Source organism: Gossypium hirsutum, chromosome A02 (assembly GCF_007990345.1).
Source record: "Gossypium hirsutum isolate 1008001.06 chromosome A02, Gossypium_hirsutum_v2.1, whole genome shotgun sequence".
Classification (NCBI taxonomy): domain Eukaryota; kingdom Viridiplantae; phylum Streptophyta; class Magnoliopsida; order Malvales; family Malvaceae; genus Gossypium; species Gossypium hirsutum.
In genome coordinates this window covers 97674608-97745974 of record NC_053425.1, presented here as the reverse complement: position 1 = coordinate 97745974, position 71367 = coordinate 97674608, and the positions used below count along the sequence as shown (strand labels likewise).

The 71367-nt window shown below is 32.8% G+C and overlaps 8 protein-coding genes across 11 annotated transcripts; 7 read left to right on the top strand and 1 right to left on the bottom strand.

The window, feature by feature from the left end:
* The first annotated feature begins 18530 nt into the window (after positions 1–18530).
* On the top strand, positions 18531–21730 carry LOC107951734 (histone H3.3). The gene is made up of 5 exons (XM_016886874.2): positions 18531–20321; positions 20728–20801; positions 20900–20976; positions 21072–21162; positions 21254–21730. Exons 2-5 carry the CDS (start codon positions 20730–20732, stop codon positions 21422–21424), a joined length of 411 nt encoding a protein of 136 aa, XP_016742363.1. The 5' UTR covers positions 18531–20321; positions 20728–20729; the 3' UTR covers positions 21425–21730.
* Positions 21731–24010: 2280 nt separating this feature from the next.
* On the top strand, positions 24011–25536 carry LOC107951735 (histone H3.3). 4 transcript variants are annotated; one of them, XM_016886875.2, is made up of 5 exons: positions 24011–24190; positions 24587–24660; positions 24759–24835; positions 24932–25022; positions 25114–25536. In XM_016886875.2, exons 2-5 carry the CDS (start codon positions 24589–24591, stop codon positions 25282–25284), a joined length of 411 nt encoding a protein of 136 aa, XP_016742364.2. In that variant the 5' UTR covers positions 24011–24190; positions 24587–24588; the 3' UTR covers positions 25285–25536. The 4 variants fall into 4 exon arrangements, with proteins under 4 accessions (XP_016742364.2, XP_040937939.1, XP_040937944.1 ...); XM_041082005.1 differs by having other exon boundaries at positions 24149–24477; XM_041082010.1 differs by having other exon boundaries at positions 24184–24253.
* A 3147-nt stretch (positions 25537–28683) lies between these two features.
* LOC107951733 (pentatricopeptide repeat-containing protein At4g02750) lies at positions 28684–32199 on the top strand. The gene is made up of 2 exons (XM_016886873.2): positions 28684–29892; positions 30256–32199. Exons 1-2 carry the CDS (start codon positions 29085–29087, stop codon positions 31215–31217), a joined length of 1770 nt encoding a protein of 589 aa, XP_016742362.1. The 5' UTR covers positions 28684–29084; the 3' UTR covers positions 31218–32199.
* Positions 32200–33550: 1351 nt separating this feature from the next.
* LOC107952600 (putative WEB family protein At1g65010, chloroplastic) lies at positions 33551–35502 on the top strand. The gene is made up of 2 exons (XM_041084290.1): positions 33551–33682; positions 33773–35502. The coding sequence occupies exons 1-2, from the start codon at positions 33670–33672 to the stop codon at positions 35500–35502; spliced, it is 1743 nt and encodes a 580-aa protein (XP_040940224.1). The 5' UTR covers positions 33551–33669.
* A 1885-nt stretch (positions 35503–37387) lies between these two features.
* On the top strand, positions 37388–39633 carry LOC107951732 (40S ribosomal protein S6). The gene is made up of 6 exons (XM_016886872.2): positions 37388–37550; positions 37650–37714; positions 38401–38458; positions 38567–38675; positions 38769–39041; positions 39162–39633. The coding sequence occupies exons 1-6, from the start codon at positions 37545–37547 to the stop codon at positions 39398–39400; spliced, it is 750 nt and encodes a 249-aa protein (XP_016742361.1). The 5' UTR covers positions 37388–37544; the 3' UTR covers positions 39401–39633.
* A 1015-nt stretch (positions 39634–40648) lies between these two features.
* Positions 40649–46447, top strand: LOC107951730 (RNA cytosine-C(5)-methyltransferase NSUN2). The gene is made up of 15 exons (XM_016886869.2): positions 40649–41144; positions 41225–41313; positions 41420–41486; positions 41590–41705; positions 42157–42223; positions 42319–42367; positions 42499–42584; positions 42776–43041; positions 43136–43191; positions 43300–43385; positions 44171–44263; positions 44470–44782; positions 44881–45497; positions 45643–45877; positions 45975–46447. The coding sequence occupies exons 1-15, from the start codon at positions 40986–40988 to the stop codon at positions 46238–46240; spliced, it is 2565 nt and encodes an 854-aa protein (XP_016742358.1). The 5' UTR covers positions 40649–40985; the 3' UTR covers positions 46241–46447.
* A 111-nt stretch (positions 46448–46558) lies between these two features.
* Positions 46559–48473, bottom strand: LOC107951731 (ras-related protein Rab11A). Its single transcript, XM_016886871.2, has 2 exons — positions 48019–48473; positions 46559–47160 (listed from the first exon to the last, which is right to left on the bottom strand). The coding sequence occupies exons 1-2, from the start codon at positions 48237–48239 to the stop codon at positions 46710–46712; spliced, it is 672 nt and encodes a 223-aa protein (XP_016742360.1). The 5' UTR covers positions 48240–48473; the 3' UTR covers positions 46559–46709.
* A 17263-nt stretch (positions 48474–65736) lies between these two features.
* LOC107951729 (polyadenylate-binding protein 2) lies at positions 65737–70241 on the top strand. The gene is made up of 6 exons (XM_016886868.2): positions 65737–66037; positions 66125–66227; positions 66623–66693; positions 69425–69616; positions 69771–69898; positions 69985–70241. Exons 1-6 carry the CDS (start codon positions 65915–65917, stop codon positions 70031–70033), a joined length of 666 nt encoding a protein of 221 aa, XP_016742357.1. The 5' UTR covers positions 65737–65914; the 3' UTR covers positions 70034–70241.
* Positions 70242–71367: the final 1126 nt, after the last annotated feature.

Below are 71367 nucleotides of genomic sequence, written 5' to 3'. Positions count from 1 at the left end.
ACTTTAAAGAAAGAATATTTTAAGAAAGATATAAGCCTCGAAGAGAAATTGAGAAATGTCCCACCGGGAATGCTGAGGTACCAATGGGAGGATGTGATAGATTCTGGAATTCAAAGAAATGAGAGGTATTACGTACTTCCAAACTCTTATAATTCTTTCAGTTTATAGTATTTACTATATACATAATAATAATTTCATAATGTAGGATCGTGAGCGAGTTGGAACAAGCAGCAGGCAAAAACAAAAATTCACGCCCACAGCAAGGTCGAAAAGTTTTGCTTGTGTAGCTGAGGCCGAGGTATTTTGAATCTTATTAATTGTGTCAAATATTAATTACTTTCTATTAAATAATATTTTTACTACTATATTATAGGAACTCTCGTCTGGTTAAAAAGTTGGACGCCTTCAACTTTTTGACATTACACATAGGAAGAAAGATAGATCTCCAATACTTCTGAAGCTGGAGAAATTATGGTATATTTACTAAATAAAATTTGGTTTATTTTAAATGTTTATAATGTTTAATTATAATGGTTTAATTTTCCGTTAGTAGTTTTAAATAATGTTAAGTTATGTTGCATTTGCTTTTGTTATATATTTCGTTTCTAACTATTTGATTGATTTATTAGGAGGAGCTAAAGGATAAAAAGGCGGAGTATGAAGCGGTTGCTTCGAGTGATAGTTCTGTTAATCTTGAGGATATTGATAACAGAATTATTACTGAAGTTTTGGGTCCTGAAATGTATGGTTGGGTTCGATTTCAAGGATCTGGTGTTAACCCAACCCAATATTTTAGATCCAGCTCGCAGCAATACATGCCTTCGGAGAGTTAAGCTCAAGCTGAAGTTCAGAGGTTAAGAGACCAAATGGCTCAGTTGCAAGCGAGCACAGTTGAGCAAATTGCTCAACTTAAAGCTGAGGCAGCATCGAGAGAAGTAGAGGTTCAAAGAAAATGTGAAGAACTCCAACTACAACTTAAAGAGGAGGCAACAACAAGGGAAGTAGAACAAAACAGAAAATACAACGAACTCCAGCGACAGCCTCAGAATATGATGAAGATGTTTCAGCAGTCGCAGAATCCACCATCTTAGTCGTTTATTTTCTTATTGTAAGGATGTTTTAATAATATAACTTTTAACATTACTGTAAGAATATTTTGTTATTTCATTTATTAATTTAGATAATATATCTTTCGTTGGATTTTTGAAGTATCATTTTAATTTGTTGTTATTGGTTGAATTGATGTTACATGAAGGGTTGTATATGAATGAAAATAATATACTAGAAATCTGCTAAAATTAGTGGCGTTATTACTAAAAACGCTGCAAAAGAACATGACCTTTAGCGGCGTTTTTATAAAAGAGCAGCTAAAGGTCATAAAAGCATCGCTAAAGGTCATGTTCTTTAACGGTATTTTTTAGAAAAGCGCCGCTAAAGGTCACGTTCTTTAGCGGCGTTTGTATGAAAGGTGCCGCTAAACGTCACGTTCTTTAGCAGCATTTGTGTGAAAGGCACTGCTAAAGGTCATGTTCTTTAGCGGCGTTTGTGTGAAAAGCACCGCTAAAGGTCACGTCCTTTAACGGCGTTTGTGTGAAAAGAACCGCTAAAGGTCGCATTTTTTAGCGGCGCTTTCTCAAAAACGCCGCAAAATGTTAGCGGCTCTATCTTTAGTGACTTTTTTGTGGTGCTTTTACAGTTTTAGCGGCGCTTCCAAAAAAACGCCACTAAAAACTTGTTTTGCAATAGTGTTTTAAGGACAATGATCTACACACCTCATGCACTATTATTCGAAATTTTATGTTCTTCGGTTCTATTTTACACAATATTGAGGATACTTATGGATCCCATTGTCTTGTTGTTCCTCTTGCTACATCTAATGTTGCTATCAATCTCATTGCTAATGCTACTGCCAACTTTGCTATCAATGTTGTTGCCAATATTGTGGCAATGCCAATGTTACCTGATATTCTTCTCGATCCTAGATATGCATAGAGTTGCCTTTGTGCTCACAAAATGCAAACCAACTAATTCCTCAATTAAGCGATTTAACCTATGGGTTAATGCTAGTATAGTATGCAGGCACACTATTGTTTCCACACTTTTAAATGATATTATTGGCGTCTACTCTTTGTACATAGAAATAAACGAAATTTAGGACTATGCGATTACTAAACATATTATTGAATTTGTTGGTAAGTAGAAAATTGTAATAGGGAAGTACTATAGGGTGGAGGTAATTGATGACAAAAACATTAAGTGCAAATCCATGAGTACCTCAAATTGCTAAAATACCTCAAATCTTAGAATATATCTCTGTAAGTAAAGTTTGTTGCTGGACTTCTTTTCGCAAAGCTGCCTCTAACCTAGAGTGATAATAAGCAACAACTTAAATGTATGTTGTCAATGTCTATTTCAATTTCTTAATAGAACTTTGTATTGGAAGTTTGGCTATGGGTGAATGGGAGAATAGAGACAATGCTTATGATGAATATGAGACTTATCTTAGGGTGTGTTGGAAAAAAAATTATCATTAAAAAATTTAACATTTAATTTTTTTATGTGCGTCTGATAACTATAATAAATTCACTTAATTCAATATTTTAAAAAAATATTGAATAAAATAAATAAGTAGATAGTTATTTATCACATAATATTAAAAATATTAAGTTAATTTTATTTTTTAAAAATATTCAAAATAAATTCTCTTGCTTTTGTTACAAAAAGGAAATAATCAAATTATTTTATTTTCCAAAATTATCTAAAATAATATAAAATGTCATATTAATAATATTAAAATCATGAAATAAGCAATTTTGAAAATTTAAAATGTATTAATATCAAGCAACATAATTATATTCGGTACTTAATTTGTATTAATATAACAAATAGTTTTATAATGAAAATCCAACACTTACTTTTTTTCACTTAATTTTTAAATTATCAAAAAATATCATAATTCGCTTTTTGACATTGTTGACTATTTTTGACAATTAATAGCCTTTTATTTTACAAAGTTTCATTGTAGTGCAATGTTGAATGCTAGCTATAGCTAAGTTATTGGATTGGAAAAAAAGGTGTTGTTTCAGAAAGAGGTTGCTGTTTGGCATAAGCTTAACCATCCTAATATTACAAAGGTTTCAAAATTTCTTCTACTTTGTATGTTCACTCGTTGACATCATATTACAAAGGTTTTAGTATATTCATTTTGTTTTCAATTCTAACACACACACATATTTATATTCTTATAAATCACATTTGTATGTTCTCCATGCCCTCCACTTATTATATGAATGATTCAATATCAATTGTAGTTCTTGATTAACATTTAAAAAGAGAAGTTCTAGCTTGTATTCTGAATGGAGTAAGTACTAGAAGAATATTGACAGATTTTATGCTCTTGTTTATTGTGAGTTATGCTCTTGTTTATCGTGAGTTTAACACATTAAAGAAAACACTATTTGCATAAATAAATTTATGTATAAAAAACACAAATGTGAAAAAGTTAACAACCTTTCCTCTCCTATCTCCTAGATTGCTTGTTTTCACATAGGGTTATATTGCCCATATTGATTTCTCTCATTTTTTTGTAGAGTTTGGGAAACCCTTTTCGTGGTTGTAAAAGGGACTCCGAAGCATTTCGTAAATAACAACATAAATGAAAAATAACTGAGAAACACTACTATATATGTCTTAATAGAGTGAGTACCGTTATATTAATTTTGTAAAAATTGACTGATATGCATTAAATGGCACACAACTCAAGATTGTGTAAACAGAGTCTCAACAAACAGGAAAATGAAAAGACAAAACACAGCAGGCCAACAGCCAAGCCATAAACCGCACATAGAAAACCAACAAAACCATAAATGCAAAATAAAAAACCACCCTATGCCAAATACCAAGAATGATTCAAAAACAAAATATTAGCCAACACCTATCTTCTCTTTGTGTAGAAAATGTAACTGAGGTGAACAAAACTGAAGAAAATTCAAAAGCTTTGAACCCATCAATGGAGATTCTTAGAACCTTCTCCATATTCAAAGTGATTCTAAAAAGAAGCTTGGTGATTATGGATCCAAGCCATTCGATCCTTATCTACCATTGTCCTTACCGATTCTGGAACTCTATCTACCCAGACGCCAGAGATTTGTCATCTCCTTCCTTCCAAAACCAAAGTGTAAGCCACTCTATTAACCGTTCAAGGAACAAAAAGGTATGATACTTCTTTGAAAATATTTTCAAGGGTACGAATATGGTGCGTAATCGGTCTGAGAATTATTTATCTTCCCCTTTTGTCTTGATTTTTTTATTACCGTCAGGGAATCCCCTTCCAAGAGAAGATGCCGAAAACACATATTTATATTCTTATAAATCACATTTGTATGTGCATCTCCTGCCCACCACTTATTATATGAATGATTCAATATCAATTGTAGTTCTTGATTAACATAAGTTGTCTTTAAAAGGAGAAGTTCTAGCTTGTATCCTGAATGGAGTAAGTGCTAGAAGAATATTGACAGATTTTATGCTCTTGTTTACCGTGAGTTTAACACATTAAAGAAAACACTATTTGCATAAAGAAATTTATGCATAAAAAATACGAATGTGAAAAAGTTAAGAACCTTTCATCTCCTATCTCCTAGTTTGCTTGTTTTCACATAGGGTTATATTGCCCATATTGACTTCCCCTATTTTTCTATAGAGTTTGAAAACCCTTTTCGTGGTTGTAAAAGGGACTCCGAAGCTTTTCGTAGATAACAACACAAATGAAAAATTAATTGAGAAACACTACTATATATGTCTTAATAGAGTGAGTACTGTTATATTAATTACATTGGTTTTATTAAACATTAACTTAAACAGGTGAAAATATTTTCAACCAAAAAAGTGGGGCAATTATGCCAAATGGAGCCATAAAGTTTTCAATGAGGTTGATGTAATAAAGTTTCTTTAAATCTGATTCTTTTGTTCATGTAAGAAAGAAAAAATTTGCAGTCTAGGAACACATTTTCCTTTAATCAATTTGTTAGACTTAGAGAAATAATATACAATTGATATTTCCTTCTTTATCTATAGTTTTCCTGAAAGTAATGTATGTAACATTTTGATGCTATATATTTTTTGCAGTTATTGTTTATTGTCTTCCATGTTTCTAAAACAATTTATTCTTTTGTAACTCTATTTTTAATAACATAATTTCAAAAATAGTCCCTAACATTTAACTGATTAGTCAGCTTAGTACATTTAAAATGAGTTGCTTTGATAACATAATATAATATCACATATTTAGATTTGACGATCGAGTCTGGTGTGAGGTTTCACATACCATATATCCAAGGAAGATTAGAGATTTAAATTCGTATTTATTCTTAGGTAAATTTTGGAACTTATTTTGAAGGTGATTATGGGTGTTGGATATTTGTTGTTGTTATGTGGCTTTTACATTTGGCAAACCACTAGTATTAGTGGTATTTTTTTTATAAAATTTATTTCTTTCTGAGAAATTATTTTTTTGATAAACATTATAAATTTTATTTGTTTTATAGGAAAACTCTATGCTACATACTTTTTCAACACAAATGACTTAACTATTACACCCTCTATAAATTGGAAGGAGAAAGAAGCTAGAACATTGGTGACATAAGAGATGGTTTTGTTTTTTAGGTGAAAAATGGTTTTGTTTTTTAGGTGAAAAATTACAAACGAATATTGATTGTTTATTATAAGATTGTTCCATCCAAAAACAATAAATAGCTACGAAAAATAGAGAAAGAGATCATATAATAGGTGATGACACAACCTGAATGTACAACTCCGTGCAGAGAAAATAGAATTACACAATACAATGGTGGTTTGTAGGGAGGCCCTCCTTCAAATTCTAAGGAAGGTTTAAAGGATCTTTCTATAAGGAATTTAAACTGCAGGCATTAATTGTTGGATATGGTTCTAAAGATTCATGAAGTAAAAGATAGTGAGTCAATTGATAATCATATACTAAATGCAATACAAAAAATCCTAACGCATTTGTGAGATTAATTTACATGATTCATATCCATTGATTTATCGAATTCTTTGAAGATGTTTATGAGATTAATTTGCATCTTATGTATTATTTGATCAAACACCTAATATAGCAATAGTTGTTGAGTGGTTAGCACGCTTTCATCTTGTAAACACTTACGAGGGAGAATTAAGACAACTTTTGCGTGTATTTTGTTAAATTTATAAAATAAATCTAAAATATAACTTAATAAATCAGGATCTGTCATGTCAAATCATCAAGAATAAATCAAGAACAAAACCCTGAATCCATGAATTTCTTAAAGTTTTACCGGATCTTGGGGATTTGATCTTCCAAATTAGTACACGAGAAGTTCAAAGAATATCTGCTCTCTCTTTCCTAATGATGGGATATTAGAAAAGATATCTTGTGTGTAATTTGGGGACCATAACCTTAATATTTATAACCTTGGCATATTAGTTCTAATAAAATTCTAATTAGCCCATAATTAATTAGAATTTGATTAGAACTTAATTACTAAAGTATCTACACATATTTGACCCATACTTTATTTAATAATTAAAGCCCAATAAAATTTTAACCAAATTAGATCACTTTTAATTTGGGCTAACCTATCATAAGAGTAAATAATAACATGTAATTACCCTTATTATATATGTGATGTCCATATTTTCCAACAATCTCTCACTTGGACCACATATATATAATAATTACTCTATAATTACATGTCATTATATAACCTTATGAGCTCAAAATTTTACTATCATATCCAAAAGGTATTCCGAACAATCTCGTCCATTAATTATGTTAACATAAAACCAATACGACTTTCGTTACATATATCGTAACTAAATCCATCCATGATCACATATATTAACACAACCAATTGACAAAGATCAAGTATAGATGTGTAGCATGGAAATTACATGCAATATGATCTAAACATGTATATTTCCAACAGGTCCTCCTTAGTGAGATCAAACCTTACCAAAATCAGAGTGTGAATAAACCAAATAAACTTTATTTTTACAGAAAATAAACTTAATATCTTTAAACTGAAAATGTGTCTATAACATAAAAGCATTTAAAAAATACAAACTCCCACTAAAACCAAATATCCTTTAAATGACATTACACCCATATGAGCAGTATGCTCTTATAAAACCTTTGGTGTAGTTTCTTAGTAAGCGGATCCGCAATCATGGAGTTTGTCCTAATATGCTTTATAGGCACCTAACCACTTTGAACTTTTACTTTAACAACAAGGAACTTAAAGTCTATGTGTTTTGACTTTGATGTACTCCTGTTGCTATTGGAATAAAAGACTGCAATTTGTTTTCACAATTTGCACCTTAGTGAGAAAATCTTGTATCCATATTCCATCAAAATCGGAGTCTGTATACCTGATGATCTCTAACTGATTAGACCTTCGATATGTGAGCATGTAATCTTTTGTTCCCTGAAAATACCTTATAACCCTCTTGGATGTTATTCAATGGTCCAAACTAGGGTTGCTTAAAATATCTGCCTAACATCCCAATAGTGCACACAATATTCCAATGTATACAAACCTGAACATACATTAGACTTTCTACTACTAAAATGTAAAAAATCTAATGCATTTTTTTGTAATCTCAAAATCATTCTTAGGGCATTGATTAAGGCTATACTTATTATTAACAAGCAGTATGTCATTAACATATAAAACCAAATATAGAACCTTACTCCTACTAAACTTATGGTATATACGATTATCAATAAAATTCATCTCTAAACCGAATAAGATAATCATTTGGTAAAATTTGTAATATTATTGACGAGAAGTTTGCTTAAGCTCATAGATGAAGTTCTTTGCAAATCATTAACTTTGCATCATTAGACACAAAGCTTTCTAATTGCACCATATAAATGTATGATCAATGTTACCATTGAGAAACCATTAACTTAATATTCATATGATGTAGCTTAATGTCAAAATATTCCACTAAAGCCATTATAACCATTTCTCTAGTGGACCTTTTTAATGACATTCATTCTTAAGGTTGTTGAGTTTGTTCTTCTGGAACAATACCTCATATTGAATAATGAGTTGTTCAACATTGTCTTATTGAGATTCTAGATTCACTTCTTAATCAATAATAGGTATGAGAACCTAAACATCATGAAAAATGATAGTAAGAACTGAGTTAGAATCCAGTTCCTCCTCAAAAGCAATGTCTCTAACCTTATTTCTCCCCCCAAACTCAACATCCTCAAAAAATATTGCAATTCTCATCTCAAAAATATTCGTAATTGTGGGATCATAAAACTCATAGCCCTTAGATCGCTCAGAATTTCCTTGACCCTTATACTTTATAGACATCAAAGAAGTCAAAAGTGATGTCATTTCAACATTATCGTTTTTAGCAAAACGTTTCTCGATTTCGTCAAGGAAACTTTGGCCTGAGTAATCTTTTTAGATTCTTTGCCCCTAAAGGCTTATGAAATGTTGTGCTTCATGATCATTAGACTCTTGCAATTTGAACGATCCCACCTCTCAAAATCCATTTTAACATAGGGGGTGCTTTCTGCAGTAAGAGGTTCGAGTAGTTCTTCCTTTAGTGTAAGGTCTATGTTCATACAGCCAAGCACTATAAGTAAGTGCCTTTTCCATTCATTGAAATTAGTCCCATTAAGCATGGGTATAGAATTTATATTAGCAGATATTGTGGCAGTAGAATATGAATTAGCTAAATATAGAACAAAATAAAAATAAAAATAAGCTCACATCAATATTCATAAGTAAACAATAAATTCAGGATAATGGCTAATCCCATCTCAAGATACCAAACACAACATTAATATCAAGTCTTTGGACAGTAATATTAACAGTAAGCGGTACTCTTGTTGTAGCAATCAAACATTGACAATAAATTATGTCAAATAATGAATTAATCTTTGGACTAACATATTACTCACATAAAGTACCTTATAATTATCACACACTTATCGCCACAGATGTCGTTGAAATTTTGCCAAATATTAAATTCCCTTTGGGTCAATTAATAAACGCATGAATTACAAAAACATATAATCATCTTGATATTTTAAATAAATTAATCTACACAAAAGAGGCCACTTTGGCAGCATTTTGTTTCAAGTAATTTATTTAAAAATATTAGACATCCTTAATTAAAACCTAAAGCCAAAATCTGAATTTATTTGTTTCAAAATATTTTTTTTTTAAGTTCATCTTTCAATCAAATTAAAAGATACTAGTATATGTATATGTATATATAGCTATCCCAAAAGAACATATAGTGAAGTGGGTAAATATAATAATAGTTAAATAAATCATAAACTATAAACAATTTTACATAAGACTTCAAATTTAAACCAAAATAATTTGAATAAAGGTAAAACTCATCTTAAGATATCGGACACTCCATTAATATTTCATCTTTGGACAAAATATTAACTTGTAAGTGATATCTCGGTGTAGTAATCAAACATTAACAATAAGAACATGCCGAACAATAAATCTTCCTTTGGGCAAATTTATTACTCACATGTGAAACCGAATAATCGTCACATGTTTATCACCATAGTTGCACATGTAATATTATTAACCTTCATTTGGGCCGATCAATATCAACATAACTTAAGTTACATGCACAAAAACTTTTATATTTTAAAACAAAATAATTTATACAAAAAAATCACTTTGGTGACTTATTGCTTCAATTAAGTTATTTTAAAATATATATAAACATACTAATATTTAAATTTAAAATTTTCCCAATAGTCAAATGTCAAAACTATTTTTAAAATAGTCCATATTATAGTCCGTATTAAAATAAATTTATGGTCAATTACGGTATTACCTTCTGTTAATTAAGTAATTGTTTACAATATACTTAAATACTTCAAAATTTTTAACATATATGTATAAAGCAAGATGCAACATAAAAGGCTATATTAAATATTAGGCCATAATTAAATTTAAGGAACATATTTATAAAAATTTTAAAATTTATTTATTTTGCTAATGTCATGTTAGTATTTGTTGACTAATTTAGTAACCATTAATGATCACGTCATCAATTCTATTAGAAATTAATTGTCAACATCAATTAAATGATTAATTTAGTCAATTTATAAGTTTAATGGTTTAATTGAGTACAAAAGGTTTGAGGGATTAAATTAATATGTTGAAGTAGTTCAAAGGCTTATGATACCATTTAACCTTTAATTTATCCAGAAATAAGTCATGTTGAAACAAACAAAAATAATCCACATATGTTGTGTTGAATGGTAAGAAGTTCAATAACCTTTAACAAGGTCTTAGATTTGAATATTGTAGTTCGAAAAAATGAATTCGGAAATATTTCGTCCTTGTTTTGATATTCGATCCAACTTAATTTTAAATTTAATTAATGCATGTTATTGTTGTCAATACCAAAAAGTTTAAAAAGATATATTTTCTAATCAATAATAAAATTTTTTTGATTTCTCTCCGTTTTGATATTAAACAAATTGGCCCCTCTAAAAAATTAAAATAATTTGATCACTCTCAAATTTGAAAGCTAGAAATTAAGGACAATTAATCACAACTTTAATATTTTTGGTCAAATGCACTTAATTTTTATTGGTATAATAACAAATTTATCACTCAAAGTTTATTATGCATTCTACCAATTTGGTGTTTATTTGACAAATTTAGCTTGTGACATTTACACACTTTATCAATTTAGTCCTGATTTAACAAATTTAGTTTACAACATTTACACAAAACATAGAAACATTGAGGGCTAAAAATTGTAATTATATAAAGAAAAATTATGTACAGAAAATATTAATGTCATGATTAATTGTTGTTAGATACTCACTTTCGAAATTGACAGGATTAAATTAATGTAATTTTTTTTTTTGGTGATAAACATAAAACTTAAAAACTTACAAATAAACTATTGAGGGAATGTAGCAATCATATGCTTGTCCCTATCAATAAGACTACCCTTTTGGAGAGACATCAAACACTTGTATGTTAGCTTTTCCAATTAAAGCTTGCTTAGCTAGATAATATGCCACTTGATTATGTTCCCTCGGAATGTATCGGGTAAAGACCACTGATTTTCCTGAGTTAAAATATAGTGAATGCGCCAAATTAGAGTAGAATTAGAATTTGTAGAAGAACTTCAAATAATGGCTTTGATTACTTCCAAACTATCTAAAAAGATGATAATTTGGTCATGTCCTCTTCGTTGAACAAGTTTGAGGCCATCGAGAATGCCCCAAAGTTCCGCATAAAAAAATGAACATTTATCGAAGAATCTATGAAAACCAGCAATCCAGTTTCCTACTTTATCACGAAGCACCCCCTGCTGCAGCGAGTCCAGAATCTAGATAAACTGCTCCGTTAGTGTTGAGAAAAACTCGTTCCTCAGTGGAATGTGCCTCAGCGAGATGATTGATACAGATAGAATTATCAACTTGAGTTAAGGAGAAATATTGAAGTGCCCAACCAAGAGACCCTTGGACCATTTCTTTTGAGCTCCATGGTTTGCCATGAAAATTGTATAAATTACGATTTTTCCAGATACGCCAACTTAGTAGTCCAAAAAGACAAGCCAAATTAGCTCCCCTCGTGAATCATGATGTTCACCTGCAAATTTAAAAGAATCCAATCCTGAGAAAGAATAGAGAAAAATTAGAGAGGTACGTACCTGGATTAACCTGGGCCCAAACATTCTTAGCAGTAGGACAGTCACGAAGAATATGTAGAACATCTTCCGAAATGTGTCCACAAATATGACAAGAGGCATCATCTGAAAGTCCCTTCCTAACTCTTTCCACATTACTTAGAAGTCTTCTTTGTAAGACCGTCCAAAAAAGACATGAATCTGTTGAGGGCCAGGATACTTCTAAACAATCTTCTATTTATCATCTCTCGAATTGCAAACTCCCTCATTAAGGACCTTATAAGCAGATTTAACAGGAAAAGCACCAGACGAAGTGTGATTCTAAGCAATTCTATCAGGACCTTCAGAAAAGTGAGGTGGATGGATGCTTTTGATAACTTGAATCACATCTTCTGATAACCAAACCTGAAAAAGATCAAGGTTCCAAGAACCATCCTCTAAAATCATCTCTTGCAGAAGACAGTCGGCATTCAGGTTACTATTAAGGGGGATGTATTGGCATAGAGGTCCGATATCGAGAATCTAAGAGTCCTTTTAGCATTAAATTTTGTGGCCATCTCCAATGGACCAGTGCAAGTTTCTCTAAAAAGTGCCAAATTTTTGAAAGAGACTTCTAAAAAAAAGAATACCTCTTCCTATCTATACAATCAGGTACCTCGTCTCTGATTTGATACTTCAACCTGATCACATGAACCCAAAAAGCTTTCTTATCTGACACCAATTTGAAGCACAATTTCATTAGAAATGAAATATTTTGATCACGTAGTTTCCTCATTCCTAAGCCCCCACACATTTTTGGTTGACAAATAGAATCCCAACCAACCAACGACATTTTTTTATCCTTTTAGAAGACCGCCAGATGAATTGTTTAACTAGAATTTCAATCTCATCTTGAGTTTTCCTAAGAATCATTATGGATTGCATGAAATAACTAGGAATAACTAAAAGAACTAATTGGGCCAAAGTGATACGTCCAGCTAACGAGAGTTTTTTGGCTTCCCAACTTTGAAGCTTACCGCACACTTTCTCCACCATAAACTGAAGAGTACTACCAATAACCCTTTGGTGAAAAAGAGGAACTCCAAGATAATGGCCAAGATTATGAACCCGTTGAAAACCAAACATAAAACTGATCGTATATAACGACCTAAATTTCACGGGCACCAAAAAAGTGAGTTTAGGGCTTCCGTCTTAGGAAAATGAGTTCGTAAATATTTATAAAAAAATATTTACAAAGTTAGTTGTGAGTTGAATTAGATTTTAATCAGGTGAATTTATTTTTAATTAGAAGTAATTAGTAGAAAGGATTAATTTGAATAGAGCATAAAAGCTTAATCATAGAATAGAGAAAGGATAAATGATTAAATTAGTAATTAAACTAAATTAGTGACATGTGTAAGTTAGAAAATAAATACATGTGTATTTAAATTATTAGTACAAATGTATATAATATATAAATTTACTTATAAATTAAGTAAAAGATATTTACTTATTATTATTATTATTATTATTATTATTATTATTATTAATTGAGATAATGACAAATGTATGGTGATGAATTATTTCATGTGTACATATGTGTATGAATATACATGTAGTACTTTTATTTATATTAATTAGATATTTATAATTAATTATTAATTAGTAAATGAAAGAAATAAAAGAAAAAAAAAGGTGCAGAGAAGTTACGAAAATTAGGAGAAAGAAAGAAGAAAAGAAAAGAAAAAGGAGAAATTAGGGTTTAAAAGTTTGGAAGTAAAATTGGTAAGTCAATTAAGTCTCTTTCTTAGTGATTTTGATATTTTTGAAGTTCTAAAGTTGAATACTTTTGAAATTTGTGTGAAAATACTAAAAGATGATAGACTTTTAAGTAGGGTTTATGTTGAACTAATGATGAAATTGGGGGTTTAATTGATAGAAATTCAAAATTATGGAAAAATGATAAAAATTTGATGGTTATATTAAAGTTTTGATGGAAATTGAATAAGGAAATAATATGAATTATAAAAAGAAAGAAGATGAAAATAGTTGGGACAAATTTGGGATTTAGGTTAAAGTTACATGGAAAGTTATTATTTTCTATAAAATATGTGTGTTATTAATTAATTATAATTATGCTAATTTTCGTAGCAAACAAAGAAACCGAGACGTTGAATGCGAGGGAAAGGAAAAAGTGATCAAGGAGTAGCTCAAGAAAATATCGATTTGTATTACCTTAATTCAAGTTATTTATTATTAAATGTTCAATTTCAATATATGTGCATGAAAAATGAAATTGAGGTAAGTAGTGAAATTTGAATTGAATGAGAATTGGATTTGATTGATGAATGTATATATGTGTGAAATTGAATTGTATAATGATTTGTGGTGAATTTGAAATTGTGATTGAATTGTTATTGCGATTGATTTGAATTTAAATGATTATGATCAACTAAAAGTGAAAGTGATATGAATATGTGATTCTGATACCCTATTAACTAGTTGGGCTAGGGTGGATATAGTTGGCATGCCATAGGATAAGAAGAGTTCAGGGATTCTTCAACCTCGAGTCGATGAGACACTTGGTGTGTCAAATTTGCTTCGGATAGATTCGATAAGGCGTTGGTCGCCACTTTACTTTGGCTTAGCCGATGAGACGTTGGTTGTCACTTATTTACTTCGAACTATTCGATGAGGTGTTGGCCACCACTCTGGTGTGTTTGGTTGGATCCGTGTATCCTCCAAAGTCCGAGTTATGTTAATATGGGAAATATATGTGAAGAGAAAAATTAAATGAAATTGATAAATTGAATTATTGAATGAAATTAGAAAATGATATTGTAAGATGAAATGAGAAATGCAATTTGTGCTATGAGATTGAAGGCATCAAACCAAGGTTCATGAATTATTCATATTTGAAATGTGAATTGGATATTTATATGTGCTTGAGAGATGAACCAAAGGTTCATGAATAGTTCGATGAGATATTGATTCAAATAATGAAAATGATACAATGAAAATATGATAACTTGGTACAAATTATATGTATGATTTGTTAATTATCTATGCATGTTTATGATATTTTATATTTGCTAAAATTTGAATTATGGTAATGCCACTAAGTATTTCCAATACTCAGCGCACGGTTTGTTTCTGTGCGCAGGCTAGGTATAGTTGAAATTCGGTTTAGTATCCGAGTCAATCCCGACCTCAGCTAATTTCTGGTGATTTAGCTTAATTTCTGGTGATGAATCTATCTTTTGGAAATATGGCATGTATTAGGTCTTGTTTTAGTCACTTAAATATATTTTATGTTTTGGATGTAAGGTAATTTGTAATTTTTAAGAAGTATTTGAAACGAATAAATGAATGTTATTTGATCAAGATTTATAAGTCAATGTTTTGGGCATGAATTAGGTGTGTTTAATATGTGAAAATAGCTTTAAAATGGTGAAAAATCAGATTTTCACAAGGCTAAGTCACATGGGCATGTGCCCAAGCAGTGTGGCAAAGTCAGAATTGCCCACAGGTTAGTCCCATGACCGTGTGAGCAAGTCAGATTTGCCGGCATGGGAGCCCCACGGGCAGGCCACACGGGCATGTCCCAGGCCACACGAGCGTGTGCCCCTATTCTCAAGGAAAAGTTTCCAAAGTTTCTGGTCTAGTCCCAAATCACTTCCTAAGCTTATTTTGGGCCTCGTAAGTCCATATTAGGGACTTAAAGATGGAATTTGATAAATTTTAAATTGAAATATAGATTTATGACTCGGTTTTGTTCGTTTATTAGTGTTTAATTTTGGTAATGCCTCGTAACCCTATTCTGGCGACGGGTTGGCGTTAAGGGGTGTTACATCGTACTCACCACAATTTCATCCACTACTCTAGAAAAGAAAATATTGGTCTTTCTCGCATTAATTCTATGCCCAGACAAAGCACAAAAATTATCCAGGATAGTTTTTAAACACCACCATGCCTTGAGTCAGCTTTACTAAAGATAACCAAATCGTCTGCAAAAAATAAATGCAAGATAGCATGCTCATTCCTAGATAGCCAAATAGGGCTCCATTTACCTTTCGCAATAGTAGATTGGATTAAGTGCCCGAGCCATTCCATGCAAAGTAAAAAAAGATAAGAGGAAAGATGACAGCCTTGCCTAATTCCCCTAACAGGTTTGAATTTAGGAAGCGGAGCTCCATTCCACATAACCTGCAAAGTAGAATTAGAGATAGATGATATAATAATGTTATTAAGATAGTTAGGGATACCTGCTGCTCTAAGGGAAGTTGCAATGAAATCCCAACTAACTCTGTCATAAGCCTTCTCCAAGTCTATTTTAATAGCCATCCATTTCCTTTTCTTCTGACTCCTCATAATATAAATCACTTCTTGAGCTAAGATGATATTTTCATTAATGTTTCATCCTGCAATAAAACCAGCTTGCTCCTGTATAATAATTTTAGGAAATATGTGTTTAAACCGATTTGCAATAACCTTCATAGTCAACTCGTAAAGAACAGAACATAGGCTTATAGGTCAAAATTGACCAAAATTATCTGGATTCTGAACCTTCGGAATGAGAACGATCAAAGTATTATTCAAATTAGGATCAAAAGAATTTCTGTTGAAAACCTTTTGTACCCAGCCGCAAACTTCTCCCCTTATAATGCCCCATTGATTCTAGAAAAAAAGGGCGTGAAAACCATTACTGCCTGGGGCCTTCAAAGGTGCCATATCAAACATAGCCTCATTGATCTCTTCATTTGTCACCAGTCTTTCCAAGAAGCCAATATCCACTGGATCAAGCTGGGGGAAACCACAATGAGACAAGCTTCCCATAGGATCAGGAATTTCTCTATACAGTCTTTGAAAAAACTTATTTGCCTCATCTTCTATATCCTCAAGATCATAAATCCAATTACCATCAGAATTGCGAATGGCAGTAATGCGGTTATTTTTTTTCCTTAGCAGAGTACGAGTATGGAAAAACTTTGTATTTCAGTCTCCAAATTTTAGCCAATCGCATCTTGCTTTTTGCTTCTAAAGAAGTTCTTCATGATGTAGAATAGTTTCGAGTTTTTGTCTAATGACCAAATCCACCTTATTCAAATGAGGAGAACCGGAGAAATCTCCAGTCTTCTAGATGCTGGCAATTCTTTTAAGAAGGCCTCTCTTGAGAGTGGTAATGTTACCATAAACTTGTTTATTCCAATTCTTAAGATCAATAGTGAACTTACCAAGGGTATCAGACATATTCCCTGAGTATTCCCACTTCTCTTTAAGAAAATCATCAAACACTGGGTGCTCAGTCCAACCAGCTAAAAATCTAAAAGTCTTTCCTTTGGGAAGTATATTACTCGAATTCAGGGACAAGAGGGGGGTCAGTGATCTGACTTAATCTTTGGAAGGTGTGTAACCACGCCATTAGGAAAATTACAAAGCCAGGCTTCATTTGCTAGAGCACGATCTAGCCTCTCAAAACAAAGAACCCCTATGCCAAGTGAAAGGCGGCCCCTTAAAACCTAAGTCGTAAAGCTCCGCAGAATCAACAAAATCACCAAAATGTGGACATCTCTTGCCCCTAGTGAGCCCCCCAGATTTTTTCGAAGAGGAGAGAATTGCGTTGAAATCTCTAATGGAGGTCTAGAGGCTCTGGTCAAGTGGAATAGATTTCATTAATTCACTCTAAAGATTTTGACATCTTTGTCTATTAGAACACCCATAAACAAAGGCGAAGAAAATAGGATGAGACAAGGATGAAGGCCAAACCCGAGACATAATAAAATACGGATGGCTACGAATCACATCATGACGAACAGAGTCTCTCCATCCTAGCTAAATGCCCCCTGAATATCCAATTGCTTCTACTCGATGTGAATACTGGAAACCCAACTTAGCAATAATATTGTCAGCATTAGACCCACTGACTCTCGGTTCAAATAGATTAATAATATCCGGTTTGTACTCGATATTATATTCCCAAAAAAATTTGGGAAATTTCACACTTGCATATCCCTGACAATTCCACGACAAGATAGTGATATTCATTAATAAAAATTAAAAAGTTGGGATAACATACCTAACTGTTCAGACTGATATTGTTATCCGTCTTTGATCCAGCACCATCAACCTCAGCATTTGAGCACTCATTGAGGATTTGAGGGGATAAAAGTTCAGCCACTGTTTCCATAGATTTAGCTAAAGGAACACGCGTGGTTCCCGAGGATTTAAAACGGTTCCCTCGACCTTGTAGAGCGATATAAGCTCTCTTAGAACTTCGGCTACCCCTGTCTTTACCCCCACCTCTTCGATCTTTGGAACCATTAGATTCCGATTGCAAGTTAAAATTGGGGATTCCACAGATTTCGAGGTTAAATTATCCTGTATAGATAAATAAAAATTTTTATTAAAACTAAAAGCAGAGTGCTTACCTGGATCAAGGGTATTATCAGATATAGGGACGATAAAAACCTCGGATTCGTCAAAAATCGGATTATAATAAGCTTTAATATTTTCTAAATCCTCAGCTTCATTGTTTTCTTGTACGTTAGAAACCAAATTGCCTTGAGAAATTGCGCATTCCAAATAAATGTTTTTTGGTATATCCACCTTTTTTGTTCCTGCGCCATTAGAAATAACCAAATTAGAATTAGAAAAATTTCCAAAAGCCTTCCTGTTATTTTCCCATAATCCGCTTACTCCCATTGGCCTTTTTCCTAGGCTCTTGTAATTTTGGCCCAAATTTTTCTACCCATTTTTGCTCGTTATTTCCTTCCCGATGGGCCTCTTAGAAAAACCCAAATCCATCAAGTCTCTTTGACCTGGCTCACTAGCCGATTAATCCACTTCAATAAAATCCCTAAAATCCCTACTCCTTGCCTTGTCTGCCATCTTATCCCCTAGATCATTCCCAAAAATCCTCTCTGCAGACTGTCCCGATTTCACTCCCAAATTTTCATCCTCTAACAGCACCGAAATCTGGAACCAATAGCGACTTTATTCTGATTCGCCGGAGCCTCCGTTTTGTTTCCCCACTTTTCTTGCCGAGAAGACCTCATTTCCACCAGCATCCATGGCCCGAAATTCGGGTTGGTGACTGATACAGGTTTTTCCTCGTTCAAGCACCCCGCCAGAAAAGATCCCTCCATGGCTGTTGACTACTCGGGAGAATTATTTGCCGAGTTCGCCAAATTCGCAAATTTCTGGTTCGCCATAGCCGAAGTACACAAATCTTTAACATGTCCGTATTTGCCACACACAAAACACACAGTCGGAAGGGCCTCATATTTGACTCGTTGAGTAACTCTGTCAACATATATTTGTAAAATCAGTGGCCTATCTAGATTGATATAACCGGCTAATCTTGCAAAACGGCCTCTGGTCTGATTTTCAGTTTGTAAATCCAGTTTAACCACCTTTCCAATAAGGCCCCCGATAGCCTCAATGATTTTCCGTTTATACAAATGGCTCGGGAGATTCGACAATCGAATCCATGTTAGCACCATACTCGGGTAAGGTTGCATTGGATTGAAATGCTTAGACCAAGGTTGTACGGTCAGGTACTAGCCATAAACTGTCCACGGACCCTGTGAAAGAGCTTTGTTGTAATATCTAAGATCCTGAAATTTCACAAAAAAATATCCGTTAGCGATATCCATTAACCGAATAGAATTCACAGGCTTCCAAAGAAAAAAGAATGCAATTATAAATGGTGTTATAGCCAATGTTTCGCCCTAGGAGTTTAACGATGACTGTCAACTCCATTTCTTTGAAAATGATTTCCTTGACCCGATCCGAAAACTCAATCGCAGGAATCCCATCAATGATTGATGTATTAACGTCTCCTTCAAGTAACTCGAATTCATTTTCATTCACGGTAGAAGGCACTGCCCGAACTGAGTTAGTGACATCATCTTGTTTCCCTAGTAATTTGTCTTTCCACTACACGATCTATTGTGGCACGGGATCCACAGGCATAGAATTTTCATCGTCAACAACAGACTCTTTAAATCTCACTTTTTGGGTGTTACGATCACCGTTGGAGTGAGTGTCACCCTCCCCAACATTGCCGGAAATTTGCGAAGTTGAGAGCATTTTAATTTTCAATGTTCTTTGTTATGCTCTTTTAAGTTTTGAAAATTTAATTTTTTAAGAATGACTAACTTGCTCATTATTGAAATTGAGATGGACTGAAAAAGTAGTTTTTACCATTCGAATCCCATCCTTGACAATTACATTGACCTATTCTTAAGCAAATGCTAAATTCATCAGTGCCAAATCAAAATTTTCTACTTTTAATTTTGTGTTAAATCCTCATAACATCTTCGTAACCTTTCCCAAACATAAAACATTAGAGCTAAAAAGAATTTTTCGTCGACCAATAAGAATCAAGCACTCAACGATCACGATCCGTGTCTTCCCTCTATAATCTAATCCCAACCGTCCTTCTCCTCTCAGAAAACACAACTTGTGGCAGTTTTTACCGTCAGATTTCATACAAAAGAAACACACGGATAGTAAATACTAACCGTTAGATCAACTTCATTAACAACCCCCGCAACCTTCTACAAATAGCTCTTAATTGCATCACTTTTCAAACGTTTGATCCAGAAGATAACAAAGCGTTTGTCTTAGATCTCAGAGTTAGTCACCTTCTCTCGCTCTCTTAGCTTTTATTTATTTGTTTATTTTTATGATAAATTAGGGTTTGTAAATTCTGATTCTTCTATTTTGTTTTTGTACTTCATGTTGTGTAAGTTGAATTAGGGAAATAGGGGAGGTAAGGTAGAATTAGGTTGAGTTTATTTATAATTAGGGTGCTTTTTATCGGTTCTGAGTTCATTTAGGACCTTCGACTTCTGTTTTAATTATTATTCTGATTTTCTTTTTTGGCTTAGAAGTTTTCTAGTTTGAAAATTAGGGCTTTTGGGAATTATACAGTAATTATCTAAGATCTGGCTTTTCTGTGTTATGTTTGGTAGTTCATGAGAAAGTGTAACTAGTTTTATTTTTTTTAATTGTCTTTTTAAATTATTCATATCTTTGCAGAGATGGCCCGTACCAAGCAAACTGCGCGTAAGTCGACTGGTGGGAAGGCTCCAAGGAAGCAACTTGCTACCAAGGTGATTCATTGTATTGCATTCAAAACATTATACGGTTTACCAAATTTGAGCTTTCTTGTTCTGTAATTAACTTCTGATATATCTCTGTTGTATAACAGGCTGCCCGTAAATCTGCCCCAACCACCGGTGGTGTGAAGAAGCCTCATCGCTACCGTCCTGGAACTGTTGCTCTTCGGTATTCTTTCATATTTTCTAAACATTGTTCTTGTTCTTATGAGTGTGGGTGTTTCGTTTTATGGGTTTTTAACATATTGTAATTCATTTTTACAGTGAAATTCGAAAGTACCAGAAGAGTACTGAGCTTCTTATCAGGAAATTGCCTTTCCAGAGGCTTGTTCGTGAAATTGCCCAGGACTTCAAGGTACGGAATATCTCTATTATTGTGTCAATTCCTTGGCAATTGATGGTATTGTCTTTTGGTTGACAATCATTGATATGATCTTTGTTTGCAGACTGATTTGCGTTTCCAGAGCCATGCCGTTCTTGCTCTTCAGGAAGCTGCAGAAGCATACCTTGTGGGTCTCTTTGAAGACACCAACCTGTGTGCGATCCACGCCAAGCGTGTTACTATAATGCCCAAGGACATCCAGTTGGCTCGTAGGATCAGGGGCGAGCGTGCTTAATTTCCAAGTGTGTTGATCACTTAACTTAGAATGGAGAAACTGTTGTTTGTTGTTAGGCAGATGTATTGTACTATTTTTTTTTTATGTTTAATTTTATTCCTCTTTTAGGCCAATATTAAAAGATAGGTTTATCTTAGTGCTGAGGTTCAATGTTATGATGAAATGGGGTTATGGTGGAGAGTGTGATGTCTGATATTTTAATGGTTAAGAACACTCATGTCTGGTATAGTTTGTTTAAATGTGCTTCCTGATCAAAACTAGTGACTTCGAATATTTATTCATATATTGTAAAGCAAATCTTGTTTAGTCGTGTTGTGGAATCAGCCCGTGAAGAGAATATTTTGGAGGGGGCATGTTTAAATTTATGGGCTTAAATTTGTAAACCTGCCGGAAAGAGCGATTGAACCAGGTCGGTAATGAAAATGTGTCCTTGGGAAAAGTGGGATGCGTGATTTTCAGCGTATCTTATTACTGTGGTCAGCGTAAAATAAAGAAATGATATTGGTGCTTTTGTTAAGAGGCTCAAGATGTTTTGTGCTTACAAGTGGCATTTAAGGTGAAATTTTTGGTTCCAAGATTTTGAAGTTGATTCTATATTTACCTAAGATACTTCTTATTTAATAATTTGAGATATTAGAAAAAATGTATAATTACTTATTTAGGCCAACTTTGGAAAAAAAATCATTTTAGCTTTCAAATTAATTTTTTTATTTTTAAATATTTATATTTGTATCTTTTTTCAAATTATTCGAAAATTAAAGTTGAAACTATAACATCAACAATTAGTTATTTTTTAAAATATTGAAAATTCTTAGAATTATTTAAAAAATTGTAAAATAAACAATATTAAAAATATTAAAAATTAATTAATTTCAAATGTTGAGATTCAGAGTGTTAAAAATTTCAGTCATTTTAAGATGTTTTGATAAAAAAACTTAACTTCTAAAATTAAAGAAACGAGTAATTAAATGGTTAATTAAAATTTTTTTATTAAATTGTAACGTGAATAGGTCATTATTTCTAAAAACAAATTTGGCCCAATGAGCCTTGGAAGGAAATTAATTAGGTAATGTAGTTTTCGGGGGAGTAATTTGTGATGAGAATGGGAATGGGTGTCTTGGCTATAACTGTTATTTAGAAAAGTGTTCAGTCATTGATGCCGAACTTTAGGATATTTTGGATAGTCTCAAGCTAACCTAATGTAAAGGCCTTTGATAATGGAATAATCAAATCTTATAGTTTGGAGGTTGTTAAAACTAATTAAGGAAGCGTTCCTATAGTCTAGCACGTCAAATTCAACTTTGATTAGATATATACAAAATATTTTGGCACAAGAAAAACGGTGGTTCTTGCTTTATATTCCTAGAGAGTAAATCAAGCTACAGACTATTTAGTCAAACTAATTTTAATTAGAAAAAGGATTTGTAGATTTTTGATACCCTTCCTATGTCGTTTCTAACCTTTCTAAAATTAGACAAGATAGAGGATGTTTTTCTTTTCCGAGTATTTCTATATAATTAATTAGTTAATATCTTAAGAAAAAAAATTTGCCCAAAAATCAAGGCTCAAGTTGATTATTTATCTGTTTATATTTATTTGACCTAATTGAAAATATTGTAATATATTTAAAATCTTGTATAAAATTATAAAGAATGTTAAAAATGATTAAAGATCATAAATATTGTTAACTATGAAAAGATTTGTCAAAATAGTCAATTATAAGCCAAAATATCACATGTTATTAAGGACAAATAAAAATTTTCTTCAAAACACTTCTTACTCTTTTTTAAAAATAATTTTTAAATTTTATTTTTACTATTAATTATTATAATTTTTTACCATTTTTGTTAATATATATTTGAATTGTGTTTGGAATGAAGCGAAACAAATTTATATGTTACATCAAAAGGAGCTTTGATGTCTATTTCTCCCCTCTTTTAAACAAAAATTATTGGTAATGAAAGAGTTTTATTTTTTATTTTTTTTAATTTTGCTTTTGGGACTTCAATTCTGTGCATATATTTTTTTTAAGATGTAAATTGATTTATTAATTTTCATTAAGAGTTTTTTAATCCCTTTTGCCAAAAAAAATTATGATTTTTATAAATTTAAATAATCTTATAATTTTACTATCAAAATTATAATAAAATCTAAGTTCAAACTACTCAAAATTCTTTCTTAAATCTATTAAGGACTAATACCAAATTACAACAACTTTCATAATTTAACCCATGCATTCACCTATTTATAAGTAAATGTTAATCCAAATCAAACTTGCTATGTATATTTTTTAATAATCTCATTATAAATTATGATCATATCTGTTTTTTTTACACAATATTTAAAACTATCTAAAACCCCTCCCATCCCATAAATATAAAGATAATACACTTCAGGATACTTGAACTCAAATTCTTCTATATTGAACATTAAATTAATCCAAGTTTCTGTGGTAAATCCAACCTTAAAAACATTTGTGCTAAAAAGCAATTTTAGTCGACCAATAAGAATCAAGCAATCAAACCATCACGATCCGTGTCTTCCCTCTATAATCTAATCCCAACCGTCCTTTTCCTCTCAGAAAACACAACTTGTGACAGTTTTTACCGTCAGATCTCGTACAAAAGAAACACACGGATAGTATATCCGAACCGTCGGATCAACTTCATTAACAAACCCCCCAACCTTCTATAAATACCTCTTAATTGCTATCCTTTTCGAACATTTGAACCAGAAGATAAATAAGCGTTTGTCTCAGATTTTTGAGTTAGTAACCTTCCCTCGCTCTCTTGGCTCTTATTTATTTGTTTATTTTTATAGTAAATTAGGGTTTGTAAATTCTGATTCTTTTAATTTGTTTTTGTATTTCATGTAGTTTAAGTTGAATTAGGGAAATAGGGGAGGTAAGGTTGAATTTATTTATAATTAGGGCACTCTGATTCTGTTCTGAGTTCATTTAGGACCTTCGACTTCTGTTTTAAATCCTATTCTGATTTTCTTTTTTGGCTTAGAAGTTTTCTAGTTTGAAGATTAGGGCTTTTGGGAATTATACAGTAATTATCTAAGATCTGGCTTTTCCGTGTTATGTTTGGTAGTTAATGAGAAAATGTAACTAGTTTTATATTTTTTAATTGTCTTCTGAAATTATTCATATCTTTGCAGAGATGGCCCGTACCAAGCAGACAGCCCGTAAGTCGACTGGTGGGAAGGCTCCAAGGAAGCAACTTGCTACCAAGGTGATTCATTTTATTGCATTCAAAACATTATACGGTTTACCAAATTTGAGCTTTCTTGTTCTGTAATTAACTTCTGATATATCTCTGTTGTATAACAGGCTGCCCGTAAATCTGCCCCAACCACCGGTGGTGTGAAGAAGCCTCATCGCTACCGTCCTGGAACTGTTGCTCTTCGGTATTCTTTCATATTTTCTAAACATTGTTCTTGTTCTTATGAGTGTGGGTGTTTCTTTTTATGGGTTTTTTAACATATTGTAATTCATTTTTACAGTGAAATTCGAAAGTACCAAAAGAGTACTGAGCTTCTTATCAGGAAATTGCCTTTCCAGAGGCTTGTTCGTGAAATTGCCCAGGACTTCAAGGTACGGAATATCTCTATTATTGTGTCAATTCCTTGGCAATTGATGGTATTGTCTTTTGGTTGACAATCATTGATATGATCTTTGTTTGCAGACTGATTTGCGTTTCCAGAGCCATGCTGTTCTAGCTCTCCAGGAAGCTGCAGAGGCATACCTTGTGGGTCTTTTTGAAGACACCAACCTTTGTGCGATCCACGCCAAGCGTGTCACAATTATGCCCAAGGACATCCAGTTGGCTCGTAGGATCAGAGGAGAGCGTGCTTAATTTCCATGTGTGTGGATCAGTCGCTTAGAAAGAAGAAACTATTGTTTATTTTTAGGCAAATGTATTGGTTTTTTGTTTTTTCTAATCATCTTTTAGGCCATGATGGTAGTGGTAGGTTCAATGTGATGTGATGATGAAGTGGGGCGTCTGATATGTTAATGGACAATAGCTCATGTCTGGTATAGTCTGTTTAAATGTGTTTTTGCTTAATCGAAAGTTGCTTTGCCACACAGTAGTGGCTTTGGTTGTTTATTTGTTGCGAGTCAAACTTGTTTAATCGTGTCAGTTATTGATTTGGCTTAAGAAAATGTTGTGGAGGGTACAAAATCTTTGGTATGTTAGGGTGGTAACGTGAATTCATGGGCCTTTTTAGTGAATTGGCTACGAGTTTCCGAGAATGATTAATCAAATAGCCATTAACTGAACTAAATGACAATAAAAAATGTGTCCATTTGGAGTGTGGGCTGCTTTTTTATTTTTATTTTTTGAGTGGCAGCGATCACAAATCCCTAATTTGCTTATGGTCATTTTGGATTTGTTAAAAATAATAAATATATAATGTTGGTGCATTTTAGTATTTTATTTCACACGATGTTTTGTGCTTAGATGTGAACATCAAATAGTGGTATGAAAATCCAACTGAAAATTTTTGAATTTTAAAATGCAAAATAATGTCCAACATTAAATGGATTTTACATTACTGGAAATATGTCAAGCTCTCATTTAAAAGTTTGATTATCTTATGGGAGGCCTAATGTCTTCCCAACGTGGATAGTTGGTATTAAAAACAAGTTCGGGTTTTTTTTTTTAATAAAGAATTAAATGAGCTCCAAGAAATAAAATGGAACTGATCGAGTCCTTGGTGGAAAAATAAGTAATCTAGATAAATGTATGACATACGTGTTTATATCAATGTCAACATTCATTTGTCTTAAGTTAAAACGTTATTAAATTATAAAACAATGAACGCATTATAAAAGTATTAAAAATTACAAAAGTATTATTATTAAAGAATTATGGAACTTCATTAGAATCATAAAATGGTTATAATATTTTTAAAATTCTAAAGAAATTGTGAAATTATAAATATTATTAAAAAGGTCAAAATAATCACAGGACTGAAATAAAATGTGGCACAAATATATATGTGCAATAAATATACATAATTCCAAATTAGTGTTGATATTTCATCCCACCATCCATTAGTGTTGATATTTCATCCCACCATCCAAACACATTTTTACTTTTCATTCTTTTAAGGATTTTATGATTTTTCATAATAATTATTATTTTTACTATTTTTTTCGCAATATGACAAATCATGTTTAAAACAAATTTAAATATATATATGCCCATATTTAAATGAACTTAAACGTTTATTTGTCCAAATTCATTTTAGATGTGCATTATCATATTCTTTTAATTATCATTTTTTCTTAAATATATATCTATATCTTATGGCATGTGTAACTTTTCATTGCTTTTATTAGTCATATTAGCGATCATTAACGGTTAAACCGGTCAATGATAGTTTTGTTAATGGAAGGGCTTAATAGATTTCCTTTTTGCCATCACAAGCTCAATTGGATGCAAATTTTTCAGACTGAGAGATTAATTTGTTTAATTTCTTTTACTAAAAACTTTTAGTTCTATTTATTAAAAAAAAATCATGTTTTGTAATTTTAAATAATCATATAAGTTTCATCTCAAAGTTATAATAAAATCAAAATCCAAAATTTTCAAATTCATTGTTTTTATTGAAATCTAAGTAGTCTTCGACTTATATGGGAATTGTAAGTAATCTTGTCATATCAGAAACATTTTAAAGTACTCTTAGCAAGCGTACATGAAAGGTCAAGTTCAAATAGAACTTATGCATACCATTGATAGTATACATAATCGTTCAAAATAGGTCTAATCCATAATACCTACCTCATATTCTATTTATAATTTTCTATATTTGTAAATGGTTAGCTCAAATTAGTTTAAATTTTCCCGTACTAATATTTTTGGAAGATTATATATTTTTTTGTGATAAACAAGCAATCGGGTTACATCAAATTAAATTGTTCGAAAGCTCTACTAGCTTTATCTTGTTGGAAAATTTTTAAGACTTCATTAAAGGCGTCATCATAAACCTGTAAGCCTGTCTTCCATCCTAAACTCAACTTAGCCAACCAGTCAGCAATTAGATTAACCTCCCTAGGAACATACCTAATCCACCATTGTCCTTCAATTCTCGTAATCCGTTGGACCCTCCTGAGCACCGTGATTCCTGAATCCACCGTCACACTATCTTGTAATGCTCTGGCCACCTCTAGATTTTCAGTCTAAATCCTAACTTTTTTAAAACCTTTGCTAAGCAAAATAAGTATACCATCTAAAATATCCCATAGTTATAGTTTCAAAAACTGTGCATTTTCTCATATAGTGATTATACCCCAAGATTTAATTCCTATTCTAGTCACACAACACTCCACCATTAGAAGCACGTACAGAACCTCTATCCACTGCACCATCAGTGAATAAGTGTACCCACTTACCTATCAAGGGTGCTCGAGTATCAAAAGTATGTTCATTTGTTCATATCCATTATGGCTTAACTCATACTGCTGTGTCTAACTATAGGAAATTTTAACAATTTTAAGACTGTTCTTGGAAGATAAGCAAATTCTTATTCTTCCATATGCAACAAGCAATTAGTCCAAAAAGACAAGACTAGATTATTCCTCATCTAGGAAACCTTGTGGAACAAATAATGTTAGAATTTAAGCAATACTAGAGTCCCAGAGAAAAAATTGTGTTGTTGATCAAGTGGGGCAATATGCATCCACACTTTTTTCGCTGCCGAACAATCCCGAAACACATGAAGAGTATCCTCTGTTTCATGTTCGCATAACAAGCAAGAGCTGTTATACCCAATTCCCCATCAAGTATGCTTCGCGTTAGTAAGTAGCCTTTGCTTAGAAACTAACCAAAGGAAACTTTTGACTCTCAGCGACCCTTAATATTTCCATGTGTTCTTCCATAAGTCATCTTTAGAATTTCAAGAGTTTTCCTTTAAAGACCAAAGGGCACTTCGAACAGAAAAGGACCTTTATGCTGTACGTGTCCAATAACCTTATCCGATCCTGAAGAAGGGTGAGGAGGAGGAATACTTACTATTTCCCTAACCACATCCTTTGACAACCATATGCAAAAAAGGTCAAGATTCCAACTTCCATCCGGTGTAACCATTTCACTAAGAGGGCAATCCGAATTAAGATTATCAGGAGCATGTATTTGCATTATCAAAGGACCTGCTGTCGGAACCCATAAATACTTCCAACTACAAATGTTATTATCATTTCCTATTGACCAAGGTAAATTCTCTCGAAATAAGGGTCATAGCTTAGAAAGGGCCCTTCAAAAATGTAAGCATTTACTTCTAACAATGCTATCCGGTAATTGTTCTTTCAAATCATACTTCGCTCAAAGGACTTGTACCCGTAAGGTACGGTCCTTAGGTACCAAATTCACCCGATCTTCATAAAAGAACAAGATATCTTGATCTCTCATATACCGAAGTCCAAGACCACCAAGAGACTGAGGTTGACTCATGGAGTCCCAGCCAACTAATGTCATCTTCATATTTTTTTAAAGTATACATTTGTATTTCATGTTTAATAGTTTTTTATATAAACATTTTTCTTTTATTAAATTGTTAAATTAAACCCATCTTTCTTGCACAAAAACTCGCCCCACTCAAAATTCCAATTTCTATTTCTTCTCATGTAATAATAATTCAGTATTTTGCTGTCATGCTCCTTCGCTTTTCCCTCCAATCCACACCCATAATCTCTCCCTCTCTTCTCCCCATATTTCAAATTCCTTTCGCTTTCAAAGCTCTTCTTTACGCAGCTAAGTACCACTCCTTCTCTGCTCCCCGTGTCTATGATTGCAACGTTAGGATCCGGGAGCTTTCACGGGCCGGTAACATTAAAGCTGCCTGCCAACTGTTCGATAATATGCCAACTCCCGACGTCGTCTCCTGGAACTCTATCATTACCGGCTACTGGCAGAATGGGTTTCTTCAGGAATCGAAGAAACTTTTTATTTCAATGCCTGATAGAAATATACTCTCCTGGAACTCCATGATCGCCGGTTGTGTCGAAAATGGATACTTAGATGAAGCTTTCCAGTATTTTAAAGCAATGCCTGAGAGGAATACCGAGTCGTACAATGCGATGATGTCAGGGTTTATAAGATGGGATAGAGTGAAAGAAGCTGAAATGCTTTTCCAAGAAATGCCTAGAAAGAATGTGATTTCTTATACAGCAATGATGGATGGGTATATGAAGGTAGGGGAATTTGAGAAGGCGAGGGCTTTGTTTGATGAGATGCCGTATAGAAATGTTGTTTCTTGGACGGTGATGATTAGTGGGTATGTTGATAATGGCAGGTTTGATGAAGCCAAGGAGTTGTATGAGCGGATGCCCAGTAAGAATGTTGTTGCTATGACGGCTATGATAACTGGGTATTTTAAGGAAGGAAAGGTGGAGGATGCTAGGACCTTGTTTGATGGAATTTGGTGCAAAGATCTACCCTGTTGGAATGCAATGATAACAGGTCTGTTTGCTTCTTTATCTACAATAGAGTGTCTGTTTTGCTATTTTTGATGATCATATAATGACAAAATTGGAATAAAATTGTAGTAATCGTACTTTGATCCGAATCAGAAGATGTATAGTAGCTGCACTGTGTTCCTTTCATTTCTTGAGGGAAAAAATGCTTAGTATGTACTAGTTGATGCAGAATATAGTTTACAATGGCTTTGCAAACATCTGATACAAAAAAGTGTCGTGGTTGTTGACTTAGGAAATATTGCTTTAGATATTGAAAAGCTAAAGATCCTTTCATGTTTTAGAAGGGAGGTTACTTTTTTTTTTTTCAAAAGTTTGAAGGCTAAGGTGATTGTAATATATGGTGCAGGTTATACACTAAATGGGATAGGAGAGGAAGCACTTAAGTTGTGTTCAGAAATGGTTAAGCTGGCTATCCAACCGGATATTTTCACCCTTGTTTCTGTTTTCACTGCTTGTTCTGGTCTTGCATCAGTTAAGGAAGGCAGGCAAATGCACGTGCTTGTTATAAAATATGGCTTTGAATCAGATGTTTCTTTGTGTCATTCCTTGATTACTATGTATAGTAAATGTGGTAGCATTCTTGATGCTGAGCAAGCTTTTAGACAAATGAATGGAGCATGCCTTGTTTCATGGAATACAATCATTTCTGCATTTGCGCAGCACGGTCTCTATGAAAAGGCTGTTGATTTCTTCAACCAGATGGAAGTGGTTGGTGTTAAACCAGATGGGGTAACTTTTCTTAGTTTATTATCAGCTTGTGGTCATGCAGGGAAAGTAAATGAAAGTATGGACTTCTTTGACCTAATGGTAAAAGAATATGGGATTTTTCCTGGACCTGAACACTATTCTTGCTTGGTTGATATACTGAGTCGAGCAGGTCAGCTGGAAAAGGCATCAAAAATAATACGATTGATGCCTTTTGAAGCTGATGCTGGAGTCTGGGGTGCTCTTTTAGCTGCCTGCAGTGTTTACTTGAATGTAGAATTAGGGGAATTAGCAGCTAAGAAAATTGTGGAATGGAATCCACATCATTCTGGCGCTTATGTTGTTTTGTCTAATATATATGCTGCGGCTGGCATGTGGGATGAAGTCACAAGAGTGAGGCTACAGATGAAAGAGCAAGGAGTGAAAAAGCAATGTGCATATAGTTGGATGGAGATTGGTAATAAGGTGCACCACTTCCTTGGAGGGGATATCTCTCATCCGGACACCAATAAGATTCATTTAGAGATTAAGAGTATTAGCTTACAAATGAAAGCACTGGTTAATATCGCAGAAATTGATTTGTTGTGGAGTAGTTTTGATTGACATATATCTCAATGTGAGTTGTGATTCCAGATAGAAAATGTGCATTCATTTGGTTACAAACCAACAAGGATATCTTATGCCAAGGGGGGAAAACACATTTCACTGTCTCTCTAGTCATAGAATTTCAGGAGAAACAGGGAAGTCATAACTGTTGGTAGGAACTTGTGAAAACAAGTTGTGAACATAGCCTGTTGTTGTTCTACTTATCTGCTATCAACTCCTTGGCTGCTCTGTTTGTGACTGACAGCAGTGGTGGCAGTTACTGATTATTTCGGCTTATGCCACAAATTTGGTGACAGGGAAGAAATTGATCTTCAGCCTTCTACTCATATACTTAGATACTATGTTGGCATAGTTCTTCTTTGCATATTATCAGATAGGGAGCGGATTTTATGGTGGAATTCATGCTAAAAGATAGTGCGAGTGTGTTCTACCTTAGTTGTTTCTTACCTGTGAGTGACTGTGACCAATGTCTTAAAAATTGTCTGATCAATGAAGGAACACCTGTTTTAAAGTAGCTATGTTTGGCCTTCAATTGCATTGGCTCATAACTCTGGACAATTAGTTATTATCATCTAGATTAGGTAGGGTGGATTATGATCTGGCAGGTGGTGCTGGTGGCTGGTTCTTCCATTGGATTCTGGCTTCATTTGTTGCATTTTACCTTATCTTCGCAGGGATGGAATTGGTAGGGATTAATGGGTATCTCTTGCATACCTGTGCGGAATCATCGGAAGAGATGGGACTAACTGAATGATATACCTCCATGCAACTGAGAACACGAAAGCCAGTATCCACTGCATTTGCTTGAAGGACATCAGTAAAAATTAAAGATCTGTTCACTCTATTTGTCATAGCTTTGTTTAATTCCTATTCCTTCAATCTGTTGTATATGGTAGAAAGTTGAAAAGAAAATGAGATTATGGTTTTAATTGTAAATCATGTTAAAGATGAATGATGAAAGAACGGAGCAATTGGAATAGATAGTGTTACATGTGACCACTTAGTTCAAATCAACTACTTTGACCAAGAGAAGCGAAGAGGGAGAAGCTCGCTCTACTTGTAGTCGAGGGGCTCACTAGACGCCCCGTGATCATCATACACAAACTACGTCTTTTTGCAATGTCCAGCTTGTGGTTAACACTTCAAATCACATCAAACACACTTCGGGGTTTCATACATATACCATGACTCAATTATGTGTTCTCTTTAGCCAAGGTTCAATTTTATTATTAGTCCTTATATTTTACAAAAGTTGTAAATTTAATCTTTCTACTTTAATTTGGTCATTCTTAGTCCTTGTACTTTTCAATTATTAAAGTTTTGGTCCTTACCATACAATATTTTTAATTTCACTAAGTTAAGTTACACTATTTCCAAAACTTGATGCACTAAACATATTATTATATGTATAATGTCATGTCAACTTGTTATTTTCACATAACACTTATTAAAAACTTGGTTAATGGATTAACTGTTGTCATTTTATATCAAGCCTAAACTTTCAAAAATCGAAAAGTATAAGGACTTAAAATGATCCAATTGGAGAATGTGGATCAAATTTACAGTACGTATAGTACAAGGCTAGTAATTGAATTTAACCAAACGGATATAAATGATACTCTCAAGACTAAAGTTTTAAAAGTTTTTTAAAATTCAAAAAGTAAAAGAATTAACATTAATCAAATTAAAGTGTAAGGACTAAATCCACAACTTTCTTAAAGTACATGGACTAAGGGTAGAATTTAAGCATTAGCCAATCAAAATAATGTAAAAGGATCCACTTCAAAAGTTATACATACCCTCTCCACTAATCACCAATAACACTTTGAAAACTCTATCAAACTCACCGTATAACATTCATTCTATACTTTTTCCAAACTACTAAAGCAATCTTTGGAGACCCATCTCAGCCGGCTGGCTAATAAGGCCTAACCCACCAATTTTCTAAACCATTAATTTAAACATTTTGAACCACCTTGTTTGATTGTTACAACTTTATGTTGCGACAAAGATTCGATCACTCTTATGAGAAGGATATTTTACGTCTGTTATTACTCCAACATTCTTAGCATTGGTTTTAACTGATTATCCCCCACCAACTTCGGATTTTCTTACAGAACCACCCATTTTCTTTCCCTCTAGATTTGGAACATTTTATTTAACCAATTTTATCCTTTTAGATTTTGGTCCCCTTGTTTTTCTCCAATAGGATTTTTCTTGTTCATCATAGATTAAATTTAACCAATTTTAAAACATTTCAACATTGTTTAAACTGGTTTGTTTTCACTTGTATCTGTTATTAGAAAACAATGGAGTCAGTATAATCTCAATCACCAAATCTTGTTTATTTTTAGAATCGTTGCCCCCCAATGGTGCTTTTTCAAAAAGAACAACCCCTTCCTTCCAACAAATAAAAAAAAAAAAAGAACACTTCAACATCAACATTTTCATGTCAATCAAAGGTATACCAATGTTATCATGTTAGTATGTTTTTTTTTTTCAATAATCATCGATGTCTGAAACTTTTCATGTTTGTTTTTTTTAATGATCAGAAATGGAGGAATCAATGAGTGGGTATGAAAATGAAATTGGGATGAAGTTAAGTGAAGATGTCAATCAAAGGTATACATCAATGGCGTCTGGGAAAGTTGCAGACATTCATACAGAACTTAAGAACAAGGAAAGGTACATCCAATCCTTGAAAACTGAACTTGGGAAAGCTAAAGAATTGGAAGTGAAATTGGCTGAAAAAGAAGCGCCGTTTCGTAAACTAAAACAAGAGTTGGTAAAATCAAGATTATTCGAGTCCGAAGCCATGAATTTGTTGTCTCAAGGGAAGAAGAGAATCCAGGAATTAGAGGAAGAGATTGAGAGAAGGAAAGAATCGGAGAAGAAGATGCATGATTCGTTCGTTGCTCAATCAAAAGAACATAAACAAACCCAGATTTCTTTAGAAAGATCCAAGCAAGAAATCAAGCTTTTGTTGGAAAATCTGGATAAATCTGAAGGTTCATCAGAGGTTGCATCACAGAGTTCAGTGGGGGATGATCATTTAGACAGACATGAATTTGAGCTTCAATTGACTAAAGCTAACTCAGCTCGTGCTCTTGAAGATGAACGAGCTTCGTCATTGAAAGCAAAGAAATTAGCTGAAGAAGTGAAGTCGTTAAAGAGTCAACTAAGATCCACCATTGAAGCTGAAGAAAACAACCAAAAGGCCATGGATGATTTAGCCTTAGCATTGAAGGAAGTGAAATCTGAAGCAAACGAAACAAAAGAGAAGCATTGTTTAACGATCCAAGAGCTCGAGAAATCGAAAGAGGAAGTCAAAAACTTGAAGCTGCAACTGAAGAAAGTTGAAGAACAATACATGGAAGCAAAGGAAGCAGCTGATAGATTCAACAATACCTCAGAGAGATTGAGACTTGAAGCTGAAGAAACCCTTTTAGGATGGAATGGAAAAGAGAAGGGATTCGTTGAATGTATTCGAAAAGCCGAAGATGAAAGGAATGCGGCTCACGAAGAGAACAAAGCATTGCTTGAAGCACTCGAGGAATCTAAAAACATGTATAAAATAGCCAAGGAAGAGAATCAGAAACTACGGGATATAATGAAACAAGCTATAAATGAAGCTAGTGTAGCAAAAGAAGCAGCTAATATTGCCAGGGAAGAGAATTCCCAACTCAAAGACACCATTGCTAAAAAAGAAGAAGCTTTGAATATCCTTTCACAAGAGAATGAAAGTCTTAAGATCAATGAAGCAGCAGCAGTTGAAAACATTAGGGATTTGAAACTTTTGTTTTGTGAAGCAAATTGGGAAACTGAGGATCATCATGAACAAGCCACGAAACAAAAACCAGTCAATACTAGTTCTGCAGAAAAGGATCATAGTAAGAAAGTAAAGCGTTATCATGAACGCAGTAGTGGTCCTTTGAGCTTGACATTCCCAGTGAGAGCAAGTGATGAAGATTCGAGTTCGGATTACTCTGATGATCCACTTAAAGGATCCATTTTTGATGTGGCTGAAACCCCAAAGTCTGCTCCTGCCGCTGGTTCAACACCAAGTGTTGGAACCCATCAGAGGAAAAAGTCATCTTCTGTGTTGACGGATGATGAAGGAATGAATGGCGAGGAGTTTGAGGGAATTGATACAAGCCATTTTGATGAAGAAGGTGATAGGAGCACGAGAAAGAAGAAAGCTTTGTTAAGAAGGTTTGGTGATCTTATAAGGAGAAAAAATATTCCCAAAAAGGAACAACCTTTAGATCAAGGAGAAAAATAAAATGAAGTTTGTATATGATTTTCAATTTGTTTGTTCTTTTTTTTTAATTATTTTTCTTTAATTATGTGTTTCTTACAAAACTGTAATGTGTCTTATCATTACACAAATACTTGTTGGTAATATATACAATTAAAACGTGTATAATAAAATTAAAATTAAAATTAGAAAATATAAAAATAAATTAAAATTAAGTTTTTTTGATTGATAAATTTAAAGTTTTTCAATGTAATTGACATTGATTCAAATCTCATTAAAGTATCTTCGAATTATATAACTTATTTTAAATTTAGAAAGTCATTTTTGTAATTTTTCTATTGAGTTAGTGTCTAGTTAACTCATCACACCTACTCAGTTAGAAATTCTATTACTAATATATATATTTTAAGGATATGTGTCATTTTACTAATTTATATTTCTATTTAACTCCATGATTTAGTTGGTGTTACGAGCTAACCAAACATCAATTCGGTTAGAGAAATTACAAAAATATAATTAAAACAAGTTATATTATTTGAGGTAATTTTGTATTTTTATTTTAACAAAAATTAATAAAAATATATGTATTATAGGATTTAAAATCATACTAATTAAATTAATATTTACTACTCAACTAAAATTTCATTTAATTTTTTATACGTTTTTATTTTAATGTACACAAATTATATATATTAAAATTTAAAAACTAAATTAATATTGGCATATTTCATAAATGAATTTAAATAAATAATTCTATTAATTAAAGAATAATTGAAATCAAATTATGAAAATAACTCACTCAAGAACTTTCTTTTTTTAAGTCTTCCTTCTTCGTGAGATGTATCTTCTCGTAAATAATTGTATTTATTCAATATTTTTAATTTAATGTATTTAAATTTTATTTTAATCACAACTTAATCTAATTTTATTTATTTTAATGTCATATATATATATTTTATGAGTTATTATTAATTAATTTTAAACTATATGTTTCATCATTTATTATATATTATTTTCAAACACACATTTGTGTTTTAAATATATGGTTTACATACGCATATGCATGTTGTAAAATTTCTAGCATTAATAATTTTGTTAATTGAGTTAGTATTATAAATCAACTCAGTAGTAACTCATGATTGGTGACAACACCATGATAACAATCATAGTGTATTCCAGATTGTTAATATGATGTATTTATGTGTTTAAATTTCATTTTACTTACAAATTAATCTAATTTTTTAATTTTAATATAGTACATATTTCTTGTGTTGTTATGTCTAATTAATTTCAAAAAATTTCAAACCACGCGTTTTATTATTTACTATATATTATTTTTAAACACACATTTATATTCTAAATCTATAGTTTTCACATTCATACCCATTAAATAAGTTGTTAAACTTGGTCTAATAAAATAAAACTACACAATTAACCATTTAGATTTTTTTTTATTTCAAACATATTTCTAGAATATAATCTTCACTTTGTTTTTATAAAGTATTTTTTTTAATTGAAAAATAGAATTTGATAAAACCACCCATGGAGGTTATAAATTTTCAAATTTCTATTTTTTACTAGTATTTTTTTCTCTAAATTGTTAATGGTTGATTTTAGTTTTTTTTTTAATTTGTGCTTTGATTTTTATCAATTTTTTTATTTTAAATTATTGATTTAAGTATTTTCAAATCTTATTTATTTTTTGGTTTGTTTTTTTCCCTGCACATAATTTCAACGTTTTCCCCACAAAATTTTAATTATTTTAATTAAATTTAAAACTAAATTAGAGTAAAGCGATTATAGTGGGTCCAAGTAAGCCCATTTAACCAATTAACTCAAAGCCCAAATTAGAATTCAGGACCCATCAAATGTCCACATTTATGAGTCTAATTTGATTCAGGAAAAAGTTACCGTGTTCAATAGCAGCACCCAATTATTCCCCTTATATATATATAAATATCCACAAATAAAAACCCTTTAACAGAAGCGAAACCCTAACCTTAAGGCTTAAAGCTAGCAAGAGCAGTGCTGCGGCATTTCTTCCTCAGAAGACCCGTCAAACAGAAATGAAGGTTTTTTTTTTGAACGAAATATAAATAGATTTCAATCCCTTTTTGGGGTTTGTTTATTCTTTTCATTTTGCTGATTTTTTTCTTTTTTCTTTTTCTCAGTTCAACATTGCAAATCCGACTACTGGTTGCCAAAAAAAGCTGGAAATTGATGATGACCAGAAACTGTAATTTTCTTCTCTCTGTCTGATAAAATAGTTGGGTTTAAGTTGAATTCGTTGATTTAATTTCAGTATTTAGTGTTAAATTTAATGCTGCTTGTCTTAACCATGAAAAGACCCATATGAAGGATATGGCTTCTTTTTGGTCATGTTGTCTATATATATATTCAGGTTTCAGTTATATTTTGTTTGGGTGGGATTCAACTTTGCTGAGTATTTATAGAATGTGAAAAGTCAATTATGTGAAGCAAAATAAAATGTATATTATTTGCTAACGAAGTTTGGATATCTTCTATTTGAGGCATAAATTTATGCAACTGTGAGAAAGAAATTAAAAAAAATCTGATGGTCTTCTCTTTTATCTTGCAACACAAAATCAACAAATGGATTTGATTTGTAGGTCTTTTCTTTTTTTCATTTAGATATGAAGTGGAACTTATAATATTATGGTGGATTAGCCTTCTGGATGTAGTTCACTTGTATCCAATCGGTGCCTCAAATATACCTTATAAGACAATAGCTCATCTGTTAAATTTGTAGCTGATTATTATGTTAAAATAATAGTTTCTTTTAAGCAGCTTGGCTTGATCGTATTTGTGAGCATCTATTTACTCTCTTGTGTCAATGCAAGTTGGTAGTTGTTACTTTGTATTAAGAAGAAAGTATTCTCACATTGACATTTGAAAATGCAGTCGAGCCTTTTTTGACAAGAGGATCTCACAGGAAGTCAGTGGTGATGCCCTCGGTGAGGTATGTTTCCAAGTTACCTTTAGCTTTTTGTTCACTGTCTCAAGTTTCTGCTGGTGCATCTGGACTTCATAACTGCAATTTGCTCACCCCTTAATTGTCCTTCAACAGGAGTTTAAGGGCTATGTATTCAAGATCATGGGAGGCTGTGATAAACAGGGTTTTCCAATGAAGCAAGGAGTTCTCACTCCTGGACGTGTTCGTCTTTTGCTTCACAGAGGTCTGTGGACTCTGAAATATTTTTCCTTGTTCTTAATTGTGTAGAAATGTTTTTTGGTTAATTAAATGTCTGCTTTTCTAATTCTTTGAACAGGTACTCCCTGCTTCCGTGGGTATGGTAGGAGAAATGGAGAGCGCAGGAGGAAGTCAGTTCGTGGATGCATTGTTAGTCAGGATCTTTCAGTTTTGAACTTGGTTATTGTGAAAAAGGGTGAAAATGATCTTCCTGGACTGACTGACACTGAGAAGCCAAGAATGAGGGGTCCAAAGAGAGCATCAAAAATCAGGAAGTTGTTCAACCTGTCTAAGGAGGATGATGTTCGGAAGTATGTTAATACTTATCGCCGAACCTTTACAACCAAATCCGGTGAGTACGAAGTGATACATTTGAGCTTAAGTTTGCAGGTGGAAGAATTCTTGTTCATAATATGAGTTTATGACAAGCTGCACTTGAGTTGGAAATAACAATCACTTTCTTGGAATGCAGGTAAGAAAGTCAGTAAGGCTCCCAAAATTCAGAGGTTGGTGACTCCTTTGACCCTGCAGAGGAAGCGTGGCAGAATTGCAGAGAAGAAGAAGAGAGTTGCAAAGGCCAAGGCTGATGCTGCTGAGTACCAGAAGCTGCTTGCCCAGAGGTTGAAGGAGCAGCGTGAGCGCAGGAGTGAGAGCTTAGCCAAGAAGAGATCCAGGCTCTCTGCTGCTTCTAAGCCTTCCATTGCAGCTTAACTGTGGTTTGGCATTTTGGTCAGTAGTTGAATGTTTGATTCTGAAACCGTTTTTATATGTTGAGGTCATTTTGATTATTCAATTTTCTAGAGTCTGCCGATGGTTTTTTGGGGTATTGTTTTTTTAGTGTATCAGTATCACATGAACAATATGTTTTGAATGTGTTATGACTATGTTTTGGATGTTTACCTACTCAATTACTTTATGAATGGTTAAATTTACTGATTAGATTACATCATGACACACTAATATAGACAGCAAAGAACAGCTTTATAAACGTGAAGAAGGCTTTTGATTCCAATTCACAAGTCCTTGGGTTACATTTTCATCTCGACCAAGTAGACAAAGCTTGTCTAGCTGTCCTCTAGACCATCACTTTGGTTAGATATAAAATTGTTAACTATGCAGATCTTTGATTGATTTGGCACACCCTTGCTTGATTAAAGAACTGAAAGATAAGCCAAGTTAGTAACCGTCTTTTTAAACAAGGAATTCTCGAAAGCAAAAATACCTGCACGGATTCATCCAATGCAGCACAGGGTATTGTAAAAATGGTGAAAAAAATTTGGCAATGTTTTAAGTTGATTTTGACTTTTAAATTTGTAAAAATATGAAAGTTTGATGATGTGATATCATGCAACATTTGAAAAATTAGACTTAACGATATGACTCGAACTTTGATTAACTTTTTTGAAGTAGACTTATTTTTCAAAAGCAGTTTTGGAAGCTATAAAACTTAAGTGCTTTTGCATTTGGGAAAAACTTTTTTAAAGTAACTATTATTTATAATTTAATGTATTTTATGTAATATTTATATTGGATGTAAAAATATTTTTCTATTAAAGTTTATTTCAAAAATATAAATTATGTATATTTATATTGAGTTTTACAAATAATTAATATTAATTGTTTAAAAACATTTAAAATTTCTATTTCACATATCAACTAATGATAAGTTACAATAATTTTTTTTTATATTCTATTGAGATATCGTAATATTAATGAATTTAAATTGTATTTAAATGCAAACATCTCATTTTTTTAAAATATTTTTTAACAACAATACTAAACACTTTATTTCTCAAAATCTTAATCAAACTTTTTAAAAACACTTTCCAAAATCGATACTAAACTTGGTATCAATCTCAAAGCGATATTTGCTAAGCTAAAGAGAAGTACAAATACTTTCATGGCAAAATTGAATTATCCTAAAAAGTAATAAACCAGGGGAGCTTCAATTCCCTGTTCGACCAATTTCTAACTATTGGGCCTGGGCGAACTTCAAAGGTAGCCTGTTAGCTAACCTTCAATGTCGTCAACCATCCAACAGCAGCCAATTACTGGATTAGGTTTCAGACATGGCAGGACTAATATCTACATCCTTCAAAAACTGCCTTTCGGCCGTTTCTGGCAGTTGAAGAATACCAGATGGGCCATGTTGTAAAAATAAACAGTAGTAAGCCCATGTTCTTTTGTAACTAAATATCTGAGAGCAAAAAGTAAAACAGATCCCACTCTCAATCTCACCCTCTCAAAACCTCAGCGGCGGCCACTATCTTACAGAACAACTAAAGAAGCAGAACCAATGGGAGGTCGAAGAGGGTCTCGTACTCAAAGGAAACATTTTAAACAAAGCAGAGAAAATGTTTGGAAACGACCAAAAACCGAGTCTTCATCTGACCCCAATAACCCTGCTTGGCAGCCTTTTGCTACTCAAAACCCTTCCTTTGATGAATATTACAAAGTAATTTTTATATGTTATTTTTCTTATTTCATCTATATGTGAAAGATGGAAGTGTTTTATGTAATTTCTTTTTCTGGCAGGAACAAAGGATTGTTTCTCCTGAGGAATGGGATGCTTTCATGGAAATGCTTAGAAAACCATTACCTGCTGCTTTCAGAATTAATGCCACGTATGTTTTTCTTTCCTTTTTTTACTTGTTAAAGATTTGGGGTTTGAGGATTGATTGTGAAACAATCATTTCTCTGCTTAGTAATATCTTTACTAATCTTTTGCAGTAGCCAATTTTGTGAGGATATTCGTTCACAGTTAGCGAATGATTTTATGAAATCTCTTCAAGCTGAAGTGCGTTGCTGAATTTTCCTTGTGCTATGGATATCTTAATTAAATGGTATTGTAAGTAACTGTCTTTTGGCCTCGTTGCTTGCTCTTTTTTTTTTTTTGGCAGGCTATTGAAGGGGGTGATTTGGAGCCTATAAAACCTTTGCCTTGGTACCCTGATAACCTTGCTTGGCAATCGAATTTTTCACGCATGCAGCTAAGGAAAAACCAAACTCTTGAGAGGTAGGTCGTTTTACATGATCATGTATTCGGCAATCCTGTATGATTACACAGTGTCAATATTGCCTTACTCTTCGGGTTGAGTTATTTGCATGTTCTTGAATTTTACTTGTATATATAAGTTAATGCTTATCTTATCTGAATTTTACTTGTATATATAAGTTAATGCTTATCCTATCTGGGTTATATCTTTTCTATTTCAGCAAAGAGGAAGACTGATATGATGCATTTGCAACATTTCAATGTCTTCTAGATTTTACCTGTATATCAATTATGTGATTTACAAGTGCTGGTTTTGTCATGTTAATGCCTTGTTGCTTTTCATATACTAAGCATATATGTTATGTCCAAGCTGCCTAGTATGATTTTAAATGGTTTCCATGCTCAAGTTATGTGTTATTATTATTATTGTATGGTCATTAGACAATTCATGATTTGGTTAAATAACTTTCAGGTTTCATGAGTTTTTGAAACTTGAAACTGAAATAGGGAACATCAGTCGACAGGAGGCTGTCAGCATGGTAGGTGGATGTCACTTGCAAGTACTTTGCTGTTATACATTTGGGAAGTTTCTGACTGTTTTCTTTGACTGATATTCCACTTGTTCATGATGTAGGTGCCTCCTCTATTCCTTGATGTACGTCCTGATCATTTTGTACTTGATGGTAAGCAACTTTCATTGTTTTTATGTTCTTTCTAAACATCACCCCCTTATTTTGTGCAATTTTAGTTAAGAAACTGTATCTGATCTATGTTGGAAATATAGTTTACTATTTTCTGCTGTTCCCTTGTGCAGTGTGCGCAGCACCCGGTTCAAAAACTTTTCAGTTGCTTGAAATTATATACCACTCAGCTAAAGAACGATTTTTACCAGATGGCATGGTTTGTTTACTTTTTTTTTTCTCTGAACTTTGGGTTTTAGTTGGTCTGCCCATCATCACCATATAATCATGCATTGCTTGGGTAGCGTCTTGGCCTGCTCGGATAACAACTCTTACCCCTTATTTCATATGCTGAATTAATTGTTATATGCACAGACATATATAACAATTTTTCATTGTTTTTTGCTTTAGGTTCTAGCAAATGATCTTGATGTACAAAGATGTAACCTTCTCATCCACCAAACAAAAAGAATGTGCACTGCTAACCTGATAGTTACAAATCATGAAGGTCAACACTTCCCTGGCTGCCGTTCCCACAAAAATTTCTCAAATGGTTCAGAAACAACAAATAACTTGGAGCAGAGCATTACTCAACTTCTCTTTGACCGTGTATTATGTGATGTGCCCTGCAGTGGTGATGGTACTCTCCGCAAGGCTCCTGATATCTGGCGTAAATGGTTCGCCATTTCTTGCTCTGCCTTCTCTTCTTTCGCATCCCTTCACTTGCTAATATCACATTTCATAAGATCTTATTTATGTGCATTCATACAGGAATGGAGGAATGGGCAATGGACTTCACTGCCTACAGATTCACATTGCCATGCGAGGTATCAATTATAGAACTTAGACTTTTATTAGTGGATGTTATCAATTATAGAAGACCTTAATTTTTAATTAGTGGATGTTCCAGTCTCTAATTTGTTGCTCTATGGCAGGTCTATCTTTGTTGAAAGTTGGTGGAAGAATGGTTTATTCAACCTGCTCCATGAATCCAGTTGAAAATGAAGCTGTGGTTGCTGAGGTAATTTATGCTGCCCAAGAGACAAAATCACTAAACCGAAGTAACTTCTTTGGTTGTTTTTACTTTTGTCTTTTAGAAAATGGAGTTACCTTTTTAAAAAAGAGAGGGAGAGGGGAGAGAGAAAGAGATGTCTCTTTATTTTCGTGGTCAATAATGTAATATATAGGGACGCTAATTGAATCAGAGATTTAGAATATCATCTCCTCTTTGGAAAAGAATAACACCCATTAAAATATTATGTGTTGAGCTGCATTAAGATGAAAGTTTAAGGCCCTAGAAGGATCCCAATTTGTGAAAGTAACCAATCATGTCAAAGCGAGATGAATTTTAAGAAAGATGAAACAACGCAACTTCTAATTGTCATGTGAATTTGAAAAGCTGATTAAAGTAATTAGTGTAATTCAATCCTCCAAGATGAATCTTTGATGGAAGCTTATTGATAGAGTCTTGCCAGTGATGGTAAAACATTAACAGATACGAACTGGTCAGTACACTAAAGCATGAATTGGTTGTTCAGTTTGAGTTCAGGTAGCTGATAAGATGTTCGTTATTAAACATGTATTTTGTGGTTTTATATTTAAATTAAAGCATTTTTTAGATGAACTTAAAATTTTTAACCCTGGTCTTAGTAGTTACTCCTACACTTTTATGTTATGTTTTACTATCCATATATATATGAATTTTTTCCCTCAGTTTCTTGATCTTACTCTTTCCTCATCATTCAATTTTGCTGGGTTTTTTAACTTGTGTTTAAACAAGTCCTTTGTCTCCCCTTTTTGCTTCAGATTTTACGAAGATGTGGAGGGTCTGTTGAACTGGTTGATGTCTCAAATGAACTGCCTCAATTAATTCGTCGACCAGGTCTAACTAAATGGAAGGTTAGTATATGGTGCCTTATCTTTTAACTAAATGTTCCATATTTATTCCCTAAGTGAGGGTCTGGATATTTATGTTTGAAATGCTCTCCCGATAAGATTGTCTAACTACCAACTAATAACAATAATATGATACTTTTCATGAAGATTTTGCTTTTCAACATTCCATTTTCTTCTTTTCATGTGATAAGGTTTTACGTGTTCATCAGGTACGTGATAAGGGAGTCTGGTTACCATCATACAAGGATGCTCGCAAGTTGCAAAGAAATGGGATTGTTCCTAGCATGTTCCCTTCTGGCAAAAATTATGCGGATTTAACTAACAACAACCAGAAGAGTGAGAATGGTGAAAGTGTAAATGCTGAAGATGTAGTTCAGCCAGATGATACCATTTCTTCGATTGATGATTTGGAGGAAGAAGTTTCTGATCTCCCACTACAACGCTGCATGAGGATAGTGCCTCATGATCAGAACACAGGAGCCTTTTTCATTGCTGTCCTCCACAAAGTTTCTCATTTGCCAGGTAAATTAAAACTATCAATTTTGATTCCCTAGCTCTTCTCTTTCATTTAGCTTGCCTTATTGGGCTTTTACAAATTGGTTTCATAATAATTGCTGCAGCAATTCCTGACAAGTCTGCTACTTCACAAGGAAAATTATCAACTAGAAGTGAACTGTATGAAAATTTGTCAGACCAAGCTACTGAAGAAATTAATGGATTAGAAGTTAGTTCTGTGGATGGGGCAGATGAAAAGATCTTGGAAGTTGCTTCAAAGGCTGAAGAAAATATCTCTGAGATGGCTTTGGAGGCTGCTGATGAAAAGATCTCAGAAGAGACTTCAGAGGTTGATGAAAAGATCTCTGAGGTGGCTTTAGAAGCGGATTTAGTTGATGATGAACCAGCTGGAGGTGCTCCAGAGAGCAATTCTTCTGAAGCAGCTGATAAGAAAACCGATTCTGCAAAAACAGGAGAGAAGAGGAAATTGCAGATTCAGAGCAAGTGGAAAGGCGTCGACCCCGTTCTTTTCTTCCAAGATGAAACTATAATAAACAGCATTAAGACATTTTATGGTATTGATGAATCCTTCCCTTTCACTGGCCACCTTGTTACAAGAAACAAGGATGCTAACCATGTGAAGAGAATTTATTATGTTTCAAAATCAGTTAAGGATGTTTTGGACTTGAATTTTCGAGTTGGACAGCAACTGAAGATAACTTCCGTTGGCCTGAAGATGTTTGTGAGTATATATATTTTTCTTTTAATTGCCCTATTTATTTTTCCGTAAGGAAATTTTCATTTTATCAGAATTTGCATTTCCTGGCTTGCTTCTGAGTCACTGAGGATTCTTTTTCTCATTTTATTTGATTTTGTTCTAAAAATAGGAGCGCCAATCATCTAGAGAAGGTTCCTCGGCACCATGCTCATTCAGGATTTCATCAGAAGGGTTGCCTGTGATTCTCCCATACATTACCAAACAAATACTGTATGCTTCCCCAGCAGATTTCAAGCATCTTTTGCAATATAAATCAATCAAATTTGCTGACTTTGTTGATGCTGATTTCGGTCAGAAGGCAGCAGACCTGATGTTAGGCTGCTGTGTGATTGTTTTGAGAGAAGGTAAGTAACTTCATTTGATCTGCCATTCCTGCCAGAACAATTGGTTTCCATGATTCCCTTCCTAACCTTTTCTTGGCGGGTGACAAATCATTATCAGACCATATCCAAGCAGATGCATTGGCAATAGCCATTGGCTGCTGGAAAGGCCGGTCGAGTTTGAGTGTGATGGTTACAGCAATGGACTGCCAGGAACTGCTGGAAAGGCTTTCAGCACGCATGGAGACTGAAAAGAATGGAACTTTGGCACCCGAAAGCCTTGGCGTGCTAGATAAGAAACAAGATATGAGTGGTGAAAATGGAACCCCACTGGAGGATCACAATGTTGAAGCAATGAAAATACAGGATACCAATGCTAGTGAATAGGACTAAAGATGAAAGAGTTTCAAGGTTCTATAGATACTTTAGTAATTTGAAGGTCTTACTGACTGCTAGCTCGAAGCTTTGATTATTATTGAGAAATTTTAAGGTTTATTTATTGTCACCGTAGGTATAATGGAACATAACAGTTTAACAAACAATTTGGTTCACGCTATCAAAGTTGTCAAATGCAATTTTATCTGGCCATTTGTATGTTTGAACTCTTATCATGTAATTAGAGGGAATCCTTAATGTTGTTATATGAAAAAAGGTGATGCTAAGAACTAGAGTGAAATAAAAATACAATATAAATGGAACCTATTATTGAAGCTTCAAAATTTTGGTTTCATATCATTCCTCAATCTCAAAAACATTCAATTAATTAGCTGCCTTTGCAAGCTATAGCAATGTAAATATACAAGCAGATAAAAATGTGAAAGAAAGAAACTGACATTAGGTGATAAATCCAATTGCATCATGATCTACAACACATGTTGCTCTTTGCTGGAATTTCTTGAGCTGGACCTGGAATGATGATTTTCTTGCCTGCTAGTGACGTGGGATTGCCATTGCCGTTCCCTTGATTCTCACCGGCAACTAGGTTTTTCTTGTTCACTATGTTGAAGATCTCAGTAAGCACTGTTAAGAATGCGGTCTCAACATTTTTCGCTGCAAGAGCTGAGGTCTCCAAGAAAAATAGTCCTTCCTTTTGAGCAAATTCGGTGGCATCCTCTGTTGAGACTTCCCGCTGCTTTTCGAGGTCACTTTTGTTCCCAACCAGCATTATAACAATGTTCTTGTCAGCATGACCACGCAACTCTTCTAGCCAGCGTGCGATGTGATTGAAGGTCTGGCGTTTCGTTACATCATAAACCAGCATTGCCCCGGCAGCACCCCTATAGTATGCACTCGTAACAGCCCTGTATCTGTTCCAATATAACATAAGAAAAGAAGCAAAATCATCGACTACTCTTGAAACTGTATTCAAACCAGGAAAATAATACCACCAAAGGAATCCCCATAACCAAATAACCAATGCCCTGGACGAGACCAGCAGATCAGACAGGATCAAAACCATTATATATCTCACCGAACATTCATTTTCAAGCTAATACGATAAATATCTAAATGGTTGCAACTTAACGGCTCAAGTTCAAGGACACCGGTCGCAAGCTACTGCAAGCACATGTTTTTCAATGTGTAGGCCAGAGATCTGTTAAAAATTTATGAGATCAAGGATCTAATACAATACAATACTTTGCAATAAAGGTGACACCAAGGTTCAACTGATATGTCAAGATTGTGATCGAGATCCATGTAAATGTTTACCAATCCCATGGCCATCATTAAAAATAAAAGGAAATATATATATATATACACGATCAACAGTAACTATACAATTCATCCATCGAAAATCCAATCCAATCCACTCCTGATTGAAATGGCAAACATCTCACCAACCATCCATCTAGACAAGCTAAATACAATCAATACATGTCTTATCAGTCCACAGTAAAACTAGCAGAACAAAATAATTCTATCTACAAACATACAGATCTATGAACGAACAAGAAGAAAGATGCAAATGCAAATAAAACGAAAAACCCAGAAAAAATTTCACCAAAAACAAATCCTTTTTTCATATCTTTCCACAAAACAAATTGCAAGTGTAAGAAAGAACAAGAAAAAAAGATGCAAATGGACATAAAACGAAAAACCCAGAAAAGAAAAGAAAAAATAAAAAAGAAGCAGGGAAAAAGGTATGAATTTGCATGAAAAGTTACCGTTCTTGACCAGCAGTGTCCCAGATCTGAGCCTTAACACTCTTGTGCTCAATGAGGAGGGTTCTAGTCTGAAACTCAACTCCGATGGTAGACTTGGAATCTAAGCTGAAGTCGTTTCTAGCAAAACGAGCAAGAATTTGAGACTTACCCACACCTGAATCACCGATCAACACTACTTTGAAAACGTAGTCAACCTTCTGGCTTGGGTCTGCATTTGCCATTTTCTTGTTCTGCTTTCTTTTTCCACTTGATCTTCTCTTGTTTTCAACTTTTCATTTGCTTTCTCCCCCTCCAATATCATATATATATATATATATAATATGTATATGTATAGCCAAGAATTAATTCGCAATACAGTGAGTAAAGATTTTGATGTCTGATGAACAGTTGGAATTTTGTTGTTTATTTTCGTTTAATAAGTTAAATAAATAGACAGGAATAAAATTTTAAGCTTCATGTTTAATTGTTGTGGCTGAAAATATTTAATTATTGTTTTTAATTAATAATTATTTTATTTATATAAATAAAATAATAATTATGTAATTATATAATAAAAATATATATTTTATATATATGTGAGAAAGAGAAGGAGAAAAAGTTTTGGATTAATTATAAATAGGTCCCTAAATTTTAATCAAAAGTAAAAAAAAAAGTTTGTGTCAATCACTTATTGCCATGTAAGCAATTCATTAAAAGAAAATAAAAATTTTAACGATAACAATTAACTTGCACAATTATTTTATTTAGAGTTGCTAAATTGAAAAAAAAAATTAAAATAATTAAAAGAAGACAAATTCTATTTTAAAATAACCATGAATATAATTTATACTCAAATTTATGTTGAATTTTATATATAATTTACATAGAACCTATATTCATAGATATATTATATAAAACCAACTCCTAAGAGAGCCATGAGCTACTTTCAAATTTATTTTAATATATATTTTCACTTTCTAGGAAATAAATAAGGTTATAATAGATTTTTAATATGTTAGAATTTGTATATCTATATAATATTATCTATATATATACATAGCTCTGACTGAGTTCATAAGAATTAATAGGGTTAAATTTATCATTTATTCGTAATTTCTTTTTGGCTTATAAAAATATATAAGATCAAAATTGAAATATCTCATGTTCAACTTGATCACTAAATTTGAATGTGTCATGTCATATTACATCGCCGAAGTAACTCAAGTTACTATAACACAAATATGTTCAAATCAATTATCAAAATAATTCCTACACATGCATTTATACACTCATTGATTTCATTTAATCAATTTACGGGGTTGTAAGAGTTAATCTCAAAGTTAAGACCTGAATCCAAATTCAAAAGTCAAATTTCAAATTTATGTCTCGAGATAGGTCATAAATTATTTTGGGAATTTTAGCTTCGAAGTTAATATGTCTCAAGTCACTACAACTTGTGTCTTGAGACCTAGTTGCAAGACCAACCTCCCATGTTTTCTTTTTTCTACTTCTATGTTTGAAAGTCTCAAGACAATAGGTTCTTGTTTCGAGTCTTAGAGCAAGACAATATCTATTTAGCTTTAATGTTTTTTTTTTGTCTTGAGGCAAAGACTACTTGCCTCGAGACCTAGGAATAATTATCTTGAGACTATACAAATAAGTCTCAAGGCCTTAAGCACTTAAATGTAACATTTAAATGAAATTTGTTCTAGCGGTCTAGAGACATGTTCTTTTTGTCTCGAGACTCTGTGTCCAAATGGTTAAAATCCTGTACTTTTAAGTGTTCAAAACTTTAACCAAATGAACCTAAACATACTTAAAATATACCACAAGACATATTCCTCCAATTAACCTATCTAAAAATGTTCAAACATTTCCAAATCATAACCTCCAACATAACATTACTAAACCAACCAATTTGCACATTCAAACTCACATAATCAAACTTAATTACCTAGTAATCAAAAGATAAAATTCAACAATTATAACATTATAGGTTACTCACAAGAAATGCCAAAACTAACTTAGATAACAAACATACCAACCTAGGTACATGCCATATGACTTCAAGCATACATATACATAAAAAATATGACCATAATGGTTTCCAAGCTAAGTGTAAGAGTTGGATGCTTGACCGAGAAACTTTTATAGCTTTTATCCGAAACCTACGCATGGAAACAAACTAATCGGTACACTAGGTAATAGTTACTCAGTGGTGCTAACATAATTTAAATTTAATTAAAAACATAACAAAATCAAATAGAAATAAGTAACAAGAAAGTTGTAACACCTCTCACCCGATTCGATGGTCGAGTTTGAGTTATGGAATGCTACATTTGTTGCCAGAGCAACTACAGTCAAATACGCAGTAATTATTCAATCACACATGCGATTAAACATCGATCACATTCAATATATGTTAAACACTCATTTTCATGTCTTAAATGAGTTTATGAAAGCTCTTTTGTCAACCTGAGCTTGAATTAGAATCAAATTGTAAGGTTTGGAAAATTCAGGGTTGACATCGCAACCTCACATCTCCCACATCTTGACGTTGTCGAAACAATAAGTCACGTCGTGACCTCAAGCATTCTGATGTCACAACGTTACTCATTGTTGGCACCATGTTGTGACGTTGACAATCGTGGTCGTGATGTGAACCTTATTTTTGGTAAAAATGCACAATTTGGTACCTAATTCAAAGATTCCAACAAAACCTTTCAATACACATATTCATATATCATGTTCAGTTATACCAAAACATGTTTGTTTAACCTAGAACAATGTCAATAAGACATCAAGTATATGACCATTCAAATGGCATCATATATATATATAGTCAAAACCAAAACATATTCAATCCATCTACCTATTTCCTTTCATATGTAATTCTTAGCATACCTATATGACATATTCAAGTTTAAAATCATCAACTAAACAACTTCAACCATAGTTAAACCATACATCATTTGTCACATACCACTTTACATACAACTTAACACTTGCCACAAACATCAAAAGTACCTGATGAAAAAGAAAGATTTCCTTAACATCTTATCTCTATATACATGCCACAATCCCGAAACTAAAATAAACATTTTATTAACATTTCGGTGATAGTGTGAGCTTCGAGATGATCCGACTTGTTATGTTTCGCAAGGTAATGATCTACAAGGAAAGGAAAAAAAAACGAGGTAAGCATATAGGATGCTTAGTGTGTTCATATGTATTAAACATAGCTTACCTTATTTATGCCTAACATTTCTAAGTTGCTTTAGATTGACACAACATTTGGCTAGACATGACAATAAAAAGCACCAACATTGTAAGCATTTACTTAAAATCTATACAATATGATACCACAAGTACTTAACATACCAATTCATGTCACATCAGGTAACAATCTCAAATTCACATTTCATCAAGGGATAATATAATTACATACATGTCAAAGGCATTACTCCAATCAATTTTTCATCCTCAATTCATTCAATAACTTTCCATTTGAATATCAAGTTCATTTCATTCCGTTTCAATTTCTCATTTTCATATAAACTGTTTCTCCTGATGAACCCTAATAAACAGACTCGGATACACTGGTATCTACACCACACCAATTGCTAGTCTGAGTTGAATATATACATGTCAGGTTACTCATTTGGGCTAAACCTTTATAACAACAGATTAGGTTACTCGTCCGAGCAAAACTTATGTCGCATTCACTTGAAGAATCTGTAACAAATGTTGGACCTCAATAACATTTGTAATAAATTTTGTACAAGCGTGCACAAGACCCTATTAGCATACCAATCATATCCTAACTTTTTCTAAGTTCACACGGGCATCTTTTACATGTACAAACGCCACATTTCAATTCAGTCTAATTTTAACTTTTCATACCAATCCTCAATTAATTATTCCACAACCAAACATACATATACAACTTAAATAGATAACAACCCAAGTAAATAAATACCATATGAACTTACTTTATCACAACACTGAACAAGCTGATTCTTTAGGGACTAATCAACAAATTTAGTTTTTCCTCAACTAACTCCACTCGGATCCAGTTCTTGATCTAAACAATTATTTTATACAATCCATTAATACCAAACATTTTCATATTATGTCATGCCATAAACCTATATAATTTCATTTTTCTAGTACCCCTAAAATTTTATATTTTTATTCAATTTTATACTTTTAATTTTGAGCCTCGGTTTAAAAACTGATTTCGCATACATTCATTAAGGACCCTATACTCTTTATTTATACCGAAATTTAAAAAAAATCACATTTTATTCATTTTAGTTTTTATGTACAAAACTAATAATTAAATGTTACAATCTAGTCTTTTTCATAATCTAAGTTTAAAATCTATCAATTTCACACCAAATTCTTCAAGAAATCAACAATGACAATTTTCAAAAACTTTAACAATTTTATAAATCGGTACATGGGCTAGCTAAATCAACCTCCCATAACCTAAAATATATAAAATTACAAGAAAAGAACTTGAATTCACTTTAAAATGTATGGCCAAATGCTTAAAACCTTTGGAAGCTTTCTTGTTTTTCTTTTCTATGGTGGTGGATAGTTTAAAGGTAGGGGATGAAGAGAATTCTCGATTTCTTTCCACTGAAAATGGGTTTTATACCATAATTTATGTTTGATTATTTTTAATTAATCTTACTTAACTAATCATGTTTTAATGCATAACTCACCACCATCATCTAACACTTATTTAAAAATGGTTTAGTTACGATTTTGAACCTTTAATTAATTACTATTTAAGTCCCCAAGCCTTTAGACAATTAAAACTCTATAAGGATTGGACTTTACAATTTAGTCCCTACACCTAAATTAACTATTTGATTGATAAAATTGATGGACCAAACATCAATATACTTTTATTGTAACACCCCTTACCCGTATTCATTGCCGGAATAGGGTACGAGGCATTACCGGAGTTTACTGAACATTTTCAGATAATTTTGAGTCATTTATTATTCATATTTTGAAATAATCATAACGTCTCTCTATTGGGCCCTCGAAGCCCAAAACATACATTAGAAACCAATTGGAATAAAATTGAGATCATAAAAAATTTCGCAAAATCTTAAATTATATTTTTATCTAAGTACTTATCATTTCAATGTTCCTTATAATTAAACATGTTACCATTCAATCAATAGCTTGGCACTTGTCTAAGCGTCAAACAACAACATTGTTAGTATACTTGCACATATTTCATATAAATTCAACATTGATATACCTATTTTCTCAACATATCACTCTTGAGTTTAATAATAGTCTCAACTTACATAATTTCCTTGTATCAACATATCAAAGATAATTATATATGTACATGTCACAAAATATATTATTCTCTTACTGTTTCTTCATAAGCATATATCATTCATTTCGTTATATCAATATTTCATGCACCACCATTTCCTTATATCTTGTATATATTTATTTCGGTAATAGTTTGTATTAAACTTAACTTAAATTAAATTCCATGTACCTATACTTATTTCATTTATCTATCTTCTTAATTATTTCATACAACTATTTTGTACATGTATTTCCATATGACCAATTCCTGTAAACATTTCACACAACCATTTCATATAACCATGCCATCTGATACATATTACCTGAATATCGATTGTTCAATAGATATCTTGGCGTTTCTCTTCCTCGATCTTATTTATCTTCGACATGATGTCATAGTATCTTTCAATTATGGTTTTACTCGTTTTCTGTCATGTTGCCATGGTATCTTTCAACCATGGTGTTATTCATTTTCCCGTCATGTTGCCATGGTATCTTTCAACCATGGTCTTACTCATTTCATATCAGGTTGCCATGGTATCTTTCAACCATAGTCTTATTCATTTCATATCACGTTGCCATGGTATCTTTCAACCATGGTCTTACACATTTCATATCAGGTTTCCATGGTATCTTTCAACCATGGTCTTACACATTTCATATCAGGTTGCCATGGTATCTTTCAACCATGGTCTTACACATTCCATATCAGAGAGCACACTCCCGTGAACCTCATCCTTACAGTGGGATTACCAGTCCAGGCTAAATCCCCTGTAATATAAACTCATAGAGTATTGTTGGGATTACCAGTCCAGGCTAAATCCCCTGCAATGACAATTACTCTAATGAGCTTGGATCTGAATTACCAGTCCAGGCTAAATTCAGACCCTAATTCAGATTAGCCGTCCGGGCTAAATCCATTTTCCACATATTCTTCGAGAGGGCTATATCAGGATAGGATCACCCGTCCAGGCTAGATCCTTTTTACCGTCAATTCCTTTTCAGAGATCCATCGAATTTTCCTTTCATTTAACCGGGATTTCTTCCCATTTTATCAAATATATCAATGTTTCATCAATTTTCATATAATGAACATTCAAATCATATTCATATCAAAAACATGCATTTCAAGCATTTAAGAATATAATTCAAGTTACATGAACTTACTTGGCGAAATTGCAGAAATATCAAGATTAAGGGGCATTTTGGTAATTTACCATTTTCCCAATTTTCACCCGATCTTAAATTGAAAATCTCATTCAATTTATTAATTTAGATAATAAAAAAATTCATTCCTTCAATTTGGTCATTTTTTACATTTTTACAAAATTACCCCCTGAAGTTTTACTTTTATTCAATTCAGTCCTTAAGCCTAAAACATGCAAATTAGCCATGCTAGCTGGATATTCATATATATTTTCCTCCTCCTCCTCTCCATTCCACATCCTTAATGTATATAACACACTTGTAAGTAACATTATCTATAATCTTTATTATTTACTTTTATGAATATTCAAGCTGTCCATCTGTATCATAGTCACTAAATTATTTATATCTAGAGCTATATAACTCTAAATTAAGATCCGATAATTTTACCTGAAACTAGACTCATATATATTCTTACCATAAAATTTTGAAAATTTTTGGTTTAGCCAATAAGTACATTTTATTCTTTAAAATTACCCTTGTTCTGCTGTCTAACAGTTCCGACTCTTCTTCACTAAAAATTAATTATATCCTTGTAAAAGATTCAAATGATGTTTTTGTTTATTTCTATGGAAAATAGGCTCATTAAGGATTCTAAACATATAAATTTAAGCCCCTAATTATTTTTATCCAATTTTTTATGATTTTCCAAAGTCAAAACAGGGGAACCCAAAATCATTCTGACATTGTCTCATAAAATTTATTATATCTCATGATTCACAATTCCATTGCTTACATCGTTTCTTTTATAAGAAACTAGACTCAATAAGCTTTAATTACATATTTTATTCATCCTATAATTAGATTTATAAAATTTTTGGTGATTTTTCAAAGTTACATTACTGCTGCTGTCCAAAACAGTTTTAGTGATAAATGTTGATTTCCATTTTGCCCCAAATTTCACAGTTTATACAATTCAGTCCTTACTTAATTAACCCCTCAATTGAGCTAATTTTTCTCAATTAATACTTTAGTCTATCATTTTAAACTTCTTCATAACCCCTAAAAATCAGAACTTTAGCATTAGACATTAATTCCAAACTCTTTCTTAATTAGGTCCTAAAATGAATTTCCATCAATTTACTTGATAAAATCATCATATACCAAAAGTAAAGCTTCAATTCTATGATTATTCATCATATTATTTCAGCACTCATCCATAAAAACTTTAAAAATTAACCATGGAATCAAAAACTAATGAAATAGTAAGTTGGACTCAATTGTAAAATTCCAAAAACATAGAAATTTCAAGGAGAAAGCAAGAATTAGACTTACATGAAGCTATAGCATGAAAACCAGCTTGAACCCCCTTCCATGGCTGTTTTTCAGCTGATGAATATGAAGAGAAATGAAGAGAATTCTAGATATTTCAATTTAGTCCCATTTTTATTTAGCTAATTTTGACAATTTTCCAATTTTGCCCTTATTTCACCCATTTCCTTTATTTTTCTCAGCTATTGCCGCCCAAAATATCTCATTTGGGCTTATTTTCACTTTAGGTCCTTCCTCATTTGACAATTGAGCTATTTAATCCTTTTAGCAACTTTTACACATTTTTCAATTTAATCCTTTTTATTTAATTGACCACCTAAACGTCAAAATTTTCTAACGAAATTTTAATAATACCTTATTGACATTCCGTAAATATTTATAAAAATATTTATGGCTCGGTTTATAACATCGAGATCTCGATACCTCTTTTTTCTCAATTTCTTGACCAAATAAATTTTTATAAAACATAATTTATTATTCCAAAAATCTTTTAAAAACTACATTTGGCTCGTAAATATTAAATAATATAATCTACGAGTTCATTTGTCGGATTTAATGGTCTCGAACCACTATTTTCGACATCGTTAAAATTCAGGCTATTACATTTATAGCAACTCCGTAAACCTTCATATTTAATATTTACGGACTAAGTTTACGGAAATGAGTTAACCAACCAACCATTTCAACATTACCATTAAGGATACATATATACCAATAATTCATTTACCATTTCAAATGATTCTCATCAATGCTTTGCTCACCTATTCGATATAATTTTTGATGCACCTCAAGGTATTTGTATCTAGTTTAACATATCATGTCATGTAACATTTCAACATTTTTATCTCATTGCAATTACACATGTATATAATAAGTAATATTACATTTTTAATCCCTATTAGCCAAATCAGATACAATAATGGATATACAGATCAATCCACCATCATAGCAAATATGCATTGAAATGCTAATCGGGCATAAATGCACTGATCCCGTCATCCACACTAGAATATGCTCGTACCCCAAGGGTATTTGAGAGGGTGATATGCTCTCGACCCCAGGGTATTAGAAAACTATCACAGTATGTACGTGCATAGCGTTGGATCTCCCACTTATCAATACGGACCCTATGTCGTGCCAACTATTCCCGTGACTCTATCCAACAATGTTAATAGGGAAAATATCATCATTATTAAACGTATAATATCATCAAACATGTATATGTATATTCATTCAACCAATATATCACAAACCACTCAATCAACTATATACATACCTGTCGAGCACATTCTTATTGATAGTTAACCATTCCCAAACATGTACCGGATCAAATAGTTTTATATAATTATTTAATGAACTCAAATTAGGAGAGCACAAACTATATTATCTATTCGTCGACAACTTTGGATTTCCCTTAATCCCGGGATGGTCCTGCATCATCTTTAACTACGAAATTAAATCCAAATATGAAATATTCCATATCCATACAATTCAAACACAAATCAATACCTTAATATTAAATTGACTTTAATTTGAGATTATAATATTGTGATTGAAAAATATTTTTATGAAATTATTTAAATATGATTTTGGATATATTAGTTAAGTACACTATTATTGATAATTTAATGGTACCTAAATTGATATGAAATATTTATTTATTTTTATTGAAGAGCAATACTGAAAATAAGATAAATATCTTATATTTTCAATTCAAATTTTAAGTAATGTTATATTTTTTTAATTTCACTTAAAAAGAAAAAGAAAAAGAAAATTGAAATTTATTTTATGAAATTTTATATATAAGATGTTTAAAAATAAATTAATTAAAAAAATCTAATTAGAAATAACAATCAATCTAATACGTCAGTTTAAGCGAATAAATATATTTATAATATATATAGTAAAATATAAGACCAGTTTACCAATAAAGGTCCGTTTTCAACTTTGTTTACGGAAATGGGCTAATTTTTTCATTATTTACCGAAAAGGGCTGAAAACTACAAAATGAGTCCACGTAGGAGCGTTTTTGGGAGAAATTTCAGCAAATCGCATCCTTGATGGAACAATCTTGCCATGTCAGCACAAAACGGACTAACATGGATGCACTTTGCTGACGCCGCAAAATCGCATCCTCAAGGACGCGATTTAGCTCGTGTTTTTCTAGTGTTAGGGCTATTTGCATGTTTAGTCCCTAAGATTTGTGGGTTTAGGGTTTTAGTGTTGTAGTGCTAGGGTTTTGTTAAAATAATTGAGGGTTTAAGAATTTTTTTTAAAAAAATCAGGGTTTAAGGTTTTTTCAAAATATTAATTAAATTAGGGCTTAGAGTTTTTTAAAAAATAATTAAATTAGGGTTTAGTTTTTTTTAAATAGTTTTGTGTTTAGGTTAAGGGTTTATAAAAAAATTATATTGAGAATAAGGATTTTGTTTTTTTCTATAGTAGTTTCAGAAAAATTAATTTTGAAAAGACGGTTCTAAAAAGATAATGTAAAAAATGCTTAAAGTAGGATGCATTGTCAGCAAAATTATTGAAAAAAGCTCCCACGTGGACGCTCTTTTTCTACAGTAGTTCCTGAGAAAATAATTTTGAGAAGATGGTTCTGAAAAAATAGTTTAAAAAATGCTTCAAGCAGGATGCGCTGTCAGCAAATTACTGAAAAAAGCTCCCACATGGATGATCTTTTTCTATAGTAGTTCATAAAAAAATAATTTTAAGAAGATGATTCTGAAAAAATAGTGTAAAAAATACTTTATGCAGGATGCATTGTCAACAAAATTACTAAAAAAAGCTCCCATGTGGACGCTCTTTTTCTACAGTAGTTCCTGTTTGGCCTTAGGCTATAAATAAGCCAAATTACATTCTCAGGTTGCATAAGTTACAGCAAGAAAAATAGAGAGGCTAAGCAAAATAAAAATTGAAGATGAGTGAACATATTAGAGCTGTTATTTACTATGATGATGAGGTCCACGACACCGAGAACGACGTTGTTCTTTTATCAAAGAACACAACGCGATTGGTTTTTAACCAGAACATATATTTGACAGACCTTCGTAAAAGAATTAGGCGCAAAATCTTCAAAACAACGCTAATGAGATTTTTGTCTATTAAATATCAATTTTATGCTTCGGTTGATCCCGTGACATATGACTCATTTGATATCAAAGGTGGTCATAACTTGGAGGCGATGGTGCAAACTCATATCACTAGTGGATCACTATATATTGAGTTATATGTACAATTTTCATCGCCAAATGAAGCATTTGCGACTTCAACATCTATTGTTGTTCGAGAGGAATACACAACCTCTACCCGACACTCTGTTAGTGGGAGGTAGAACACAGAAGTGCCTGTGTTTGGTGGCAGTATAGAATACATAACTTTTGCACGATACTAGGTTAGTAGATGAGACATGCACATCGGTGAGTCGATATTCGATGCAGGAAATATGTATTGGGGAATGACATCAACTTCTAGTGGTTAGCAATCCACATTTGATTGGGGACATTACGAAATGTCTACAAGAAGGGATAATGTACTCCCCACGAAGTCTATTAGCGAGGGGACCTCATACGTTACAGATGATGGTGGGTTGGATGATTAGTCCGATGTAGATCCACCTCGAGAACCAAGCTCTGATGGTGCAGAAGTTGTACTATTTTCTAAATCGAAGCATATTCCAATCGAACCTGAAGACGTTGAAGAGGGTTCAGATGAAGAAGAAGAAGATCCGCGATTTAGTGCGTACTCGCCTTCAGCCACATACATAATGTTGATATATTGGTAGATGATGTGTTGAAGTTTCCTGATCTACCACGTAAAAGGTGTGACTGTACGAGTTTGTTATTAGATTCGGGTAAATTGGAAGTTGGTAAAGAGTTTTCCAGTAATGATAGTTTTCTTGGTGCATGAAACAACAGAGCATTATGAATGGGGTTAACTACAATGTGGTTATATCTAAATCCAAGAAGTTTGATGCTAAGTGTGCAGTGCAAGATAGTACATGTTCGTAGAAAATCATGGCTTTGGTTAGGAAAAAGACAGACTTGTGGGGAGATAAAAAAGTACAAAGGTCCACATACCTGTGTTGCTAGTACAATATCACTGGGTGTTTAGGGTTTTTAAATGATACTGTTATTACTTAATGTTGTATTATTTAACATACTTCGTTAACAAGTGTTTCACAAAATTATCCCAAGATGGATTCAGATATGATAGATAGCTTAATACTACCGATGGTGAAGACAGATTTTAAGACTTTTGTATCGATCTTAATTGCCAATGTTCGTAGCCAATTGAGGTACATGCCCTTTTACCGCAAGGCTTGGGTAGCTAAGCAGAAGGCGTTGGAAAAGATGCATAGTGGGTGGGACGCTTCATATAATGAGGTGTGGCAGTGGTGTTAAGTGCTAGAGAGGTACTTCCCAGGTTGCATAACAGACCTTGAAATGGGCCCTGCATACTACAACTACCAATTGTTCCGTGGATGCCAAGTGCTTAAGTGTTTATTCTAGAGCTTTAAGCAATGTCGGGACGCATTTGTGTATTGCAAGTCATTGGTACAAATTGACGGCACATTTATGTATAGTAGATATACCTATAGGCTATTGCTAGCTGTGGCACAGAATAGCGGTGGAAAAATTCTTCCAATTGTGTTTGCAATAACACCGGGGGAGTTAGATGATAATTGAGATTTCTTTCTTTCTAGGTTAAGGAGGCATGTCTGCCCCAACTTGATATCTACATTATATCGGATCAAGGCATTGGAATACTAGCCGTAATTGAGCGACAGGAAAGCCTATGAGATCGCACACATCATTGGTATTGTCTAAGACATATTGCGTCCAACTACTACGAGTAATATCAGCCTACCATTGAATGACTGCAAGTGACCAACATGGGTATTTAATCTCTATTAATATAATTTCGTTTGTAATATTCAATTTATTCTGAATGGAAGAGTGGTATGTAATTTTCACTATCGACTTATATTGGCAGGGTACGAGATCAATAATAACTATTTTCATGAGATGTTGGTGATTTTGCATTCAGTTAACGAACAAGGTGTAGACTACCTCTGTAACATATCTTTCGATCAGTGGACACAAGCATACGACGGCGGCCTACGATATGGTTATATGATATCAAACTTGGTTGAATGCATAGATTTTTTCTAAGAGGAATACTTTATTCGCCGATAACTTCGGTTGTGTGAGAAACATATTTTCGTTTGGTGATACTATTTCCAAAGCGAGCAGCGAGTTATAAAGGCCAAATGTAGAGAAGCCATGTATGATGCCGGAATGTATTGCAAGAAATTAACAAGGTGAAGGCGTGGGCCAACATCATGCACACAATGTGTCATGATCGTGACAACCTATGGTTTTGTGTGATGGAGTTCGATAGACCTAACCAAGGTATTATCGGTAGGCAACATTGTGTATACCTGAGAAATAAGACTTGCGATTGTAGGACGTTTGACGCATTTTGTTATCTATGCGCTCATGCAATTGCAGATTGTCAAAATTTTCGATTGGATCCAATGAGATATGTTGACGAAGTGTACAAAATAGAATACATGTACAACGTGTAGAGACACGTATTCCCACTGGTCCCAGATGAACATAAGTGGTCTTCTGTATCGCTTGCTTCGTTTAAGTTGTTATCGATAGAGAATTGCATCTCAAACTAAAAGGTCAACCTTGCTCAAGTAGAATACGTAATAATATGGATATCCAGGAAAGAACAAACCAACAGAACTTGTACGGATGGTGTAGGAACCCAGGTCATACAATTCGAACATGTCTAAATCTAAATAGTTGATAATTGTTGTAATGAAATTATGTTGTATTATTTCTATTGCCTTATTCAAAAGTACTTCTATTTTATTAAAAATATAAAAATAATTTCTATTAAAGTATTCAAAACAACTTTTATTTTATTAAATGAAACAATATAAAAATAATTTATACAAATATATTAAAAAAATAATGTGTGTACCGATCGAAATTAATGCCACATCGGGGTGGTCGACGGTTACGCGTTGGATTCCTCATTGGTTCAGCTTCCAGCAGGGGTTGTAACTGTTCTGGTTGTGGGTGTTGAGAGGATGACTAACTTTGATAGAATAAAAAAATACGGAGATATTTGCATCACCCACGACAAAGGTGTTTGAATCACATAAGACAATGGGGATTGGTAATAAGATGAACTTCCCGGTGGTGCCTCGTGTGATCCCTCTTGCGATAATGACCTATTTATCATAGATTAAATCAGAGACATCGGGAAAGGAGATGCACCGGTCCATGCATTCCAACCTAACATAGGATTGGAAAAAGGAAACATATAAGGGTTATGATACATATAAGGGCTAGGATACGCGCCTGACATAAACTGAATGGGCTGTGGTGTGGGTGTAATCTCTTGAGGTATTGGGACCGATGATTGTGTGGATGCTGTTGATGGGCCCCTACAGTCATCCCTTCTTCTTGGATTTAAAGGGCCCCGTCGTTCCCTTTCGACACGAATTTAGCGATGCATCTACTCTTCGGATAGCAAATTGGCTTGCCATGGATCCTAAACCATGGCATGCAATCTGACGCACACGCTAACTCTGAAACGATGATCGGTTCATGAGTAGATATATGATCATATCGATTTTTCTAAATTTTGATATATTCCAAGAAGAATGTCAGCCAATTCGTATTCGATTGTCGTAAGTTGATTTTGTGTTCATCATTGAGTACTTCAGGTGCCATGGGAATCGGTTGTTGAAATTCAAATCACCACAACACTCTATCCGTTTGGTGCATCTCGACAGTAGCATAGTTGACCAATGGGACCTTAACATTCCAAATGTTTAGATTTTGAAAGAATTCATCCGAAATTACTGGCCGAATTGTCGGATCCTCATATGGTGTCCATTGAAACTATATGAATGTGATAAAAAATATTAGTTATATACATAATACTAAGTACTAAATTTGAAACGACTATGTTATGTATATATATTTTATTTAATACTTACATAAGCTTCCAACTATAGGCTTAATAGAAGCTGTATATCTTCAAGAGCGGTAGGTATTTCAACATAACTCGCCGAATAGTTCTACCTAATTAAATAATTTTTTAGCATAAAATTATATTTTAAATCTATGTAATAATTGTAAAATCTAATATAAATTTTATCTCGTTATGAGTGAGAATATATATGGTGGTTCACTCGAAGACGTAAAAATGGAAAGCAAAATCTAGCCCATGATTGTAGTAGTGATAGGAAACATTCAATTTTGGCTTTATTTGGTGGTGCCGCCCCGCACATCTCCCGGTACAATATTGCTAATACGGCAGACTCTCAACTAAGTTCGCCAGCTATTCTAAAATCAACGAGTTTCAGCAGTCACCTCAGATTACGAGGTTTCGTGACAAGTCCAGCATCAGATAACCTCCAATCATCTCAAAGATGTATGCTTGAGCATATCGTATTCTTTCTACTTCAATCTAATCATTCCCTAGCTTCGGGAATATGTCTTGTAACCAGCTCATCTCGATCCGACCTTCGTATATATTATCTAGAATCACACCCAAAAGATTGTAGCATATGGCTCTCCAATCAGCAGATTGAACGGACTCGGTAAGTACGGACCTATCCACAGGCAATCCCAATTGTAATTGCACGTTCTCCAAAGTGATGGTACACTCACCGCATGAAAGATGAAATGTGTGCATCTCGAGTCTCTACCTCTCTATTAACGTGCTGATGAGTTTCGGGTCCAACTTGCACCCCCAGCCTATATTGGCCACGTGCCAAAAACTCATTTCCCTCAAGTAATTTTCTATCAATGGTGATAGAGGACTAGACATATTACAAATATATCATTGTAACACCCGATTTACAAACTGTTATCAAAAATTAAAAATTAAAAATTAAGTAAAATTACATAAATTTAAAAAAATAATAAATAATATTCGAAAATTAAAATTAACCCTTACCAATTTCAATTGTTTGACGGAGATATGTTTATAATCGAGACGAATTATTTCTCCGGCCATTGCTAACACGATCAAATATTTTTGAAATTATAAAAAAATAATACTAATTAAAAAATAAAGAAAATAATTTAATTAAAAAGAGCTTTGAGAGATTTAGGGAGAAATTTGAGAGATTTTTTAAGAAATTTAGAAGAAATGTTGTGTGAAAAAAAATAGGAGAGAGGTTTTTATATATATTTTTTGACTGTTGGACCTTTCAATGGTCAAATTTTTAAATGACCGTTGGGAAAAAAACACGGGCTAAATCGCGTCCCTGAGGGAGCGATTTTGCCACATCAGCAAAATGCGTCCACGTAAGCATGTTTTGTGCTGACATGGCAAAATCGCTCCCTTAGGGACGTGATTTGCTGAAATTTTCCCTAAAAACACTTCTACGTGGACGAGTTTTGTAGTTTTCGACCCTTTCCGGTAAATAATGGAAAAATTGGCCCATTTCTATAAGTAAAATTAGAAATGGGCCTTTATTGATAAAATAGTCAAAATGTAAACCTAAAATATGAAAAATATAGGTTTAGCGTAAGCATTACTTCTTTTAGTAAGGTTTTCACATGGTGTAAGCATATATTCGCATGTTTGTGTTGTTTACCATAAAAAATTATAAAGTATTAATAAATAAATAAAATAATTATAAGTACGTGCTAATACTCAATTGTTGGGGTTTCAATTTTTTTATAATTTAATTAATTAATTAATTATAATAGTTAATTTAAAATTATTTTTAAATGGTAATTATTTTTAAATTTCCAAACTTTAATTTATTATGATTATTTATGATATATTAATCTTAATTGAATAGTGAACTAGCACATGGATTAAATATTTTAAATAATATACTTTGAAAGTGATTTGTGTTAGAGTTATGTGACCCGAATCCTTATTAAAAAAATAATTCACGTAAATTTGTGTGTTTTATTTTTATTTCTTTTATTGTTTTGTGATCGTTCTATATTGTTATTATCAATGTTCAATTTTAACAAATTGTATACGAATCTTGAATTAATTATAAGTGATTTTATAGATTAATTATTTTAAATAGATCATTTAAATTTAAAATATAATTAAATACTAAAATGAAATTTTCCTAAATTGAATTGTTATAAAATAAGGTTTCCATCCACCCTTAACAACAACAATCATACCAGTTTTAGGATTAAAAAAAAATTGAGTACCAATGAGTCATCAAATTGAGGGGTCAAAATATAGAAGTAAGTATAATTTGACTCGATTTAAAAAATTTGATAAAAAATTAAATTTTGAATTAAAAAATTTGAGTTAATCAAGTTATTAGGATAAACTAAAAAAAATCAAAATTTTTGGTTTAACTTGAATATGAATTATACAATTCGAGTTATCCGAAAATCTGAATAAAAAAAAGGTAAAACTACGTCGTTTTAATAAATGTTTACCCATCAACTTTATTATGTAGTTAAATAATCTTATACTTCGTCTGCTAGTTAAATAATCTGTCCATGTAAACGCAACATTGAGTATAAATAATACGATTCGTTAACTCAACTCGAAAATTTTTAACTCGATTTGATCCCTAATTAAAATGTGTGTTGAGCTAAATTATATTATTATAAAAAAATATGTATGAAATAAATAAATAAAATAATTACGGGCAATATACTTTCAACTTTGCCAATTAAAATACAACTTAATTTAAATTTTACATAATTAAAAAAATAATTTTCAAGAATATTATAGGTGGAAAAAATAAATAGAAGAAAATAACAGTATCAAAGTCCATTAGAACTGAAGGAGGCCCAAACCCAAGAAATCCAGCAGCAGGAAGCGACATCGTTTAAATACCTTGGAGTTGGAAAGGCTTAATAACATTTGCAAATTGTAAACATAAAATAACCCTGGGCCACTGATCACCATTGATCTTCCATCATCGTACGGATATGATCGCATGAACCGAAATCCTTCGTTTCTAATAGAAGTTTAACCACTGAAGAAAGTACTAACAGACTTGGGAGACTCTTTCTAGAAGAATCAGAAAAATAAACAGAGAGAGGGAAAAAAACAATAAAGAGAAAAAATGGATGAAGAGGAGCATGAGGTGTACGGAGGGGAAATCCCCGACGAAGGAGAGATGGAGGGCGAATTGGACCCTCAGAACGCCGACGTCGACATGTCCGCCGCCGATGAAGACGCTGTCAAGGTAATTATTTAAAAAAAAGAATTAAAAACCCTAACTCAAGACTGTACTTTGTCTTTTTTTGTTACTCTTGTTGTTTGATTGTGGTAGGAATTGGACGAGATGAAGAAACGGTTGAAGGAAATGGAAGATGAAGCGGCGGCACTCCGTGAAATGCAGGCCAAAGTCGAGAAGGAAATGGGTGCTGTTCAAGGTTTTTCTTATTTTCCTTGCCTTTTTTAGTGTTTTTATTGGGATATTTATATGATCTGAATTCTCTTGTTAAGTTATGATGTTAGGGTTTAAGATTTTGGTTCTCTGGATTATATTGTTTTCTTTTTTAGTTTGATAAATCTATCGAATCTGAAACTTCAAAGTTAGTTTTTAAAATGATAATTGAATATTATTTATTTTTCAAGTGGTTCTATCGTAGTAATAGTTTATAGATTTAGTGGAGAATTCTAACCGGTAGTTATAGCCAGGATGTTTGTCAGTTCTATCTATATTTCAAGGTGAGAGATATGTTTAGATTTTTTAATCATTTTTTTCTAATATTAATCTAAATTTGACATTTGTTCGAAAACGAACCCTTTACCCTTTCTATAACAGATCCCGCTGGTGCAACAGCTAATCAGGCGAGCAAAGAGGAAGCAGATTCACGATCAGTTTTTGTTGGCAATGTGAGATAAATAATGTCTATTTTCATTTTAGTTTTTGCCTTAAGACTTGTAGCATGTTGTCTTTGTAGACATAACATCTACATGGTGAACCTTGCATTATTAACTGCTTTGATATTTCTTGAAATTGGGGTGGGTGGTTTTACTCTCTTGTCTATTAACTTTCTAACATCCATTTATGTGCTGGTATGTTTACCCTGTCTTATATGTTTCCTGTCCTACTGTTGACATTTAGTACACGTTTTCTGAATTGCACCTTAGGATTATTTTGTTTGGTATAAGTTGTGTCCCTGAACTTATAAAAGAACTTGAGACATCATCCAATACAGGGTTGGTCTGGATAAGATCTTCCAGATATATTATCATTCATATGAATTACGTCCTTTAGCATGATTTTTGTTTTAAAATTATTACCTTTAATGTATGGGATAAATTCCAAGGGCTTAGGGAGGATGTGGAACTACTAAAACTCCTAGATTTTTTAGACTTAGATCTGCATAAACTCTAAAGAGCAGAGCGGAATAAAAAAAAAAATCTGTGCATGAGCTGATGTCTAAACATTTTCTTTGAAAGAAATTCCTTTTTAGCTGCAAACACAAAAAATTTGGAATGTATACAGTACACTACACAGTTCTTACTCTTTGGTTGTTTTTCCTGCATCTGTAACCTTTTCGTTTATCCGTTTTGAGTTATCGCTTTTTGTATAGGCCATTATTGTATAAATATGTTATCTTGTATTCAACACCTTTTTATCCCGTATTCTTCTCCTTTTTATGTTTTTAGTTACCTATAGTAATAGTTATTCATGACTTCTGTATTTTGTTTCTCTCTACCTTTCCTTCTTCTAGGGCTTAACTAAATGGCTTCAGATGACATTTTCTATTCATTTCTGGGTGACTTTGGATTGGATGTGGGTACTTCTCCACAATAGAATCATGGTTTGACCTTAATGTCTTACTATGATCGCAGGGTTGTTAATTTTCCTCGACCTGCCTTTGTGTTATCGCTGGAATAGTTACAATGTTTTCGAGGGTTGGCCAAAAACTTTTTTTTTTTCCGTTAGATGACATTGTACTTAAAGATAGTGAAAATGATTTCTATATGTTAAATTTCAAAAAAGCAAATAAGAGAAAAAAAAAAGTGAGAAAATGAGGGGTAAAATTCTTCAAATTTTTCATGGAAAAAAGAAAAAGAAAAGTGATGGAAGAACATGTTGAATGAGAAAAATATAGAGAAAAAAAAAGAGGAAAAAAATTGAAAGAAATTGTATGTGAAAAAAAGGAGAAAAAAGTATCAATATGATGGAAATTTTGATTAGTTATATATGATGATTGTATAAAATTTAGTGTAAAAATCAGGGAGATAAAGGCATTGTATACCAGTCCCTGAAAAGTGTAACTGGGCTTGTTTGGATTGGATGGATGGATGGAAGTAGCATGTTATTTAACATGCTTCAACTTCTTGCAAGGGATTTAGTTTGCTTCTTTTGAAGAGCTAAGCCAAGTCAACATATGCAATCTAAGTTGCAAGAACATCGTTGCTGATGGTCGTGGTGGTCATTGGAGTATGAACCTCAGATATTTGTGGTCATTTTGGCTGATGCGGTGAGAGGCGTTTGTTTGCTTCTTTGTAGCCTTAATCTCTTCTTGCCTGTTTGTGGAAATACATGTGTTCTTGTTTTCTTGATTAGTTGTTGCTGTGAATCTTTTGCCCTTTTAATGTTTTTTCCCCTACTGAGGAAATGCATCCTGCAAACTGTCCTTTTAAGAACTGTCTGCATGAATTCTCTTTCTGGATTTCCTTTAAGAATTGACTCTTAATTTATTTTTTTCTTCTGGTGGATCCTAGTCGGTGGAAATTGTATTCTATAGTTCAAGAAAACCCTTTCTGAATCATTTATTTTTCGATAAATGTCTAGTTTCCGTCAACCGGTGTGTTCTCCCCTTTGTACTTTGGTTGTTATATTCCAATATAAGGTGTTAATCAAATTTCTACTTCTCAGTACCATGCTTCTGAAGACGTCTCTTATTTGAGTTACCCTTTTTTTTGAAGTCTACAACTGTCTTCATGTTTTAACTGCTTTAAGTTCATCGAATATTGATAAAAAATTGTATGTTATAAATAAATGCAAGGTTGAGATTTGAAATTATTATAATATGCAGAAGGTACTGCATATTATGCATAAAATTTATAACCAACATTGATAACAAGATGGGAAATGTACGAGTTACTGTCTCTCTCCAAATATTTCACTGTAAAAAATTGTTTTACTGCAGTTTGAAGGGTGCCAAATTCAGCCTTTGCATTGTGGTGTCAATTAGACATCACGAAATAGAATTTAGTAAAAGCATTGAATCATATTTCGCTTAGCATTTCAAGGAGTTTGAGTAATAGGAGTTGAATGGTGGCATTGCTTAGAGAAAATTATGAGTGCCAGAAGTTTGATATACTTTTTTAAGCCGAATTAAATGTGACATTGCCTAGACCCCTAAGTACACATGTAAACATTTTGTTTAATTTGAGTTTTGTCAACAGTAAAAAGGCCATTACATCTCTAAGCTCCCCCTCCCCCCTCCCTTAAGAGGAATATATTATGTCCTCATTTTCCGAAGCTGCACAAGGTCTAAGGTGAAAGTATCATGATAACCAAGCATTAACGGTGTAGCTTTTCTTTGGTACTGCTGTCTGACTCACATTTCTCTTTGAAATCCTTGGGTTGAATTTTATCCTGTAGGTTGATTATGCATGCACACCTGAAGAAGTGCAGCAGCATTTTCAATCTTGTGGCACTGTAAACAGAGTAACTATTCTGACGGACAAGTATGGTCAACCGAAAGGATTTGCTTATGTAGAGTTTCTGGAAGCAGAAGCTGTTCAAGAGGCTCTTGTGCTGAATGAATCTGAATTACATGGCCGCCAGTTGAAGGTTATGTGTTTTCTTTATTAAATATTAAGAAGCTTGGTCTTTTGTTTCTTAAAACTAGATCCTGGTGATCCCTTATAATTAAGGCTTTGTTCTTTCTTTAGCAACTAATAAAGCCTCACTAAAACAAATTTCGGGTATTCCTTGTGATATTCAGGTTATGCCAAAAAGGACTAATGTTCCTGGGATGAAGCAGTACCGTCCAAGGCGATTCAATCCTTACATGGGCTACCGGTCCAGGAGGCCCTATATACCGCCTTATTTCTATTCTCCTTATGGATTCGGGTGTGTTTTTTGGATGCTTGGATTCTCTTCCTCCTATTCATTAATTGAATTTTTTTTTCTTACCCGCCTTCATTGACTCTCTGCAGGAAGATTCCTAGATTCAGGAGGCCGATGCGGTATATGCCCTACTACTAGAAGACTGAGCATGTCATGACATAATTATCGAGTATGGATGGTTTGATAGAGAAAGTATAATCTCATGTAAGCCATTCTGCTCAGAGGATATAACCAGGCATTTCTATTTGCTATATGCAATTTGAATCATGTACTATCTGCTGTATGACATTGCAAACGTTGTCGAGTTGTTTTGAGTTAAATAAATTGGACGATATATGATTATGAATGGTACTGTTTCTCATCTTTTGCATGTTTCTAATTAATTGAAATTGATGTCGTACTTTCATGAATCATGATATCCTAGTTGAATTGTTTAGCAGAGGACTGAAATTGTGTGTCCAGTGGAATTATTAGACGATTGATATGTATAGGGTTAAGCTGTGAAATTCCCATCCCTCATTTTCGGTGCTTAAGGTTTTTAGTGTATGAAAATTATGAAAGGTCCTATAATATTTTATCTAGTTTTTTTTTCCATTTATTTGTTGCTTATTTGTTTGAGGGTTAATTGAACCATTCATCCCAAAACTATGGTGGTCTAGATTCTAAATTATTTCCTAAGTTTAAAAAAATTCTAATTGAGACCTCAAATTAGTAGTATTGTATCAATTAAGTTTTTTTTTTTTTGTTAGTGTAGTTTAGTTAGCTTCAGCATTAATGCATAGTAAATTTAGAACATGCATGGAATTTTGTTTTGATGGAACATGTATGGAATTTTAAACTTATTTCAGATTCAAGTTGCTCATGGGGTATATTATACGTGTTGTTCAATGCCAAAATAAAGCTAGCATTAAATGCTTAAATTTTTCTTCTTTTTTATTTTAAGCTAAAGGAAGGATGGATTGATATTGATATTTTGAGAATTTTTTTTGAAGTTTGAAATCATTTAGAATTTAGACCATAATTTGAAATGTCTGGTGTAATAAAACAAGGTGAAGTTTAAATAGTGAGCAATGGCTAAGTTACCTTATTGACAGAATTATTATCAATAATTAGGGTTTAAATCTAGTTGATGTAATTTATGACTTTAGTCTGTAAAAAAAAGTGTGAAATTTAATTTGTCTTTTTTTTAAAAAATTTTAATATATACAATTTATTATCTCTAGTAATTATATATTAATAATGTTGTTAATTGGGTTGATGTCACGAGTTAATTCGATATTAATTTACAATTATAGTGCATTTAGTATTATTAATATGATATATTTATGTGTTTAAATTTCGTTTTACTTATAATTTAATTTATTTTTTTAATATAGTATGTATTTTTTGTATTGTTATAATTAAATAATTTCAAATAATGTGTTTCATTAATTATTATATATTACTTTTAATACATATTTCTAGTAATAATA

Coding starts and splice junctions, on each gene's coding strand:
- LOC107951729 (XM_016886868.2), top strand. CDS start 65,915: ATGGATGAAGAGGAGCATGAGGTGTACGGAGGGGAAATCCCCGACGAA. Junction 66,228..66,622: donor GGAAATGGGTGCTGTTCAAG/GTTTTTCTTATT, acceptor TTTCTATAACAG/ATCCCGCTGGTGCAACAGCT. Junction 69,617..69,770: donor TACATGGCCGCCAGTTGAAG/GTTATGTGTTTT, acceptor TGTGATATTCAG/GTTATGCCAAAAAGGACTAA.
- LOC107951732 (XM_016886872.2), top strand. Junction 37,715..38,400: donor ATTGATGATGACCAGAAACT/GTAATTTTCTTC, acceptor TTGAAAATGCAG/TCGAGCCTTTTTTGACAAGA. Junction 39,042..39,161: donor AACCTTTACAACCAAATCCG/GTGAGTACGAAG, acceptor CTTGGAATGCAG/GTAAGAAAGTCAGTAAGGCT.
- LOC107951733 (XM_016886873.2), top strand. CDS start 29,085: ATGCTCCTTCGCTTTTCCCTCCAATCCACACCCATAATCTCTCCCTCT. Junction 29,893..30,255: donor TTGGAATGCAATGATAACAG/GTCTGTTTGCTT, acceptor TATATGGTGCAG/GTTATACACTAAATGGGATA.
- LOC107951735 (XM_016886875.2), top strand. CDS start 24,589: ATGGCCCGTACCAAGCAGACAGCCCGTAAGTCGACTGGTGGGAAGGCT. Junction 24,836..24,931: donor CCTGGAACTGTTGCTCTTCG/GTATTCTTTCAT, acceptor TCATTTTTACAG/TGAAATTCGAAAGTACCAAA. Junction 25,023..25,113: donor AAATTGCCCAGGACTTCAAG/GTACGGAATATC, acceptor CTTTGTTTGCAG/ACTGATTTGCGTTTCCAGAG.
- LOC107951731 (XM_016886871.2), bottom strand. CDS start 48,239: ATGGCAAATGCAGACCCAAGCCAGAAGGTTGACTACGTTTTCAAAGTA. Junction 47,161..48,018: donor GACACTGCTGGTCAAGAACG/GTAACTTTTCAT, acceptor ATATTGGAACAG/ATACAGGGCTGTTACGAGTG.
- LOC107951730 (XM_016886869.2), top strand. CDS start 40,986: ATGGGAGGTCGAAGAGGGTCTCGTACTCAAAGGAAACATTTTAAACAA. Junction 42,368..42,498: donor TGATCATTTTGTACTTGATG/GTAAGCAACTTT, acceptor TCCCTTGTGCAG/TGTGCGCAGCACCCGGTTCA. Junction 44,783..44,880: donor CAAAGTTTCTCATTTGCCAG/GTAAATTAAAAC, acceptor TAATTGCTGCAG/CAATTCCTGACAAGTCTGCT.
- LOC107951734 (XM_016886874.2), top strand. CDS start 20,730: ATGGCCCGTACCAAGCAAACTGCGCGTAAGTCGACTGGTGGGAAGGCT. Junction 20,802..20,899: donor GGAAGCAACTTGCTACCAAG/GTGATTCATTGT, acceptor GTTGTATAACAG/GCTGCCCGTAAATCTGCCCC. Junction 21,163..21,253: donor AAATTGCCCAGGACTTCAAG/GTACGGAATATC, acceptor CTTTGTTTGCAG/ACTGATTTGCGTTTCCAGAG.